The following is a 71,467-nucleotide window of genomic DNA, read 5'->3' as shown; positions in this document are numbered from 1 at the left end:
GGTCTTTATTCTATTACTGCTTGAGTTACTAGAATTACTGTTAAATAAGTTACAGGGATTCACTTTAATCTGTATACTCAGATGAGATGTCAATCTATGCGACGTCGGATGAGAGAATTGTGGAAATTCAAGGTGAAGCACTTAAGGTTCTTAAAGCTTTAGAATTGGTGATTGGGCACCTTAGGAAGTTCTTGGTGGATCATAGCGTTCTTCCCTTGTTTGAAAAGAATGTAAGCTCATGCCTTTTTTCCTTTCTCAGTTTGTCATCATATCAATGTTCTTTGATATGCTTATCCGTGTTATACTTGTTCTTTCCGCAGTACAATACACCTGCCGTTCAGGAGCGCGAAACTGAGCCTTGGTCTGAGAGGACGATGCTTAATACCTCACGATCAGGACTTGGTGATTATCCTCCTCGATCAGGGCTAGGTGATTATCCTCCTCGATCAGGACTAGGTGATTATCCTCCTCGATCAGGACTAGGTGATTATCCTCCTCGATCAGGACTTGGTGATTATCCTCCTCCAACAAAGAGGGACTCACTGTTTCCCGAACGTGAAAGCCAGCTGGACTCACATTATCATTCTACTGGACTTTCATTGTATGGGCAAGAGTTTGGACTTTCTGGAACTCGCACTTCAGGTGTGGGTCGTGCTGGGAATTCTGTTATTACTCAGGTTTGTGCCTTTACCATCTTACTTTACATTACAGAGCTGTCTCGTATGTTCTTAACCGAAAAGCAACTTCAGTAAGAGGATTTCTCTTCTCATCTATTTTCACATGGTATGAGAGCTTGTACAATCTTTGTGGACACTTAATTAATATGGTCAGGGGTTTAGACTGTCTGATCCAACAGTTCTCTTTCTTTCCCTGACTTACTCTTGTTCCTTACTTTTTTTTTTTGGGTGACTGTTCCTGTGTGTTTGTGGCACCGACTCTTCAGCAACCTTTCAAACAGAAAAGTTTTCAAAACCCTTGGTTTTCTTTTTCTTTGTGGTATTAGAGTGGGGATGTTAGACTCTTACATCAAGTTTCTGTTCCATAAAAATCCTACTTTGGTCTTTTCTAAATGGCATGTTGTCCAATTATAAGTACCTCCGTTGACCATTGAATTTTTGTCTCTGTTTCAAGGGCCTGTTTTTCTTCTTTTTGTTGGGGTATTAAAATCAGGCAGCGAGTCCCTCCTCTTGAGCATTGTATTTCCGGTCTTGTTATAGCAACTTTTTATTTCATTTCTGCTTCCAATTCAAGCTAAACTGATGAAGTTCTGGGCATTTGCATCCCGTTACTTTTTATATGAGAATATCTTTTTCTGTTTTTATACAAATAATCACTTGTCTTTTGTATTGGACAACTGCTATGGCTTTCCTGGGAAAGAATCTTAACATTACCTTTCTTTGCAGTGATCTTTTAGTAGTTCTTGTTCAAAGTAAAGAACTCAATTTAACTAATTATCTTTAGTTCTTGTCGAGTGTTGAAGGTGGATCGAAATACTAAAGTTGTTATGAGAATCTGATAGCGAGTCTTCTTATTAGAGTCTAGAGTTCCATTCATTGTTCTGCAACTTTGGGTTACTCTTGGAGTGCTACTTTCAAATCTCAGTGGAGGCAAAAAATGCTAGGTGCAGTTTAAGATCTCTTGTCTGCAATTCCCTGATAGTTTCAGTTTAAGGCTAATAGACCTGTACAAGATTATAAGGACAAGTATGTAGTTAAGTGAGAATATGCACTGGTATTGACTTTTATATTTTATTTGGAAGGGTGAAGGGCTCAAGCGAACTAGATAGATTGGTAGAAATTCCATGTTTGCTCTTGAGAAACATTTGCTAATTGTGTATGTACTATTTTTCTTTGCTAAATCATCCAATCATCACAAGCCGAGTATATGTAGCAGTATGATATCTTAACCGTGTTTGTAAGTTTTGTGATTAATTGCATTTGTTTTTTGATCTAAAAAGGCTAGACCTGTAAAATTGTTAATAACACTTTACAATGTTTCTTATGCTAATTTTATGTTCTCTGCAATGTATAAGAAGTTACTCTGCTATGTCATAAACAATATACTTGTTACTGGCGCCCTCATCTTGGTTTCCATTTCAGATATCCCAAACTGTTCAAATGCAAATACCATTAACTTATGCAGAAGATATCATTGGCATAGGGGGAGCAAATATTGCTTATATACGCCGTACTAGTGGTGCCGTTCTTACGGTGCAAGAAAGTAGGGGTTTAGCTGATGAAATCACGGTGGAAATAAAAGGGATGTCATCACAAGTTCAGACAGCTCAGCAACTTATCCAGGTAAATCTCAATTGAAAAAAGACATCTAGTTGATAAGTAAATACTCCACATCCGATGCACATCTAAAACCTTCAAACTATATGTGGTTGAGGAGTTCCCATAGTATTCTCCTGAATTGCAAAACAACTGATGAGTGAATCGTCAATGTAGGAATTTATGAGCAGCCACAAAGATTCACTTCCAAGCAGTTATGGCCAGTTAGATACAGGCTTGAGGCAATCATCTTACTCTAACCTAGGTGGGGGCTCTTATCCATCATCTTCATACGGTGGACATCATTATGGTGGTGGCTATGGATCATTTGGTTCTGGTGGAGGATACAGTAGCTACAGGTCATGAACAGAATAGGCAGAGTCTTAGCACTCGTACTTCCCTTCCTGAATGTTCTTGTGCATCGAATGCCAGAGCTATCACTGAATCAACCACATGTGATTCATGCTTTAATCTCATATCGCATACAACATTGTATTGATAGCTTTTTCAGTAGCCCACCATAGCTTGTAGTTGTTACATGTGTATCGATATGATACCATTGAATCTTTCGTCATATTTATTATACTTTAAGCTTCGTTTTGTAAATGTTGCAACTTGTGACTAGCACAAAAATGATCAGTTGCAATTGCCTCTCCAGAGGGGTGGTAATTTTTCAGATATTTATGAATGGACCTTGTCGAATTCTAATGGAAACTCACTGATTTGGGGTTGGAAGTGAGTAGCAGGGGGCGGATCTCTTCGGCTTGAGGCGAGTGACTCTCTGCTCCTCTCGAGTAAGTCAAGTAGGTTTTCACTCCTCTATGGTAAAGTCAAGTGGCTTACCCTCTTTATAAAGAGTTTAGAAAACACTAGATTTCATAACAATGCGTTGGCTGGCGGTATAGGGAGTTTAATTGCTTTTTCATATTTTTAATTTTTTTTTACTATTTACCTCTAAACTTTACATTACTATTAAGCAACTTTTATGGCTTAATCACCAATTTTGATGTGACTATGCAACTTATTCAAAGGTACATTGGTGAATTTGCACAAAAAAGTATACCATTTATTTGCTCATTAAGGATTTTTCATGTTCCTTGGAAGTGATTCCTATATATATATATATAAAAAGGATAATTGTATAGATTGACAAACTAATAATGTAAAATAAATATATTAGCTATCGTTTGATTTATTTGTATTTTATAGTAAACTATTTGTCAGTCGCCTCTCTCCTCATATTCTTGCTTGCTACTCTCTCTTTCTCGCTCGCTTCCTGTGGCTCGCCTCTCTCGCTTTATACAATTCTATTGTATAAATTGTGTTTCTATTTGTTTAAAGCGAGATAAAATTGTATATACACATGCAAATACATATATCTCCATCCTATACACTTATAATTATATAATACAAATATTTTCCTGCCTAAGTCTCTTTTGCCTTTCTCTCTTTATCGTTTTACACAAATTCAAATTGTATATAATTTCTCTCTTTCTTGTTTTATACAATTCCATTCATTTGTATATTCTCTGTCCTCTTTTGTTTTTCTCTCTTTCTCGTTTTATATAAATTCAAATTGTATATAATTTCTCTCTTTCTCGTTTTATACAATTTGATTCAATTATATTTAAATTCAAATTTTATACAGATATACAAACACATGTCTGATAAATCTGCTATTCCATCAAGACTCAGGTTTGCTGAATGAAAATCATTTTAGGTGAATTCGAGATCTTTTGCAGCTGCACGGCCTAATGGAGCATGAAAAAGCAAAACAAGAAACTGAAAAATCATGGCAACATCAATTTCTCCTTGTCTGCTCAGAACTCATCTAGGATCGTTTTGATAATGATGTTCGTCGGGTTACTTCATACCATCACAATGAATTATACAATTACTTTTTTGTATATATGTATAGCGAATCATACATATATATGTTTTTGCTATGGAGTACAACAATGCAAACTTTGCTATAACATACAAATTTAAATTTTATTTTTGCTATATGTGAAAGTTACCCAAAAAAATGACATAATGCTTTTTATAAAATGTTTGCTAAGAAAATATCAAACTATATTCTCTAGCCAACTATACAAAAGATGTACTTTATACTAATTATGCATCAATATATATAAATTATTTTTTTATTGATCTTTATTTTAGTTTTGTACTTCTTTTTCCTTTTATAAATTTAATTTTAATTTTATATCATATAAGAAATCTTTATATTTACATACAAATATATATTACCAATTAATTTTTGTAGTCTTTTTATAAATCTCTTTTTATTTTATGTCATTTTTATAATAAAATTATTTTCATATAGATGAATAACACTTTTATCTTTATACAAACAAAGAAACTATTTATTAGTGATCAATATTCAAGAATACATATTGCAAGAATAATATGAAAGACGAAGAAAGATTACAATTTTAAATTTTAAATATCGTAATAAAAATTTTGAGTTCGAGTTTTGAATTTCTACAAAAAAAAAGAAATTGACAAGGGCAAATCAAATCACAAAATAAAAAGATTATATTTTTCCGCCTCCTTAAACCTCAGTATTTGATTCAACCCTTCCTAGATTGTGTCAATCCTCAGACAGAAATAAATTCCATTTATAGTATTCATCTTCTTCATTCCTTTAAATCAATGACAAGTAACTGAGGTTGATTCTTGTTTTTGTTTTTTAGTTTTTCGATTTCCCTTCACCCATTTACTATATGTACTCTTTTTCACTCACCCTCTTGACTAATTAAACTGAATGGCTCTTTGGGTGTTTCAAAGATTGCGACTTTTTCACAAATTTTATATGCAGGTATAGAAATATAGGTTCAGATTTGAAAAGGGTATTGAGATAATAATAAGTTTTTAGTAATCATAGTAGTTGTAGATAATTATAGTGCTCAATTTCATACCTGTTAGGATTTCATTAGTTTTTTGTTTGTTTTTTGATAAAAGATTGCTTTTTTATGACATAGATGAAAAATTAGGGAGGGGATTTTACAAGTTGAGCATCTAAGATCCTGTATGCATTTTCTTTTTTTGCTTCTAAATGAGGCGAAGAACCTTAATTACGAGGTCTTTGTCAATATTTAAGTCACAATGCCAATATTCAATTAGTTTTTCATCCATTGCTTACAAGTCTTTTGATCTCAAGACTTGCATTGTATCACTTCAATCATGTGCTAATGAAAAGGACCTTACAGGAGGGAAACAAGTTCATTGCCACATGCTTAGATGTGGCCATTTGGATTTATCTCCAGTGCCTACCACTAGCCTTATTAACATGTACTCGAAATGCAATTCGATATCGAATGCTTTATCTGTATTCTATACTTCACCACTTGATCATAATGTGTTTGCTTATAATGCTATAATAGCAGGATTAATTGCCAATGATTTGCCTAAAAGTGCTTTTGAATTCTATTTCAAGATGAGGCTAGTTGGTGTCATTCCTGATAAGTTCACTTTCCCTTGTGTGCTTAAGGCTTGTAAAAATGAAGTAGATGTGAAAAAGATTCATGGGTTAGTTTTTAAACTTGGGCTAGAAGTTGATTTGTTCATTGGCAGTGCATTGTTGCACAGTTATCTGATGTATAGGATGGTGGATTTCGCATTAGATGTGTTTGAGGATTTGCCAGAGAGGGAAGATGTTGTGCTTTGGAATGCCATGATCAATGGCTATGCTCAAACAGGTGGGTTTGGTAGTGCTTTGATGGTTTTTAGGTGGATGATTGAGGATGGGGTTATTCCGAACAAGTTTAGCATAACAGGTGTACTTTCAGCTCTGGCAAATTATGGGGAAGTTTATAATGGAAAGGTGATACATGGGTTTGTGATAAAAAAGGGTTTTGATTTGGGGGTTGCCATTTCTAATGCATTAATAGACATGTATGGTAAATGTAGCTGTGTTGCTGACGCTTTTGAGGTTTTCCAGACGATGGATGATAAGGATATATTTTCATGGAACTCAATAATTTGTGTGCATGAACAATGTGGTAATCACGAGGGAACTTTGGGGCTTTTCAAAAGGATGTTGTCTGCTAGAGTACGTCCTGATTTGGTGACTGTCACCACTACACTTCCTGCCTGTGCTCATTTAGCAGCGTTGAGGCATGGCAGAGAGATTCATGGATACATGGTTGTTAATGGTCTGAGAAAAGATACTGCTGACATAGAATATGATGATACTTACATTGACAATGCAATTTTGGACATGTATGCCAAATGTGGAAGCATGCGTGAAGCTAAGCTGATCTTTGATATGATGAATTTCAAAGATGTGGCATCGTGGAACATTATGATTAAGGGGTATGGCATGCATGGATTTGGCATCAAAGCATTAGAATTGTTTTCTGATATGTGTAAGGCAGAATTGAGGCCTGATGATGTCACATTTGTTGGGGTTTTGTCAGCTTGCAGCCATTCAGGGCTTGTAAAACAGGGGAGAGAATTTCTTGCCGACATGCAGCCTAAGTATGGTGTTGTGCCTTCTATTGAACATTACACCTCTGTGATTGACATGCTAGGTCGTGCTGGGCAGCTTGAAGCTGCTTATGAGTTGTTATTAACAATGCCCATTAAGACCAATTCTGTCGTATGGAGAGCGTTCTTGGCTGCCTGCCGTTTACATGGTAATGATGATCTTGCTAAGGTTGCTGCAAAACAGGTACTTGATCTTGAACCAGATCATTGTGGAAGTTATGTCATATTATCAAATGTTTATGGACAGACTGGTCGCTATGAAGAGGTATTAGAGATAAGAGATGCTATGAAGCTACAAAATGTAAGGAAGACACCTGGTTGTAGCTGGATTGAACTTCATAATGGTGTCCATGTCTTTATTACTGCTGATAAATCACATCCTGAAGCCAACCTTATTTATGCTGGATTGAATTCTTTAACAGCGCGATTGTGTGAGCATGGTTATACACCAGAATCTGATGCCTTGGAAAGCAGTCCATGATATTCCAGACTTATTCTCCGTTTTTCTAGATGAAGATTCCTGAAGCACTGACTGAAAGAAGGTTCTTACAATATCTATCTGGGAAAACTAGAAAGTGTGTGAGTTCGTTTTGCTTCTCATGGAAACCAATGTCTATATGTATGGTGGGTGCTCTGAAAATAGCCCGAGTTATCTGTGTGCTTTTGCAGATAAACTTTCTATTGGAAAATGAAAAGTATGTTTTCTTCACCTTTAGAGCATATCATTTTGCAGCATCTGCTATAACCAAGGGGGTGTTTAATGCAACTAAGGACTATCTTCTCCTTTTGATGTTGACGGTCATGGAATGCAAGTGTTCTCTATCATATGGGCATTTCCACTGCAGTTTTTTGTAGCCTTATTTGGTATTCAGAACTTGCACACTGAATGTTGTTACTCTTTATCATAATCAATATGTTTCTTCATTTCTTCTGAAGTACAATATTTAGTGATCTACCTTTTGTATATAATCAAACTTCTTTGTAAGTGTTGAAAATGGTGAAGGAGATGGTGAGGTATTCTGGGAAAACGCCATTAACTTCTTTTTCCCGGCAAAATCCAGGTTGAGAAGGATAGAAGGGAGGGCCCATGATTCAACACTTTTAAGTTGAGAAGGATAGAAGGGAGGGCCCATGATTCACCGAGTGTTGAATCATGCGTCACTGGCCCTTGGGGATTTCTGGCTTTAAAAACATTAAAAATGTTGAAGGATATGCTGAAGTATAGGTTTTAAAAGTTTGATGGCCCCTCTGGCTTACAGGTTGGAATGAAGTTGCTGTTGCATTTATATTCAGGATGGCAGGCGAGATCGAATCTCCATCAAAATGCTGAAGTATAGGTTCTGTAAAAATTGCCAGCATTCTGGTCGGCTATAGCTTGTTTTATTTCCCAGATTTTCTAATACTAAGTAGTGACGATATAAATCATTTGTTTCTCTGCATCCTATGAACTTTGATATTTTATTAACCTTACCTTGCTGTAATCTGAATGTGAAGCTACAATAGGTTCCTAAGAAAGCCTGCATTAGGCATTCTATAAAGCAGTTGATATGTCTCTCCTTTAGGTTTATATTTTGGTTCTTTTGCTTAAACCTGTAAAATAATCTCTTAGCTAAAGTTAAAATAGTGATAAACTGCTGCTATGGAACAACAGGAACTTCATGGAGACCATTCCTAAACAGGCATCATAAATTATACAGAAGATCATATGAAGGCACCTAGGTATTTCACAGAAGCAGGACATGAACTAACTGATATTTATAACATGAACCAGTTCCAACTTCCAAACAAGATGGTTCTATCAGAAGATTAGAGGAGAGTTTCCAAAGGTGGAATTGCAGAAACTGAAATGCAATAACCTTGGAATTCCTAACTGGTCATGGAAGATGATTTGGAAAACTAGAGCACCAACGAAAGCAGTTTTTTTGGTTGGCTAGCAGCTAGGGATGCTTCCAAAACACAACAGAAGTTACATAGGGATGGGTTTTCCTTGTGCAGCTGATATTTCTGTAATTTAGAGGAGGAAACAGTTGAACATCTTTTCTTGCATTGCAGATTTCAAGACAATGTTGGGAACTTTTCTTTAACATAATGGGCATATCTTTGCTGTCACCAGAGAAAAATAGTAGCTTGTTGGAAGTGTGGCGATTTGTTTGAGGATGTCTGAGGTGGTGCCAGTCTGTTTACTGACCTCTCTCATTAAGGAAAGGGTAATTTGCGTAATTTATACAGTGCCTAAAATTTTTACCTGTCTTTAGGATGCCTTGGTATAATTAGCTATTATCTAGCTTTAGTTAGCATCATAATAATGGGGTTTTAAGTACCATTTTTATGTGTGCTTGTGCAAACAGGCTCAGACAGGCAGAAACAACCATAATTAAAAAAATGTACTGTTTGTTATGTCGTTACTAAAAAATAAAATAAAATTAACAACCCAAGCTTTTGTTGCTGAAACAATGAATTTGAATCTTCTATCTTTCCAGGTGCTCATAACTGTTGTATAATGCTGCTTCATCTATCCTTAAAAATATAGTGTTTAAGAAAGTTGTTTATATTGAAATTCATCTGATCCTAGAATGTGGATGTATAATTCCAGTCATGCCGATGAAACTCCATTGAGGCTTTGCATTGCATTATTTATTTACTTGTTTATTAATCTACCATTTGTTATTTATGTCTTATCTAAGGATCTCTGAGATTTTACTACTTTGGCTAATGCAGGTGTGATTCCAGAACATTGTTCCTACACGATACAAACTGGTACTGTCGCCATGCTCTCATTTTTTTTCTCCTAGAAGGTTACAGACTTGCAGCAGCGTTTTCCCCTTCCTTTCGTGCTCAGGGGCCAGTGCTCTAAGTTTAAATATTGCTCCAGTTTATCTGGCAGTGTTTGGCAGTAGATGCTTAAAATGATTTTGAAGTCTTATGGAACATAATATCAGCTAATCCTGATGAAGTGCAAGGTACTCTCCCTCTTAATATGTTTGTCCACTCTTGCCTACAGATTTGACTAATTGTTGTCGCTAAATCAGACTGAACATTTGTCTTGTTAGAGAAAGCATAAATGACCAGGAATGCACTAAATCTCGTAGAATTAGACGAGGTGCTCGCATGGCCCGAATACCATGGTTATTAAAAAAATGGTTTTCAAGTTTCGTTTGGTTTGAATCTCAGGAAGCAAAAGTGATAAATATTTAGGATCAGATGAGATACTTGGATGGTTGGGGCAAATGTTTAAGATTTTGATGGGGACTTGATAAGCAATGTAGCATAAATTTACCCAAAGACTCGCATGCTTTGATTTGGTATGTTTTTCATAGGCAGATGTATTGTCCAGAAAAATAATATGCCTTCTATTTTGCATTGTTGCAGGGCATCTAACAATTCTTCATAGCCCTAGCAAGAGTGTCGTATGATACACTCTCTCATCAACATGGCTATTATTTTCTTCGAAACAAGCTGGTTTTGGCCGTGCTAATCTCAGAGAAAGAAAGCTCGCTTTCACCAAGTAACAGCAAGACAAGCTATGGTTCTCCGAGGAACCTTCTGTTTGATGCTCATCAGAGTAAGTAGGAACGACAAGTGGTTTTCTTTTGGCGCGTTCAATTTGAGCATGGTTGTTTTGTTGTGTTTTTGCCACAAACAAATGGCAGAATATTTATTTAGTGATACAATAGATGAAGAAAGACAAAAACATTTGTCTGTTGTATTGTTTCTGGTTTCTGAGTAAATTTGGCCATTTCAAGTTTGTTTACTTATTGGTGTTATAGTTATTGTATTTCAATGACTGAAGTGGATTGGTGTCTCTGTCATTTAATATTAGTATCTAAATCTGTGGTGGTAGGTATTCCGTGGAATTAATTTAATTTATATATTATAGTGCTAATAGGAAAATATTAAATTAATATTTGAAAAAAAAGAAATAGTTTGATAGGAAAATCACTTTATGAAAAAGTTTAAAGTTAACTATATAATTTACTAATTTGAATTCTTGAATATGGTAATAGTATACACGAAAATTTATTATAGAAACTTTAATTTGGAACTTATCAAATTGATAAAAGAAAGACCATACAATTTGGAACAAGCAAGTACTCAACCACTTTTAATTGTCAATGTTTTTTTTTTAAAAAAATCAGAGTTAAATTATAAGAATTTCGACTAAAATTTTACGAGCATTTTTCATCGTATTGATATGCAATTTTCTGTAGTTTTTGAATATCTAATTTTTTTTATTTAAAATATTGAATTAATATAATCTAATATAATTTTAAAAATCAATTGACTTGACTTTTGAAAAATGTAACATGACAATCAAAAGTAAACGATGTGAGTAATAGCCTTAGTTAGATTTTCTACATTTAATTTGAAGAATATATATATATATATATATATATATATATATATATATATATATATATATATATATATATATATATATATATATATATATATGATCTGTCCCATTTTCTTTTGTTGATTGTATTTGAGAAACAAATTATTTTATTTTAACATAATTACAAGTCACTAACATTTGACCTCAGCTTTATTTTGTTTATAAATTGCATTTGACAAATGCGTCTAATTTATTATTGATCTCGAATGCATTTTCTCGTGTGTGTTTTTTTTGGCGAAGCTAGCTGATAATTAGATTTAATATAATTTAGATGTAATTATATTATTTGGTCAACACATAATTAGGTGTAAGTGACACGGTAATTACACTCTCCATTTCTCAAGAAGGGGTCGTAAATTGCTGGTGATAATATGATGTAATTACAAGTTGTTTATTTTTTAATTTTTTTTTAATTTTTTGTTTTGAAATTTATTTTTTCTTTCTATTTTTTAGATTCTTTTTTATTTTATTATTCTAAATTTTTCTTATATTTTATTATTTATATTTAATTTCTTTCTCATTTCAACCTTTACTTTAGGGGTGTACAAAATCGAACCGAAAATCGAATCAAACCACAATTGAATCAAATCGGAAAAAAATCCAACTAGTGGTTTGGTTTGACTTGGTTTGGTGTTGGAACAAAAAATCTGACTTATTTGGGTTGGTTTGGTTTCAACTAAAAGAAAACAATCGAGACCAAACCAACCCGACATTAATATATATAATTTTAAAATTTTATTTTATACGTAAAAATACCTATTTTGATATAATTTTTAAATATCTCTTATACTTTTTCATAGTTTTTATCTTTTAATATATTTATTTCATGTTCAGAAGTTAGAATTCTTAATGATCTAATAAAGATTATAGTTCATAATATGTGTTGGTAATTATAATTAAGTTTAAACAAAAATCAAATTAATATTAATGCAAAAAGAAAATCAATTCAACACTAAGAATGACAATAATATTGAATATTTGTTTTTTAGTTTTATACAGATTTAGACAATTAAAATACATGATTTAATTTTACTTTTAATGTTTAGTCATGTAATTAATACTTGCTAAACTTATTTTAGCATGATTTAGTATTTTAAATTATGATCAATCTCATTATGACTTATTAATTTGTAATATTTCTTACGCGATTTTATTAAATTTTTTTGTTGGATATATTAGTGTTATTAATCATATCATATGTTTTGTTATTTTCTTGAGAAATAACTTAGATAGTTGCATTTTGGTAGGACTAAAGAAATATTTGATGTACAAGTAAATTATATGTTTGTATAAATATTTTACCGAAAAATCCCAAAAAACCAGAAGTTGAAAAACCCGAGTTTTATTGGTTTGATTTGGTTTATAAATTCAAAAATCCGACACAAGTGATTTGGTTTGATATTTGAAAAACCCGAACCAACCCGATCATGTACACTCCTACTTTACTTAACGAGATTTCATGCAATTTTTTATGTTGTCTATTTTTTCTAATGTCATATTCAAATTTTTTTCTTTAGAAATGGAACCTTAAATTTTTTTGAGTTTAAAACCACACTTTTTAACACGTTTTTTAAATTGAAAAAATAAAAAAGAGAACTAAAAAAATTAAAAAAAGAAAAAATGAAAATGAAAAAGAAAAAAAGAAAACAATTTTACCAGGATTCGAATCAATGACACACAACTTAATTTCAGGGGGACTTGTCACTGCACAATCAATTTCTCTTTGTTTGAGGGGGGCTCATAATAATATATCTACAGAAATACAGAAATTCTACTTTATATATATAATGTAATTTTTTTTATTAATGAGATTTAAATGAATCCTGTGAAACCCACATAGATCGACTCCTAGGTAATAAAAAGTAAAAAGGGTAATCACTTGTAAATATGCAAATATTTTTTTCCCAAAAGATAATAGCATGGATTAATATTATAATGGTAATAAAGTTTTACTCAATAAATATTCTCTATGTGCACTTCAAGCATAGATACTTGCTAATGCCGTGAATAAATATATGATAAATTGACATAAAGTATTGAAGAAATGTGATTGAATAGAATATGTCATAATTTTAATCTATCAAGATATGATTTTAAATAAGAGACTGTAAAAGTTCTACATTAAAATAGATCGTTAGTAGATAATAAAGTGTTGTCTTGTTTTTCAACAAATTTATGCTTGGTGGTGTCTATCATATTTAATATGAGCCTTAATCTTATAGCGTCTTACCTTTTTAAAATAATAATAATGATAATAATAATTATATCATCAGTAATGATGTTTTGGTTTTGCACTATTTTATTATTATTATTATTTTATTATTAATTGCAATATTTCAACCATTGTTATTTCCTCATATATATATATATATATATATGGATAAAATTTAAGTACACTCTATCTTTCTTTAGTCATAGAAAATATTTAAAGAATTTCATTAAATATATTATTATTATTATTATTACTGTTGTTTATATAACGTACATAAATTATACGTTTTATATAAAAAATTATATAAATTATTTTTTTTTATATTTGACTAACCAGTATAATTATTTTGTGAAGGGGATAAAAAATTTTTCCACTTTCAACAATATAATTATTAAGTAAATTTTCTATACTTAATTGCAGAACATTTATGTATAATTTGTCCCAAATATTTTTTTTTGGCTCATTCTATTTGAGAAACAAATTATTTACTTTTAGTCTTGGAAAGATAATTAAAAGTCACTAACATTTGATCTCAGCTTTAGTTTGTTGAAAAATCGCACCAGAAGAACATTTTAACTTTTATTTATTAGTGATCTTCAATGCATTTTCTTATATTTTCTTTATGAGGATTCAGTTAAAAAGTCACCTGCTAATTAGATTTGGTGTAATTATATATATGACATGCTTATTTGGTCATGTAATTACTTGATCAACATATAATTGTATGTAATTGACGAATGTAATTACACGACTCAAATCTATTACTCTAATAATATTAATCTTAATTAAACAGTCTTTCACTGAAACACGGCTTGTTCTCATTGATATCATAATAATATATATATATTATTCAAATGATATCAAGAATTGTATTTTCATTTAAGTAATGGTTCTTTCTCTTTAATACCATCAAACAATATATATACGCTTTGATAATATCAAGCAGTGAACACACATGAGTAATTAAAAACAAGAGGACTATTAATACAATTTTAATCAATAAATATTCTCTACGTTTGCTTCAAGCATAATTACTTACTATTCTATGGATAAATATATGTGAAATTGACATAAATAGTTGCCTATTGAAATAATAATAGCCAACAAATGTAAGTATATAAAAGTATCGAGGAAAGATGATTAGATATGACATGACACAATTTTAACTTATCGAGATATGATCTTAAATAAGTGGTTATAAAGGTTATAAATTAAATTGAAAAAGTTAGTAGGTAGTAGAGTATTATCTTGCTTTTGGACGGATTTAAGCCTTATTCTTGTAGTGTCTTGTTTTTTTTCCTGTTATCATTTGCTATTAAAGATGTTTTGATTTTACACTATTTTATTATTGTTATTAATTCATTATCAATCATATACTAATTTTTTTTCATTGTTATTTTGCCTCTACATGTCTATTTTGATATGTATCCATCAAATATAATCTCTTTACTTTCATAATGTAAGAAATAAAATTTGAGTACATTTTCTTTTTCGAAATTTCAAATGACACTTGGGGAATTTCTCAAAATGTATTATGGTTGTTGCTATTGTTGTATATAATATACATAAATTATAAAGTTTTAAATATAAAACAATAAAGGACAATTTTCACATATAACAAATAAAAAATTTATATTTGTATGTTATAGCAAAGTTTGCATAATTGCGCTCCATAGCAAGCATAGAAATTGTATAATTCGCTATACATATACAGTTGAAGCAAATTGTATAAAACGAAGTGTATAAAATAAGAAAGAGAAAAACACTTGGGCAGAGAACTGTATTAAAACGAAGTGTATAAAACGAATTGTATTATCATAAGTGTATAGAACGATTATATACAATTTGAATTTGTATAAAATGAGAAAGACAGAAAGACAAAAGAGACTTGACAAGGAATATACAATTGAATCGAATTGTATAAAACGAGAAAGAGAGAAATTAGATACAATTTGAAAATTGTATAAAACGAGAAAGAGAGAAAGACAAAAGAAACTAGGCAGGAGAGTATTTTTATTGTATAATTATAAGTGTATAGGACGAAAATATATGTACTTGCATGTGTATAAACAATTTTCTCACGCTTTATACAAACAGAAACACAATTTATATATTTCGCTTCTGTTTGTATAAGCGAGAAAGGCGAGGGTGGCGAGCGAGATTTGGGAGAGCGGCGAGCGAGATCTGGAAGAGGGGAGAGAGGGGAACAAAAATATATGTATTTATACAATTTTCTCTACTTTATACAATAAGAAATAATTTTTATACACTTGTGTTTGTATAAAAAGTGAGGAAGCGAGGGAGAGATTGAAGGAGAGTGGCGAGCGAGATATTTGGGAGAGAGGCGCCTGACAATTTTTTGCAAACGTTTGCTATGGAGCACAATTAAATTAAACCCTAGCTACTCCATTTATTTTAGGTTATTAATTTGTTATTATATACAATTTTCCCAACAATAAATAGTATTATTTTTCTTATATTTGACTAATAATATACTCCTTCCGTTCACTATCTTTATTATTAGAGTCAAATTATAAGAAGTTTGATTATTGTTTTAAGATATATTTTGTTCATCATATTGATATGTAAAAATATGCATTTTATATTCGCACAGTTCTTAAATATCAATTTTTTTTGTTTAAAATATCTAATTAATGTAATTTAATTTAATTTTGAAGTTAATCAAATTGACATGCAGAAAGCGTAAACATGACAAATAGAAGCGGGACGGAAGGAGTAATTATTTTGAGAAGGGGATAAAATCTTTTTCCACCATCAACAATATCTATAAACTGATTATTTCTCAACTGTAAACCACCCATTCCCACCAAAACAATTTTTTTGTTTGTGTGTGTTTTTGGAAGAGGAATAAAGAAGAATGCCAACTCTTAATTTGTTCACAAATTTACCAGTAGATGCAGTTATTGCTTCTGATATTCTCAAAGATGCTACTAAAGCTGTTGCAAAAATCATAGGCAAACCAGAGTCAGTTGAGTTATTTTGAACTTTTTTCTGTTTTCAATCACATTTATATTGACTGCTACCTATTTGATAATATTCCTCTGAGATAAGTTCTTATCAATCATTTAGTGGTAATTGTAAGTATCTTCTAATTTTTTAAGGTTGGTAATGAATTTGGTTTAGTAGTAGTTACATAATTCCACTCATCAGGATGTAAGAGATTGGGGTAGGGGAAGTAGAAATGGGGGAGTGGATTACAAGGTGGGAAATCAGTGAAAGTGCAGGTAGCCAACCAACTGAGTTACTAAGATTGTCCCTTAGCACATGTTTTTAAGTCATGGGGGTAGGGGAAGTAGAAATGGGAGAGTGGATTACAAGGTGGGAAATCGGTGCAAGTGCAGGTAGCCAACCAACTGAGTTACTAAGATTCTCTTTTAGCACAGGTTTTTAAGTCATGTGACACCTTTTTTTTTGGTTAGTGTAACCATATGCTATCGGAGTTCACGATTAATTCCATTTAAGGGAGCTGCATAGGGGCCATTAAAGAGGGAAGCATTCCCTATATTATTTTCTCTATTGTCAGGCTTGAACCTGAGACCTCAGGTTAAGAGTGAAATGGATTATCCCTCTCACCACACTTGAATGTCATGAGGTGGTTAAGTGGGAACATGTTCACAGATGGGGTTAAAGAAAAAGAAAAGAACTTTTACATGGGTTTGAGCTTATTGGGGACATGACCTTAGATAAGAAGTTGTGGAGGACACGACTTAGGCTGGAAGGTTAGTAGGTAGTTGTAGAAATTCCTTGGAAGTTACTAATAGTCGTAGTAATGGAGCCAGTTGTCTAGGTCCATACTAGTAGTCGAAGTATTAATCCTGTAGCTTCTTGTCCAAAGATGTCTGGTACTATCTGTGGTTTCTTGCACTTTGATCATTGTATTATTTTCTTGTAGTTATTTCAGAATGCTTTGACAGTCTCTCTAAGGTAGGGGTAAGGTCTTCATACACTTTACCCTCACCATACCCCACTTGTGGGACTACAGCGGGCATGTTGTCGGTAAATAATAGTAAAGGGGATATTTTTAAAAAATTTAAAAAATAGGGAAGTGAGATGAGTAGAAAGAATAATTTAGTCCTCCATTGCTCAAAATAATGAATTACCAGGTTAGCTATGCAAGACTAAGTTAGGTGTTAATTCAGACTGTATTAGCACTAAAAATATTTACACCACCAACAAGAAGAAATCAGTATCCTCTAGCACATGGTAGTAGGAAGGATATTGACTCTTCAATTGGACACGGATTTATATTTTAATGGGATTTGAACTTGACACTGAGCACTTCCACCTTAACCATAACAACAAGTCTTCATTGCCTATAGCTTGTAAATTATTGTTTGTTAGTTTGGGGTCACAACTGAAAGATTCTTCGTTGGTTTTCTATTACATTGATGTTGGTAGATTAAAAATGCAGAATCCAATAAACATTTTGATCCCAATTCTTGTGGCGTGGAAAACTATGGCAGTCGGATCCACTCTATTTCTTTTTGTGCAAGTATAAAGTAAATATAAGTGTTTTCTTAGCATTTCTTCGTTCCAAAGCAGCAGTAAGTAAATTAGCACCTTCCGTATGTAGAATACTAACTTCCAGCAATTACGGGGTGACTTAAACGATAGGTTATTTTTCATATTGCTGATTGTAAGGACCAGAGTTTCAATATATGAATAGGGAATTGGTTTAAGGAGAGCTTATGCTATGCAAGTTTAGTTTGTTTAGAATGGAATGTTGTAGTAAGCATCTCTCTATCTAAGAGTTTTTGATATAAAGTTTTTCCTGAAGATGGAAATGCTTACCTTGGATTTTAAATACAGGTGCAACTAGCCAATAATCTTATTATCTCTTATTTTGACTATGATAGAATGAATTTACTCTTGTGGAAGTATGTTGACGTAACTCTACTTGTTTTTCCCCAGTATGTGATGATCTTGTTGAATGGAGGAGTTCCTATTGCATTTGCTGGTACCGAAGCTCCTGCTGCATATGGAGAACTAATTTCCATTGGAGGTCTTGGACCTAGTGTAAATGGCAAACTCAGTTCAACCATTGCAGAGATTCTTCAGACAAAACTGTCTATAGACAGCGACAGATTCTATATAAAGTTTTATGATTCTCCGGTAAGTCTTTACGAGAAAAAAGAAGAAAATGATGTTCTGCGTTTTCCACTATGCACCCCCCCCCTCACCCTTTCCTTAGTCCAAAGCAAGAGAATTAGTTTATGTGCAATGCACTTTCCCTTGTCTTGACCAATGAAAGTTTCATTTTTAATGCCAGGATCAAACAGAACTAGTTCAATCAACCCTAGCGAAGTTCAGACCTTGTTTGTGTTTTTAAAAGTTGGTGTGATATATTGAGCATATTGCAAGTTGTTTATTAGTAAGGATCACTCTGCAATGAGGGGATAAAAATAGATGAAATTTGTATATATATTGAATTAGTCGTAAAGTTTGTTCTGAAATTTGTGGAGAAGAACTACTTAAAGCATCCATATGGAAAACAACTTTCATGTTAATTTTAGCTGAGGTTGAATAGATTTCCTTCCGTTGATTTTGTTTGTATTAATTGTGGTGTCCGGATCTGTTTGCACGCACCTCGACTAACTCCCAAACTGCAATACTGTTTCCTCAATATATTCTTTTGCAGTTGAAATTTGGTTGTCCATCATGTGTGGAGTCCTACTCATAACTGATTCTGATTGGTTTAAGTTAAACTACCCATATTGGGATGCATCGATGGAAATATCCTACAATCCTATTGGAATTGTCTCTACTTTTAAGTAGAATCTAATTAACAAGAAGAAACAACAACAACGACAACAACTACGTCTCAATCCAAAGCAAGTCACTAGAATCTGAATTCGTACATAATAAGTAAACATGTAACTAATAACCTACTTTTTGGTTGCACTTATCCATGCTCAACCAGCACAAACTTGAGTTATTGCTGCATTTAGCTTGGTTCTTGTGCTTTAATCTCGCGTCGTCTTTTTTAATTTGACCATGTTTACACCTATGTAAAGGTTTTGTCTAACTGAAAATCCTTTTCTTTGCATGCAGCGCCCATTTTTTGGGTTCAATGGCTCAACTTTTTGATGAACCTACTTAAAAATAACTGCTCTGAAGTCTGGAGAAGGAACTTCTTGGTACAGCAGCAGTTCAAGACTTCATCTGCTCTCAACTGTGATCGTTTCACGGAAGAAGTAAACCCTTCTAACATGTTCAATCATCAATGGTGATACTTCTGTACAATGTCTGTACAATATCTTGTTTGATTGCGAATTTCGTAGCGCTAAGAAATAGGAAACTATAATGCATATTTCAGCATTAACGTATGCCCAGCATAGGGCCAGTTTTACAAATTTAGTGCTTCTGTTGTCTTCTACTTTAAACTGAGATCATTCTTAAATAGATTTATATTATGTTTTTTTACAAGTCAAAGAAGTTCTAAGTGCCAACTCGATGTGTCCTACTTTGTCTAATAGTGTGATCACAATGAATTATTTTGTATCTTTTATTACAATCTTGTGTTATAAGTGCATACATTAGTTTATTTTTATTTTTACACATTATTCAAATCAGACAAGTTTAAATGGAGTGACATGGATAGCTGATCAGAACTTGCTTGATATAGACGTATAAAAATTGCTGATATTATTGTTGAGTAGTAAGATAACTATATATTGTAGAAACATTGTTTCGAGTTATAAATTGAAAGTAAAAAAATGTAAAATTTTAATGATACACATTCAAAGATGATGGTGAAGCATTATTTATTGCCATCCTTGGCTTTATTTGCAACAACTCAGGATTCCAAGTTAAACATACGAAAAAAGTGTGTACATTTACACCAAATCGCGTTAACTTATCCGCACATGATGTTATACCAAAATCACAATAGTTTAAGTGAAAAATAACAATGACTACATATGCAAATCATAAACTGTTCTACATTTTCTGCTTACTCACCAAACACCTTAAAATAACTTATTTCCATGAAAAACATTTTCCTCCGTCCCAAACACTTGTTAGTGATAGAATAGTTCAAGTCTGCACAAGGTTTTTTTTTTCCCCACAAGGACACTAATAATGGATAAAAACTACAAGTTCCCTGGCTATGTGAACACCCAGAAATGGTTTAATGGTTAGTTGGTTACACATGAAATTCCCACAAGGGTCAAGTGATACACTGTTCTAATTTTTTTTTTTTGTACTGTATGCATAGAAACCATGTCCTTGACTTGCCCTAAAACAAAAATTTGTCCGAAATATTTCTGTAGATTAAATGGTATCAAATACCAGACTAAATGTCATTGATCTGACATACTTCCTTTAGCTCCTTGAGACAGCTTGGGTTCAGCATTGGTTGTTTGAGGTCCGGCTCCTCCTTCAGAAGGAGCTGCGGCAGTGGTGTAGGTTGCTGGACGAGGGTGCATCACATTCTTGATTACAGAAAAGTAGAGATCAAAATCTGCTTTGTATTTAGAGCAATGTGCTTCGATCCACGTCTCAGCTACACTGGTGGGCACACTATCCTGGTTGTCCCGCCCATGCTCTTCAATGGTAGGGCGAATTTCTTCATACACAGAATTAAGCTTCGAAGTAGCTTCATTTTTTAACCCCTGCATTACATTGGAAAAATGTTTTAGAAAATTTACACAAAGCAGCATCATTTTTTATCCCTTGCATAAACATTGCCAGAAGTGTTCAGAAAAATTACAATTAGTGTCAACACTAGTTCAACCACCCATGCCTGACAAAGATCAATAATGTGGCATCACAAAGCGAGAATTAGGAGGTTTGCCTTTTTCTCTTCCTTCCCTTTCTTGGGGGTCGGGTTGGGGGTGGGGGACATGGAAGATGCAGTCATGATGATAACAGCAACTACCAGGAAGTATTCTATCCAACCCATCAACCCCCATCAAGATTTCTCGTCTCTTTTACTTCTCTCACAAGTGCTAGAGAGTAGATAATGAGCCAAATCCACCGATAGATGCTAAAAGCATTTCCAACTCCAAGGAATTTCAACACATCACCATTCCGCGTTAGAAAATTCCTACATACTACTACGATGCCATTACTGCTATTAAACATGTGAAAACCTAAGAAGAGTTGCAATGCTCCAACAAAGAAAAGGACTCAGGCTGAGAAAGGTGGGAGGTTTGGCTAAACAGTCAGATTAGCAAATATTATCAGAAATTGTACAACTTCTTTGCTAGGAAAGGAATCGTATCCACATAAGGAAGGATCAACAAGGAATACCATCCGAATTTTTTTAACAGAGATGAGCAGCTACTTACGTTTTCACTACGAAAAGCATATACTGTTTGAATACAGTAAATATGCTTCCGCACTTCATGAGAATACAAGGAAATAAATTTGTTGGGTAAACGAGAATTCCACCAAGTGAAGGGTATGATATCAGCTCCACTGATAATTGAGAAGCACCAAAAAAATAAAAAAATAAAAATCTGCTCAAAACAGTATAATGAGGAAGGTACACATCATCCTAAAATCAAGGAGTTCGGTTCTGGTCCAGTTAGGTTTTCATGAATGCTACAAATATAAACAGCAGCATAAGATATGTGCTCCATGGTGAAGCAAAAAATAAAATAAAATAATAACCATAACAACATAAAGTGAAAAAAAAGAAGATTGAGGTATATTAGTTACTACTCCTTGGAGCAACATACTTTTACATGTATATATTTATCTAAAGAAGAGCTCATCAAAGCTAAATGGGAGTAGAAACATTAGCTTCTTCGCCAACCCATGGAAAAATATGAAAGAAATAGTTGATAAAGTTGCCTATAATCATGACGTCTTACAAAGAAAAGGTGATCATACCTCGTACATGGTAACTTCTTCTCGTGCTTCCTTCGATGCGAACAATTTAGCAAAATCTCCATCATTCACTTGCTTACGGCTGGAAGATTTTACCTTCCGCTTGGGAAGGTGTTGGGCTTTCTTCTTCGGTGTTGAACCAGATCCAATATTAAAACTCTTACATGTGGTATTACTTGGTTCCAACTTGAGTGTAGACCCTTCACTGTCGTTCAATATTTTAGTTTGCTCATTTCCTCCACCAGTTCCAGCAATCACTGGCAAAGAGTCATCCTCTGCCGAGTCATAAAGTGGAACTTCCTCCACTGTATATCTGCAGTAAGAAAGCCAGATTAAGATAAATATCCAAGAATTAGAAGGAAATGAGTAAAAGCTGTAGAATCCAAATTATAATATCTTAGGCAATTTTCTCTGATGGAACTCACTACCTGAAAATTTCTTTCTTATCACTGTTGACAAATAAGTGAACTGCCTCATGTTATACCATTTAGTGATAAAATCAAGATCAAGTCATTCAACAATGAACCAAAAGCTAACAAGCTTCACCTTGCTATATTGTTTGACCGGTCCCTTGTTACCTAAACATGTAATATTTCAGAAAACAGCATATTCTCTCCTCACCATGTTTCTTGTTCTTTTAAATGATGGTGGTGTTTGGGTCAACTTACATGAATATCAACTTATTACACCAAGTACCTACTACCTCCCACCAACACAGGCACTGAGTAACTCTGTCCAACAAGGTATTGGAAACCTAAACCCAAGACTTCATCGATCTCCCCCAATTCATTGACCACTAGAGTCACACCCTTGTGTGCTCTCTCAATGCCATACATTTTTCTTACAAGTAGGAAACGAAAGGCTAGCTACTAGGTGGGGAACATAGAATGACTATAATAAATCATAGAGCAGCGAGGAGTAAGCCCATCCTATAATATCATTTGAGCTTTCCCTTTCCTAAGATTTTATTCAATTAAAAAATCAAGTAAGGAAAGGAAAGGTCTCTTAATTTTATCCAGAAATATCATTTTCGGTCTATCTATCGATTGAACCAGAGGCTGGGTTCTTGTTGATGGACATAAGAAGTGGGATTAAGAACAGGGAAAGAGCAGCTCTACTCATACTTTTGCTTATGGAAAGACATTAGACACCTAATAAAACATGCCAGATCTCTTACAAAGCCATTGTCAGTCACATTTATGTATCTTACTGAGCTTCGAATGGTATCACTAATGTTTCTCGAGATAAATCCAAAACTTCGAAGATCTAGAACAATACGTTGAATGCAAGATTACTTCAAGTCTTCTCAAAATAATTAAGTCTCATTGTGAATTCAGAAGTGCACTTTCTTTTCCGTAATTCACAATAAAACATTGATTTGTTTATTGTGTTAACAATAACAACATAAGGAAGAGCACACATATCAATAACCAAAAAAAACAGAATAACAAGAAGAAGAGGAAGAATACATGAGGATAAAAGAATCAATCTAACACAGCTGTAGCCTGTAGACATCTTTATTTAAGGTTTAAAGTTTCATTACTTATAAGAGTCTACAGATCCACATCCTATTTCATAAAGTCATTAACAGATCAAAGCAAATCAAGTTAACAGAGCCAGAACCTTAAAAATTGTACAAACACAAACTTAAAAAAACCAAGTTGAGCATTACCTGACATCCCCATCTTCCCAGACATGGTTGTACTCCTGAGCAAAGATAGAAAGAGAAAAAAAAGAATAAGAAATGAGTCTGATAAAACATATTTCGAATTTAGAAGCATCTATTATGTTTTAGAGAACAGAAGAAAGCATATGCCAACAAGCAGCAGCTCTTTCCTCCCCTTTCTTTGATATGTTGCCAAAATGAGCACCTTTACCACAATCTTTCTCATAAAATTTCATTTGAATAACTTAGTTCTACTATTTACGTTATAGCTGGAACTATAGTTCCTCCTCAGAAAATCTCAAATCAACTGTGAAATCTATGTCCAGTGTGGTAATTTAAAACCCCTTAAGATTGGGTATTCAATGTCTCAGGATTAGAATGCAATCCTATCATCCTGAAAGATAGTGACAATTTTGTTTACATGCTAATTTGAAACACTTCAACAGTGAGGCTTATCAATTTCAACAAGAAATAGAATCTATGATCTCATTGATCAACCAAGCTTTAAATGAGAAAAGCAAAGAAGACATCGACTACATATTCCATTTTTGTGCTCAAGATTCAAACATAATAAGCTATAAGCATTTATCTTTTTCTTTTTATCAGTGCAATAAGCACTATCCTGGATTACTTTCTTTTTAGCCTCAAAAGCAACATGCTATTTATCCTATAAAAATTCAAGGTCACTGTATTGTGGTGTATTTAGGCCCTTGGATGAGAAGAAGATATATGCAAAGAAGTAACGGAAAATGATGATATATCCAGAGCTTCACATTTGAGAAGCACAAGATCTTAACAAAAAGAAGATGACACTTCCACTGAAACAATAGACAAGAACAAGATATATTCTTTTAAAATGTCATAACTTTGCATCAATTTTAACACCCGGCATTAAAGAACAGACTGATCAGAAAAAAAGACTTTGGTCGGTAAGGATACACCATACTACAACATGTTATTTGCAGATTGTAGTATGTGACTAGCTAATTCAATCTATAGGCATAAGTCATTAAGCATTTTGTTGTCTATATTCTTGGTAAGAAGGAATAAGTGAAATGAGGCTACAAAGGCATTCCAGATATAACAATTCATAAGAAACTTAAGTTACCTGGAATCCTTGAGACTTGGCACCCAGAAATATAGAACAGTTTACAGCTCCACATAGACACTGAACAGTTGCACCCCCATACCACTCAAAATTATAGTCGTATGCCAGCTCCATTCCAATAGATATGTCCTGCTTTGCAAATATTCCTACCCTTGTTTCCCCTAACACTGTCCATTTCCTTGTTTCACAATTTGGCCAGCTGGTAATTTAGGAACACAGTATAAGTACTCTCAAGCAACACCAACTAACCATAATAATTTGCCACTTACTGACCAAGATTTGTATCTTTGACAATTGGCGTTTCAGCACTTACCATGAATGATTTATGAATCTTGCAAAACTTCCGCACTTACCATGAATGATTTATGAATCTTGCAAAACTTCCCTTCCGGGTGGCATCAATGAAATGATTCGCGTCCAGAGAAATTATGTACGCATCCTTGAGCCCTGCACAAATCATACAAAATTATAGTATTGATCTGTAGATGCATTGACAACTATATGTAAAGTTGATAATTTACCATGAGCTTCATAAGCCTGAGACCTTTTCTTTGCTTCTTCAGATGATATCACTTCTCCACAGTATTCAATGATGAACTGTCCAGCCTAATAATGTAAAGAGAACAATTGGTTGATTGCAGCTGATTAAGAATAAGCCTTAGTACAGTTACTGCACAAAGACCCCTGTATGTTCCACATAGAGCTCATGATTGAGAGGCTTAGTTTTGGAATTTTTTCTTCACGTGACTGTCAAAACATGAAAAATCTTTTCGTATATGCCAAAATTGAGTTATACAAATGAATGGTCACCTAAAAATAAAATAGCGATGTTGCTTCAGCAGAATTACCTTTATATTCTCATCAGCTAAAAGACCCCAACCACGCCCTTCAGTCCTGAACAACTTAGTTTTTGCATATTCACATTTCTGGAATCTCTGTGGACAGCAAGCAAAACACTTCAAAATAATGTACCCACAATTATCTGAGTGACACTCACTGTCACTTTCAGAAACGGCACTTAGTAATCTCCATTAGTTATTGAAGCAATCAACTACATACAAGGAACTACAATTCCTCGCAGTAGATGAAAGGATAAATTTAAGTGAAGAAAATTCTCAATAGGGAAAAACTAAACAACAAACAGCAATTATTTTTAATTGTATTTTTTGTTTATAAAAGAATAACTAGGAGCGATTATGCCATACATCAAGTGCTCAGAACAAAGCAAGTCCGAAAAAACAGAGATCCCAGTTTCTCAGTGTATCTGATAGATAAACCACTATTCTGAAGCAGCTTTTAATCATAACCCGATGAAATAAACTGATGTATAAATATAGAGATCAATAGTTGCATTTTATCACAAAAGATCACTCAAACCCAAATATCATACCTTTCCAGAAAACATTCTTACAATCAAATCTTTGGAACAAATGAGTCACCATTCACTGTTACAGATAGACATAACCTCTCTAGGGTATTATATATGCAACGATGACACACTTTAATGCATGAGCATAGCGTGATTTTTTTTTTGGAAACTGGTAAGGATTGAAAATTTTATATAGCTCAGCTTCCTCATATCACATAAATCTCTAGAAAGAGCAACATATGGTACTTTTAATAGTCAACAGATGTTCTTAATCTACACAACATACAATGGAGCTCCTTTAGGAGTATAGTCTACACAAAATAAAGAATATTTCCTAGTCACAAGGATGCCTAATAGTACAACCATTAAAAATTCCTTTTTTTAAATAACTGTGGTGTTCAACCCAGCTTGTGTACACCTCGACTAATTCTATGAGGTACCTTTTATCACCTACTAGGAACAGTACCAGGTAATTTAGCCCACCAAGGCTTGATCACATGGAAGAAGTCACCAAGTAGTTTTGCTGCTGATTTTTGAACCTAAGCCCTCATGCTTCTCAACCCACTTCATTAACCACTATACTACACCTCGACGTTCCATTAAGAATATTTCATATAAAAATTTGTATAATAAATCCTATACACATACAACAAATCTAGATGCATTCTAACTACCACAATCAAGTTAAAGATCATATGTTCCACTCTTACCATTTACCTGATCTCTAGAATCTTTAGCTAACATTTTGATTCGACAGATTTGCTAGCGTGAAATAACTAAAAAGGTTAGTTAACATGAAATATTGACTTGACATGCTAAACGATGTGACATTTGTATAAGCCATGTTAGACGTGCAACACGGCAGATGTGCATGATGTAGTACCCATGTTAGACTATGTCACCTCATTACAAACATTGTAAGGTTCTGATATTTTTCTACCTTGTAATTATCGACTCCAGCGCTCTCATTATGCTGGACAGTGTCTAATAAAATTATTCACTTGTAAAAAAATGTATTGCTTTTGCCTTACATACAAACACTCCCAGATTTTCATTTTCATTAGTCTCTGGGCACGCGCTATGCGCGTGTACCCCACATCTATTATACAATCTGTTTATTATTTTAGGGCTTTAAACCTTAATATAAGATCAACTTAGACATTGTAATTTCAAATGACCAATTGTGACAACTTAAACATCAGGGCTACTAATGTGCCAATGTTAACAATCTTCAATAAAATCAATTCATAAATAAGAAAATATAGTGCTAAAACTTTGGAATGTAAAGAAAGAGTAAACAACAGTTGCGGGTGGATCATTCTACATTCGATTACTTAGTAAGAAAATATACAGTAGAAAGCTTGTTTGACTTAAATGTTAAACTATATTGTCCACATCCAATCCAAAACCAAGTAGACAACCGAAATTTTTGAGTTTTTTATTCAAGAATTCCCATTTTGGAAGGAGATAGAGACATCCAATTAAAAAGCTTTCAACATGAAATAGCTATTACACAACTTCCATTATGTGTTATAGCTCGAACCTCGAAGAAAGGAGAGAACTATAGAAGTCTTATACTTCTGTGTGTAATGAAGTTGTTTTCCTTTTATTTTCTACCTGCACTCAACTTTTCTTTTGCTTTCTTCCTCCTCCTTTTCATCTCAACTTGGAGTTTGATAATAGGTAAGTTCCTAATTTATAGCAGTTAAATAATAACTTCTCCAATGTCATTTGGAACTATTAATATGAATTTGGTGTGATGCTAATTAAGAAACCCATTGAACGTGATCTTTCAAATTATCTGCCTTTTGAGAGAAATAACAATTGACATTCTACATCATCCCTAACCTCCTCCCTTAATTGTTCCCCATTAGTAAGTATAGGTTTGGTAGATGAATGGGCTTGTAATCTGATGGAATTAAAAGTAATCATTCATGGAATATAAAACAACAAACAATTAAGGTTGCTTAGACAAGATAATTAAACCGAAAAATTGATGGAATACAAGTTATTACTTAATTATTTAATGGAGGTAATTTTATCGTTAGGAGAGGATAAATTGGTCCTTCAATATTTAAAGAGTATTTGTGTAATCTAACTTATAACTTAGAAAGTTCCCACTTTTAGTATAGTATGATGTGATGATGATTAAAATGGATTCAAATATAAAAGTAGAGAGGTCTATGACATGGAGTGGACATACGGTCCGAGCTTGAAATATTAATGACTTAAGACTTCCTAACACCAAGAAGAAATGAAATAAGAAAAAGATCCGAAAACAATCACTTGTAAGAACCAACATGTGAAGTTATGGATCAAAGAATATGAGGGCTGCTCCTAGCCCACACAAAACGAAATCACTAGTAGGCCATGACCACAAACATTGTTGAATAAACCTGTACTTCTAGATGGTATTACAGTACAGAATCGGCCCAAAGTGAGCAAGGCTGATCCCAGGAAAGGTGAAAGAAGAGAAGCAATAAAGGGGCACTCATACAACAACAGATGCAGGAAAACAGTTTGCCTTAGGCCTCCAATCTGATGATTCATCTCAAGAGGGTGCATGAGGGGAAAAAAACCATGATGGAGGATACTAAGATAAAGGTTACTTGATAGCAGACTTGTCAAAAAAAAATTATTCAGAGAAAAAGATTAGCTTCTTCTAGACATCTAGAAATTCCATTTGCCAAATTAATATGAAGCTCTTGCTGTCTTAGTGGTTGATAGGGAGGAAGTGCATAAAATAATAGTCAAAGTTCTACTTAGGTATGAAAAGTCCCATGAGGCGCAATAGAAAAGGGCAGCATTAGGAGACTGCTAAAGAAGAAATTATAGAAGTAAAGCATGGAAAGTTGACAAGATAAGAAACTGGATAAAGCTCCATCACATGAAATATACGAGGAGCATCAAGTGGAAGACTGCACAATAAGATGGTTTAAACCTAGTTTTAGAAATGGGTTATGGTAAGAATGGTCATAGAAATGTATTTTGACAGGTTCTTGGTTGAATAGTTTCAGGACTGCATAAAAACTTCTCACTATTTGCATCTTTTTTCTGTTCTTTTATTCCTTTATCATTATCTTTTAGGATAGCTTTTAGTTCTTTTTTTATATAAGCATCAACCAGAAAAGATAAACTACTGGAGTTGGGACTCTATCCTAGGTCGTCGATCGAAGGAAAGAACTTGAGTGCTCCTATATAACCAGTTCGCCTTTTGGCTTCTATAGTTCCAAAGAAGTGTTTTTGTGAAATTTATATACCCATCCAAATAAATGTGTAAATATCATTCAACAGAGCTAATGAAATCATATTAACAACAATGAAGAGCTATAAATTAACACTAGGAAAGGTAATGCATAACATGACCTTTTTGAGCTTATCATGAAGGTTCTAAAATACCACTACTTTCACTCTCTTTCTCAACCTGTAATTGTAACACAAATTTGAGGCACTACCCATAAAATCTGTTGTAAGTTGGAAATTGATAAGATCTCTGTAAAAGTAAACTAATATGAGAAACATCATAGAAATGTTCAACTCATTACACAAATCATATTTACCTGATTTCTGCAAGTTGCACCACACTGACAGTAACCCGGGGTACATTCAGTGTTGGTTATTACATTCAAGCATCTTTCTACACAGGCACTTTCAGGAACACTTGCATCATATTTGCATTCACAGATAGCAATATCATCCTCTTTCAGTTTCTTATGCCTGTAAGATATTAGAGCATTCCGATTAAAATTGACTAACTATAGACAAGATGAGTGATAATTGAAAACCATTCAACTCCAAATCAAGGTCAACTAACCTAGGTATATGCTTTTAGGGCACAAGTTTTTTTCTTTTTTTTTTTTGCGTAATTTTTTGGGATTCAAGTTAAGACATCAGAAGCTTCAATCTTGAAAGCCAAAAATCTATAAATCACATAATTAAGAAGTAGGACACAAAATATGCAAGGAATGAAACAAAAACTTATTTCTCTATCACAGAAAGAAACTACTTTTCTGTTTCTCCTCTTTATAGAACAAGAAAAAAAGATGAAACATATGCATTAGAAAACATTAGTTTCAACTCAACGAAAATTCTTCCTTTTAAGCTTGCCACGGAACAAGGTACAATAGTTTATCAAAGTTTAATCTCTATTTCTTTTAATCAATGGTTTATGAAAATTTGTGTCTTAGAAGTGAGAATAATAGCAATAACCAATCTCTTTCGCATAGTTATAGTATCCAGATCTTAGATACCCGAACCAACTTTTTGGACCATGACTAAAATCAATACGCCATGCAAGTGGTACTCACAATTGCGAACAATGTCACAATAATTCAAAAGACTAAGCAACAAATGTATGAACATGAGCTTCAAAATTTAAAGATTATTAAAAAAAGAGACAAAGAGTACGTTAACTAGCAGGGAGATGATCATTTTATGTAGCAAAGAAAGGATTTAAGCTCACTTTCGCCCTAAAAACTCATTTTGAGTAATATAAATAAATGGTGTTACTCCTTCTGGCAGTTGAACCTGCAAAAAAGAAGAAGGAAATAATTCACCTCATTACTTGATGTAAATAGAAATATAGAATGGCATATTGCAATGAAAAATCACTAATACATAAGCAAAGGGGATGCATTTATTATACAAGCTCCATAAACATTTTTATACAGTATTATCCTAGCAAATATAATGGGTAAGCTGTTGTTGTATCCTAGCAAATATAATGAGTAAGTTGTGGTTGTTCAAATCAAATATCATATATATGTATATATTGTGAAACCTTGACTTTAAGACTTACTTTTGTTACTTCTTTACTTTATTTTCTGTTTTTCGATGAATATTCAGTTTGGATTAGGGTTGGCTTACCTATTGGTGGGTTAGATGTCATCATGACTTGGTCTTTTGGGTCATGATGAGTTCCAAAGTGAATATTGTCTTGTGTCAAGTTGCATGTTCTTTCAGGCTTCACATGATGTAAACAAAGTACGACCATTGTGTCTTTCTTTCTAATTCTAAGATCTCCTTTAGTGATCTTCCTTTATTTCTCCCTTTCCCTTACTCTAATTGTCGCTTGAGCAGGTACTTTAGAAATACAAATCACACAGTAGGGCTTGTTTGGTCATGAAAATTACGAGTATTTGAAATAAGTAATTTTTGTTTCAAAGTGAAAAATGATGTTTTTGTTTGTCCAGAAATACAAATTGGAGTTGTTTTTTAAATGTAGTGAGTGATTTAGAGTGAAAATAATTTTTTGGTGTTCCTCAAATTCCGAAATTTTTACAAATTTTTATTCCAAACATGATTTACAAATTGAACTCTGGAAAAAGTAAAAATACTCATGGCCAAACACCAACTAAGTCCATGCAACATCACACTTATAAATTTACAACATGCTTAAGAAATAGTGAGTAACAGAACATGAACTAAGGCATACCACATTGCATTTGTCTTCTTCTGAATGCAACATCTATGCAACCTATGTCAGAAATCTGGAAACTCAAAAAACTCAACATAGTAGAAGGTTTTCATCAGTTTCATATCCAAGCACAAGATCACACACAACCCAAAAACAAAAAAAAATATTACATAAGAATAAATTAATATTAGAGAAGTTGTGTTTCCTTCTACCAAGAATTCGGAACCACAAAAGAGCTTACAACAACAACATAACCCCTGCACCCACAAAAGAGCTTGAAAAACAAAATAATTCAAAGGCGAAATTTCTCAAAAACAAAATTACCAATGCCCAACAACAACAACATACCCCGTGTAGGGACTACACAGTGGGGTCTGCTGAAGAATTACCAATGCCGTAAACATTAATATTTTAGGTAAGATAAATATTAACCCTATAACATTTTTTTCTTAAAAAAACTTTGAGTGGAATTCCTCCAACACCCGTAAATTTTTTTAAAAAATTTGATAAAATCATAACTCACCATTCAACCAAAGAGATATACACACAAAAATCTCGACAGAGAAAAAAACAGGTAGAACAATCTATGCTATAAAAATGGGTTATTTCAATGTGCATTCGCATAGAATGAGGGAAAAAAAAACTAGTCCCAAGTAATATACACAAAGGTATCAAATGAGTGCTCCACATATTTATTGTTCAAAAAAATGGGGAGCAGATTCCAAGGTGGGCAATGAACCCATCAACAAGATAAAAATTCAGGTAGTCAACAAATTAAGCTACTACGAGTGCTCCAAATAAATGTTTAAGGTTTGGGAGAAAAAAACAACCTAAACCCATAAAAAAGAAAAATTCTCACAAGCAATTCCATTCACGGTTGCTCAGATAGTAAACACCCTCACCCAACCTTGAGTTTATGGGTTCGAACACCAATGGAGCAAAAAGGGCGAGAGCTCCGATGAGGGTAATAACAAAAACAACAAAAAAAAATCCCTTTTTTAGTGAATTTCTCCCAACACTAGTAAATGTTTTACAAATTTCCATAACAATTCAACCAAAAAATAAAAACACAAAAATCATGAAAAAAAATCAATACAGAAAATGGTTAAATTCAATGTGGATAAACTTAAAAAACTAATTCTAACAACTATACACTGAGTTCACATTTATGATTATCAAAGTATGAAGGAAAAAAAAAGGCAAAATTGAACTTACCTTTGGACAAATGGATAGGAATTAGGGTTTTACAAAAGCTTAATAATCATTTCTTGTATTTCTTATATACATATACACAAAAAGTATCATGTGTTTTGTTGTGAAGAAATAATAACACAGTCTCAATTCTGAAAACCCCAGATTTTCAGACGGTTAAGCAAAATCATGGGTTTTCGAAATTTTGAAGACGGTTGGTACGACGTCGTTTTGGTTTGAAGTTAATTATATTATTTATTTATTTATTTTAAAAATTAGATACTTTATATGATTGATTTAAAAATAATTGATAAATGAATGAAAATAGATAGAGAAAAAATAAATTTAAATTAAAAGTGTCTAATTTATACATTTTGTTATGAATTTTGAGGTGTGTAATTGAAATAAGGTAAGATAATTAATATTTTGAAACTTATATGTATGGATTTAGAATTTTGCATATATAATATTGAAATTCAAAAGCTTAATTTCCTTTTATAATTATTCTTTTATCTATTTAAATTATAATATTTGATCATTAATAACTTATAACCTCGTGATTAAACTAAGATACATAATATTGATCTTAAGTAAATTCAAATAAGTTATTAGTTTAACTAGGTAAAGAAAATAATGTATAGTTAAAATTAAAATACAAATTACACCAGTAAATGTTAGCATAGAGAATAGTAATGAATTATGGACAATCTAAATATATATCTTTTTACTTAACTAACTAAATTTAGATATACTCACAAGTCTCAAATTTTTATAAAAATATATTAGATTTGTAATAAAAAGTCGAAAGAAGAGTTTGAAAACATTTAAGATTTTAGGATTAAAACTAACATTTCATGTCGAATTTAATCGATTAATACTTCTTCAGTTCAGGTATTATGATATGAATATTATTATAATAATAATAATTATTATTATTATTATAATAATGATTAAATCAATGAAGTTGAATCTGTCCTCCTCTTGAGCGCCACCAGACGCTGCCACTTCAGTTTCACGTCTCTCTAAAGACCACCGCAACTCCGCCATAGCCAAGAGTGGAGTTGTACAGAATCTCCGTTTTCTCCTTTCTCTAATTCTCTCTTTAACTACCAGATCCAGGTAACAAACGAAGGGCACCTGCGAGGGTTGGGTTGCTCTTTTGATGTTTATTTAATAGTTGCTGGAATAAGTCAATTATAATTCTGACGTAAATTGGAGCAACTTCACCGGCCAGTTAGGGTGATTATCACTTAGGTGAAGAAGAAGTAGTGCCGAACGAATTTGAATTCTGGTCGGATTGTTTCGAACTTGGCTACAATGAGTTTGGGCTTGTTGGGGACTTTATAAGGTTCGAATTCTTCTATCCAAAATGTCCCCTTTTCTTTCCTTCAACAATTTTCTAGGTAACCATGCTAGTCTATTTATTGTCAAAAATGTATCATTTTTCAGTATCCAACTATCAAGTGTTCTATTAAGATATCACCCAATTTGTACTAAAATACATATGGATGCTGAGTTGGCCAAAATATTGTTTCCAATCGACAATAGAGTTCATCATCGAGGTGTGTTTTACTACAAATGAGTGATAGTTGAGGTATGAAACTTATGAAAAGGCGATATTTTGAATGCATTTTAATACACAGGAGTTATAGTTGAGCTATGATACTCACAAAAATATGATAATTTAGGTGTGTTATTTAATTACCTTCCCTGTTCTGATGTATGTGACTCTGACTCACTTTCTGTTTTCCATTTTAGTCGGTCCCAAAAACATAAAGACACATTTCTATATTTAGGGAAAAATTTAACTTATAAAATGCCAATTCTATCCTTAAACAAATGATTATAGCACAAAGAATCTAAGACTTACTTTAGACCATAAGTTTCAAACAAATCTTTCGTTCTTAAATTCCGTGCTAAGTCAAATTACATCACATGAATTGGGACAGACGATTAAAATAACTGTGAGATTTTTCTTTTTTTTCCTTTTTCTCTCCTAGAGTTCTACTTATAATTCTAAACTCTACGATACTATTATGAAATTTCTCTTTTATTAATTTGAACTATGTAACAATGTTATAAACCCTGGTTCATGTTGGATCACTAATCACTATTGGTATATTGCATATTGTCTAGCCTAGTCTAGTTACATATTTTGCTGGATTTTCTTTTTGAATAATGCTTAGGTCCAGTACTTATAATTAGTAATGTTGCTCAACTCCTTGCATCTACCGACCTCATTTGTATGTGTTCCTAAACTGTTTGGATAAAGTTGATGAAACCTAGAGAACTTGGAAGTATTTAAGAGCTAGTTGTCTTCTTCTAAAGCCATTTTTTGTGAGCTGTGCCTTAAAAACCGAATTGTGTGGCATTTTGATAAAATGGACCCAAACATAGATGAATAAATTGAGAGAAATCATGTAGGCGATTCCACTAATATGAGATCAAGTTGATTGATTGAAGGTTGTATATTACTCCCTCAATTTCAAGTGACAAGGCACTCTTGGTTGACGCAACAACATAATCTTACGAGTGGGATCTGGGAATGGTGGTGTGTACGCAAATCTTAACCTGCCTTGACACATTTTAGTACTAATATTATTATTGTAAACAAATACTACCAGTCTCAGGTATTTGAATTCATTTAACTATTAAACTGAAAAGGCTTATATTATTTTTCTGTCAAATTGGCTTTCAATTATTGTCATAATATTTTCTTTTGCTGCTACATTTATAGTGTATGTGCCGAATATAATTATTAACCTAATTAAATCATCCCCAAAGTTTGGGTAGAGGGAAAACTTAAGAGGCAATTGGATCTTCAGTTTCAAACAATGGCATGTTAAAATCTATGTTGCTCAGACTCTTCAAAAATGTCAAAAGGTGTGTGTCGGATTCGCCAAAAGTAGTGTATTTTTGGAGAATCTGAAACGGGTGCGACATCAATAGTGAAGAGTCCGCAAATAAGCTTAAAATGAGTATGCTTGGGGTATACATGATTTATATCTTAATAGATTTTTTTTTTGATGAAGTGGTTCGCTTGTTTTCTAGATTATGAGATAATCTGTTTGTTTTGGAAGTATGTCAAGTTTTAATGTGATGCATGTATTGGATAGATAGTCAGAATTAATGTATGTTATCCTAAAAATGGGTGTTTGTGGGATCTGTAATTGAGGAATGAGCTACTCTGTGCAGCTCAACTGCCATATCTTGTGAATTTGTAATGAAAAGCTTGAGAAATGGAGAGAAGAAGAGGTGGTATGAAGAACAGAAAATCTTCTTGATTAAGTAGGAAAAGTAAGATTAGTGTATAAGGTCAATGATTTTCTCACTGAATTTGTCAATTACGTCAGAGAAGACATTGTGGGAGAAGTAGAGTGGTACCTGTGTTGGTAGGAGGTAGCAAGTATCTAGTGGAATATTCGAGGTGTACGCAAGTTGGACTGGGTATCGGCATTAGCAGGAAAAGAAAGTGATTCTTGAAAAGACTGTCTTTGTGCCACCGAAAAAACCCAGTCTACATGACACACTTTCTAGAAGCGAGTTCAAGTTCCATATATGAAGATCCATGAAGGGCCTGCTAGTCCTATCTGAAGTTGGAGCCTTATAATTCTTTTTTTCCTGATAAGTGAAGCCCTATAAGTTTTTAACAAAGGGAGATGATTAATGGTTTGGGAAACTAGTTGTCACCAGATATGCCTGGTAAATGTTGCCACAGATAATGTGTCAGGAGCATTGCTAGAACTAATGGTAGCAGATTTTCCATACTGCCAGTTCAGCAGAGCCAATCACTCATCAAGAAATAATGTCATGTTAGGCCTTTACATTGACAACATGTCTGTCACATTGAGTCTTCATGAACTAAGGTAAGGTCATTGCACTAAAAGTCTTACAAAGGGCATTTAGTTTTTCAAATTAATAAAGCTAAAAAGGAAAACTATAGATACTCCAAGACCAAAAGGGTTTAGCTAAAATATTGGGAGTTGATTTAGGACATGGACCTAACAAATGGAAAGGGCTGCAGGGCTCCTGTCTCACCATTAAGGTTCTTGAAAAACTGAATATCCAAAAGATTCTTCCCATATGAAGAAAAAAATTGATGCTTGATTAACTCGAGAAAGCTCATGATAACGTGGATAATGTTATCAAGAGATAAATATCTTTATTATCATGAGTCCGACTTTTTGAGAATTCTCTCTTTATTTTCTTCTCATTTTATCATAAAAAGAGAAGTTCCTTTGAAATGTGACTCTATATTGACTATTTTGTTTTGCTGTTTTGCAGATATACTATGCCAATAATCCTGATTTTTGAAAAATGAGTTCTAGTTCTTGGCCTGTTTTATTTGACTCCTTGAGGAGCATAGTTGAAACTCTTGAGAAAGCTAATACTGCTGATGTTTCTGTGGCTAGAGCCATAAAAGAATGTTCTGAGACTTCAAGGTCTGTTCTCTGTCCTTTTTCTGGTGTCCATTCTCTATCCTTCTTTCCATCTTCTCTTTCATCCCTTAATCTGTACTTTTCAAATGACATCATCAGTCTCGTCACTTATTAAATTTGGAATAGAGGCATCACTTGCTTAGTCTTACTTATTTGGTTTCTGCTTGAACTCCTTATTGTGCCTTTGTCTGTTACTTTCTTTTTGCTGTGCCTTACTTCCTAGTTTATTTTAAGGTTTTTAGTCATTCACTTATTCATTATAACAAATCCTGTTATTTTGAGTACACCACATTTGAGCTTTTGATTGTTGATGTTTCTGTTTCTTGTATTGCCATATACTATTTTCAGATGTCTTTTGGCTGCAACAGAGAGAACAGGTTTGTTAGCTGAACACATACAACTGCTAAATTTCCTGCTCAGAATTGTTTCCAGTCTTCAACCAGAGGCAAGTAATTTGTCAAATTCAAGAGGCAAGAAAAACATATCTGGTTACAACAGTTTATGGGAAGTTGAAATAGTAGCTTTTACTATGATTGGCGAACTATATTCGAGATATGGATCTTCTTTACCAGTTGACACTTGGCAATCAACAATTGAGGTGGGTATTCTACTTTAGACAGTTTCCTGTGCCTCCTAAAATTCACTTATAGGTTTTTATTTGGGAGTTTATGTTGTGAATTAGATCCTTAGAAACATTTTGGAAACGGTAGCATCTAAGGGGCTTGTTAAGGAAGACGGAGCCACTGCCCGGTATGTTCTTATCCTGTTGCTCTTTACTTTTCTTTCTTTCAGAGGGACCAGGGTGCAGGCTGTATTGTTCGTTTCTTGCTTAGTGTTTGCTTATGTGTATATATAATTAATTAATTATATAATGTCTTTATCTTCTTATCGATAACATAGTGGAAGATCTTTTCTCCAGGTTTTATACCTCACTTCTACATTGTCTGCACTTGGTTCTTACAGATTCCAAGGGACCGTTGTCTGGCCATGTAAGGACTGCACTCTGTTATTTGATGTCGAAAACATTCTTGCTTTCTTACCCCCCCCCCCCCCCCCCCCCTCCTTTTTTTTTTTCTCTTTGATTGGTTAAGTCGATTTTTTAATAGGCTACAACTTGCGAAATTGTTATCCATGTACATTTCTTAGGTGGCAGGTCTTGTTGTGGCTTTGAGGAATTTTATTCATTATGGCCTTGCTAATAAATCACACAGTATGATTGCCATCACTGATAAGAAGCAAATTACTTCTGTGAGCACGAAGACAGATTTGACTGTATCAACAACATCACAAACGGGCCGATATATGCCTCCCCACTTACGGAATAAAAATCTGAAAAAATTTCAGTTGAAGGATGAGAAATCATTAACGATGTCATCTGATTCAGAAAACAGCGATAGTGATGGATCAGGGAGGGGTACTTGCAATGCACCCTATGGAAAGACTAGATTAGCTGCGATCATTTGTATCCAGGTATTTCTAAACTAAACTTATTTCTTGCAATTTGTTTCATGGTCTGAATATCTTACATCTTGCTTGATCTTTTGTGTACTGAACATCACATCAAAATCTAAAGATGTCTTATTCATGATGATCTGGAAGGTTCTACTCAAGCTCTATGGTTCTTGTTGTTGATAGTTGGGTTTTTGAATGGTTTGAATTCCAGTTAATTTGCGAAAGAGACTCTTTTCTTCCCATATCCTACTTCTGGAACTTCATGATTTTGTTTGATTTGCTAACAACAGAATGAAAGAACACATACACACACACACACACACACACACACACATATATATATATGGAATTTTGAAAAATAATAAATGAGAATACATGTGCAACAATAAGAAAATGTACACACAGTTTCAATTACCATGCATCAATGTTTTCGGTGCTAAAATAGAACAACTTGTTGTGTAGACTAGTTGGCAAATTTGTGAGATGCCAGTTGATGACTTGGCTCGAGTCATACAAATAATCTTTTATACATTTCTGACAACAACTTGGTATGTATATAGTAATGAAATGTTTGACTTACCCATAAACTTGTAAATCTACATGGAATTTGACAGTGCAAATTTTTCTAACTACTAAACTGTACAGAAAGCTGGAAGATTGGAGTGTCCAGTGGATTAATTAGTTTGAGTGATGTATACTTCTGACACCAACTTGATGTATTGTAATGAATTATTTGACATCTCAAAAATAACAAGAAGAAAATGTACCAAGTAATTTGACAGTGGAAAGTGGAGACTGTATTCAGTTTCTAGATATTAACTTGTTCTATATTCTTAAGGAGATAGTGATTGTTCTTCAAGATTATGGATGTGCTGCTCTTTGACTATGATCAACATTCTGTGGTACTTTCCATCTGGAGTGTTGTTCTGTCACGTTGTCCTAAGAATCTTTGACTATCACTTCTATCCAAAAATTTGATCGTTAAAATGGAGGAGAAACAACTGTTCAATGTACCTGAATTGATTATGGAAGTCCCATTTTGGACAGTGTTAGTAATTGGGAAGGCTTATTGCATGAGTGGCAGACTGTTCCGTTGATTTTGTTTCTATTATAAATTTAAAGATACATAGGAATTGAATGTCCTTTGGTTTTTTTTGGATACATCTAATTGTTAAGTACAACATTAATCAATAAAGCCTCTTGGTTGTCATTCTCCTAATTTGATTGGTAGGTATAATGTAGCATTTTGGATTTCTTGATCTTCTTTACAGTCTTGCTACCTCTACAAGGTTGCTTTAATTCTGACTTTACTAGTGTTATTAAAAGCGAAAAACGCCAAAAAGCTCTAAGGTCTGTGGGGGCTTTAAGTGCAAACAAAAGGTGGCTTTAATGAAAAAAGGCGCAAAGGGAGAAAATAATAAAATCTGTCTGTTTAGTCCAAGACTAATATTATAAACATGAATGACAAATATATGACTAAAGAAATTGAAAAAAATTATGATAAGTGAAATATCAATTGTTTAGTGTCACTTCTTCATAAGAGGCTCATTGACAATGAAACGTTTGTCTTAAAACTTTGATGACGACACTGAAGCGCACATAAAGCGTCGCGAAGCGCTCAACACGTTTTGTGCCTCGCTTTAGGGCTTAAGCGTGCTTAAAGCGCACCTTTGATAACACTGGACTTACTCCCTATACCATGTGGTGTTTCAATTTTGGAATTTCTGTCAAATCCTTTTATGTTACAATTGCAATCTCTCCTCTAAGTAATATTTTCAAATGTCACAGTAAATCGAGTAGGTTACCACTATTAAAAGTTTGGAAGACATTCTTTACACAACTTGTAAGATCTTCTTTGATGTACTCTGTTGTACATGTCAGCATACTCTCGAGGTATATAAAACTTTACCTTATCTATAAGTATAACAAATGGTTTGGAACATATTTCATATGTGTTTTTCTCATCCTCCTTGTTTCTTTTCTTGATGAACAAGTGTCAAATGTGCAAATGTGGGATGCAGTTGACCTGATTAGCATTAGACTATTTTTGACAGTTCTGATTTGTGCATATACTTTTGTTTTGCAAGTTAGCTGATAGGATGGCTGAAAGTGCTTCATGGGTCACAATATCATCTATTTGTACAATTTTTTATTTCATGTACTTATTTGAGTAAGTTAGCAATATCATTTTTTCTCCTTCGATAAGTAAAGAGCATGTCATCAGTATCTTGTATTGTAATTGTATGCTTGTGCAATAGTTTTCATACATGTGTTTTTATTTATTTAAGTTGGTGATAGGTTAATTTGCTTCTTGTATTAAGTCCGCTAGTAGCTATTTAATTGATGTGTCGTTCACAAAGCCTTGTGTAGTGGGAGCAAGATGACAATTAATTGTCCATAGTTGACATGGAAATCTCAAGGAAGAACATGATGCTTTGTTCTTTTGGTTGTGTATAATGCCAATTTTATCGAATAATCAAATTTTCTTTGAAGGACCTTTGCCTAGCTGATCCAAAATCATTTACAGCTCAGTGGACAATGCTCTTACCATCTAGTGATGTCCTACAGCCAAGGTTAAGATTTTGTTTTTTTCATTTGCTCAGTGAGCTGATATATTCTGATTCCTATCAAGTAATTTATACAATGATGTTTACTCATGTCTCTGATTTGACTTTCCTACTTTGTTGGGTGTACCTGCCCTTGCTTCCCCCTTCCTTCTGTTGCTATTTGCAGGAGGTATGAGGCAACACTGATGAGTTGTTTGCTGTTCGATCCATTTCTTAAGGTACTTCTACTTTATTATATTTTCTGCTATCGTTTATCCATCTCACCAGCTCCATTGTATGGTAAGGATAGAGGGAGTTCCTCCAAAAAGGAAAAATAGTATTTGCAACTAAAGGAGAAGTATAATTATTTTGCAGTTGCATGTTAATTTGGTTTTTCCATAACCTGTACAGTGAAGTATCATCTGAATTTTAATACTGTGTTTCTGCTACAAACATTGGGCACTGTGTTTGTTCTAGGCACGGGTTGCAGCTGCCTCTGCCATCAGGGCTATGCTGGATGCTCCGTCCTCTGTTTTTCTTCAGGTTGCAGAATTCAAGGAGTCAGCTAAATGTGGGTCATTTATGGCACTATCCAGCTCTCTTGGACAGATTTTAATGCAGTTGCACTCAGGTACATCATAAATTTTGCTTGGTTTGAGGTTTTAGCTTGATTTAAATTGCACTTTTCTTGTTTTCTTTTAACTGCTTAGGTTGTGTTAGTAGATTTGTCTAAGGCTTCTTTCTGTTACAAGATTTCTCCCATGTAGTCTTAAGTGTTACAGAAATTATTCAGCAACCAAAGGCATTTTACACGAATTGAATAACTTGTCCTTTGGATTTTAACAACTCTTAAGTAATCAAAAGCAATAACAACAACATACTTGGTGTAACCCTGCAAGTGGCGTTTGGGTAGAGTGTACGCATACCTTACTCCCACCTTTGGAGGTAGAGAGGCTGTTTCGGGGACTATCGACTCAAGGAAAAACACTTCGAAGTAAGTCTGAAAAAGAAATAGCAGAAGTGAAAAAGCCACAAGAAAATACTACAGAAAACATGTCAAAGCATTCTGAAAAAGATGAACAGTAACTACAAAAAAGTTATACTATAATCGTAGTATAGGAAACTACTAGTGTAATGCTGTGGACAGATTAGCGAGACAGCGCTCTTTTACTTACTAACTTTCTACCCTAATATGTGTCTTCTATAATCTCACATCTAAGGTCATGTTCTTTGTCGGTTGAAACTGCACCATGTCCTCTCTAATCACCTTCTGATACTTCTTCGGCCTACCTTTACCGCTTCTGAAACCATCCATAGCCAACCTCTCGCACCTCTACACTGTGGCATATGTGCATCTCCTCTTCACATGCTTGAACATCTCAATGTTGCCTCCTGTATCTTGTCCTCCACAGAAGCCCACTCTCACTTTGTCTTGGATATTTTATTTCTAATCCTATTTCTCTAGTATGGCAACACATCCATCACAACATCTTCGTTTTCATAACTTTTATTTTCTGAACATGGACTTCTTGACTGGCTAACATTTTGCCCTATACAACATAGTAGGTCTAACCACCACTCTGTAACTCGCCTTAAGTTTTGGTGGCACATTCTTATCATACAAGTCTTCGATGTGAGCAACCATCTCATCCACCCAACATCAATACTATGTGGGACATCATTCTCAATCTCCCATTTTTCTTAGATAATGGACCCAAGATACTTGAAACTTCCTATGTTAAGGATGTCCTATGTATCAAACTTTACTTCCACACTGGGTGTACGGGTTACATCGCTGAACTTTTGAAGAGTATCTATTTTATATATCACAAAGCCCATCACAGAGATGATGATAAAGGGGTTAACATTTTGGTGTCCAAGAGGACATTGAAAAAGACTAGAAACTTTGTCATCCCCGTTTGAGATACACCTCACTTGGTCCAGGTCATGGGCCCTCTCTCTCGTCTTGGTTGGCCTACATAACTTCTATAGCCTTTGTCCTCTAATTCTATATACATTCTTTCAAAGTTGCATTTTTGCTGCATAACCACTAACTTTCCCTAATTTTTCCGCTTTTCGTACTGTCCATACCTTTTCACCAACTTTGCAATGCGACCTTCTTTGCCTCAAATTTCCCTTAGACTTCTCCATCCCACCACTAGTCTTCTTGATGCCCACCAAATCTACCTCTCAAAACCTCCAACACCTCTCTAGCCACTTCCTAGTACAACTAGCTCTCCTATCCCACATACTGTTTGCATCCCCGCTACTACTCCAAGCCCTCTAGCCACCAATTTCTCCTCCATCTCTGGGCACTGCCATAATCAAGCTACCCCATTTGATCCCTTTGCCAGTCAACCACAACCCTCTTCTTCTTTCTTCCCTTTGATATTCAAAACCATTGCCAATAGCTTATGTTGGTTCGTAATATTCTCACTCGAGATAACCTTACAATCTTTACTAAGTCTTTTATTATCTTTCCTATGGAGTAGATAGTCTATCTGAGTCTTAGCCACTATACTAGCCACTGTACTATGGAAAGTTACCAAGTTTCTCTTTCTTTGGTGACTTAAATTGGCTACCACCAACCCAAAAGCTTTAGCGAAATCCAAAAGTGAGACTCCTCATTTGCTCGTGTTCCTAAGCCTAAAACCTCCATGCACATCATCGTAATTCCTTGAGTAGACTCTGGGTCAATTCAAACCTCCTTTTATGAATAACTTCTCAGCAAATGGTACACCTCGCGCCATCTCGTCCAAATCCTCCCAAAAGTGCCTCTTGTTTTCCTCATCCGAGCTCGCTTGTGGTGCGCATGCTCTGATAGTGTTAAAAATGTATCTTCCAATGACTAAATCACCATCATCCTATCATTGACCCTCCTAATCTCCACCACTTGCTTCCTTACCTCTTACCAACTAAAATGCCTACCCCATTCCTATTCCTAGAGCCTCTTGAGTACCACAACTTATACATGTACTTATTCGTACATTAGTTCCCCTACCGAACAACAATATACCCCGTGAAGTCTCACAAGTAGGGTCTGGGGAGGGTAGAATGTAAACAAACCTTATCACTACCTCATGAAGGTAGAGAAGTTGTTTTTGAAAAGACCCTTGACTCAAGTGCAGCTATTACAAGTACATAAAGAAGACAATGAAGAAATATGCTCCCTCCGCTTCAAAAAGAATGGTCTAGTTTCCTTTTAGTTTGTTTCAAAAAGAATGACTAATTTTTCTGCAACACTTTAACTTTAACTTTCCACGTGGTATGTTTAAGACTTCAAGTTTAAAGGACATTTTGGTACATTTGACATAAATTTAATTTAGAGCCATAAGATTAAAAAGTTCTTTTTTTAAAAAAAATCCATTCCAAGTCAAACTAGGTTTTTTTTTTTGAAACAAAGGGAGTAACAAGTAACAACAAATAGTGCAATAATTGAAACACACTAAGCAACATAGCAGGATAGATTATTGTAAACAATAATAAACACAGAGAAATATCCAAAAACAAGAACTACTATAATACAACTAGTACAATGACAATGACAATCGCCAACCACCCTAAACAAAAGAACAATACACTACATACTAACCTTCTACCCTAAAACATGTCCTCTAGGCCCTTCTGTCTAAGGCCGTGTCCTCGGTAACTTGAAGTTGGGCCATATCTTGTCTTACTACCTTTCCCCAATACTTCTTTGACCTACCTTTGCCTTTCTTTGTACCCTGTGTAACCAACCTCTCGCACCTCTTCACTAGCGTGTCTACGCTTCTCCTATTCACATATTCAAATCATCTTAGTCTCGCTTCTCTCATCTTGTCCACCTTGGAGACCACTCCCATTTATTACTAATATCCTCATTTTTAATCTTATTCGCTATTAGTATGACCACTCATTTCTAATCTCATTTTTAATCTTATTCGCTCTTAGTATGATCACATATCCACCTCAGCATCCTCTTCTCCGCAACATAACATGCGCCTTCTGGACATGAGAGTTTTTGACCGTCCAACACTCCGTTCCATACAACAAAGTCGGTCTAACGACCACTCTATAGGCCACTCTTAGTTCCCTTACCCATTTGATCCAATCTCCTCGAGACAAACTATATTAATTATCTTCTTCTTGAGAATCATCACTAGTTTATTGACTTTCTTGTTAAAGTCCCTATGTTCCAAGAACCTGATCTCATCCTTTTGAGAAGGAATTTTTATTTTTTTGAGAAGGAACCTGATCTCATCCTTGAAACTTTCATAACCCACTTATCACCCTTACCCTTGTCCATGTCCCTGACCCTAGCCTACCATCGGCCACCTGAGCCACTAAAGCAAAAATAGACTAATTAAGGGTTTCACTTAACAAGCAGGAATCATCATGAAAGCACAAGCAATCAAAACCATTTCTGGAAAATTGTTTTTAAAAAGTACACTAAAAACATCTCTAGCCAATTGAGATATGAGTTTTCTTATTCTTTTTATTTTTCATTTAAAAAAAAAAAGAAATAAGAAAACCCAATACCTCAATTGTCTGCCATTATATAACCCAAAAATGCACACACATGTATAGGTAAACACACAAACATATGTTAATTGTTGAAATATAGACTAATTAATTAATATAAGTTGTTCTCTTTCTAAAAGGTTAAGCTTTTGACCACTATATATATGTGTGTGAGTGTGTGTAACCAAAAAATGCTACAAATTTTCTCTATAAATTTTTGGTAAAAGTGGTACCTCTCATCTCCCACAAACCCATGTATGTGGTAACTTTGTTCACCAAGGCTCTGATAGATGAGAAAAGCTCACCTAACATTTTGTCTTTGCTGGAATTTGAGGGGTTGTCCTACTTCATTGACTACTATATATAACAAAAGAAGTTTTTTAAACATACAGTGAAGTTCTACAATTTTTTTGTCCTATAAGTTTCTTAATTATTGTCATCCAAAAAGGAAGCGATCAATTTATGTAAGAAAAATAAGTGTGGTTACATGAACTTCAAAATAAGGGAGGTTGTAGATATATATAACTAAACAAAGAGTGTGCCCTCTCTAAAAGCTTAAGATATTAGAATAAGAATTCAGACACTTAATATGGTATATAAACATGTAGAGGTCCTCAGTTCCCTTCACTTTGAATTTCTTTCACATACTTGACCCATTAAAAGAATTAACTGTACACAAGGAGGCTTGTTGCGGATATAATTAAGTAAATATAAGTGTTTTTTCTGACCGTTAAACCTTTAAAATGAGGGTGATCACGACACTCCAAGAATAGTATTTAAAACCAAAGGGGTGGGGGTCCTTTTAGGGTGTGCAGAACGTTAAATCAAATAAGTGGAATATCATCCCAATTTCATGTTACTTGGGAGATTTTATGGAAGGTTGTTTTTATCTCTGCTTTTCAAGATGCTTCTTGAAATCCCTTTTTAATTGAATTTAACTGATTTTGTCTTCAATCTCTGATGGTAGGGACTTTATACTTAATCAAACGTGAAACACACAGTGGATTGCTAGCGTCCTTGTTCAAAATTTTGATGCTTTTGATATCATCTACACCGTAAGAGTCTCTACTAATGTAAACATGGCCTTCAGTTTTCTTCTGTCTTAGCATTCAGTTTTATTAGCTCTTATCTTCACTACACTTTTTGGAAGATATCAATACTGATAAAACAGATCCTCTATGTCCTCTCGACTTGATAGAGTTCAATGATGAGAAGTGTTATAAGAGATGAAAGCTCAAAAGATCATACTTTTGGTGTCAAGTTGATTTGACATGCAGGCTTGCAATTTCTAGTGTTTTTAATTAGGTAAATGTTTCTCTAGTACTACTATTTTTGAACAACAAGATCTGTAAGGTTATAGGTAAGTGGAATGTTAATAAAACAGATCAACAAGTAGACATCATCCTTGAACTACCTCAGGTATCAAGTAATAAACTAGTTACTGGACCCTTGATTGTCCTACATTCCCACTCATCTTTCTTCAGGCTATAGCTTCAATTATGATAATTGATAGAAGTTGAAGGTAATATTAAAGAGATGAAAAGAGGATGAGGGGAAGATGAAGAAGAGAGCAGGCTTGTGCTAGCTGCTATGAACATAGCAATTACTGACAGATGCTATTGGTAAAGAATTTTTTAGGAGAGAAAGAAAGGTGATGGGGGAGAGGTGAGCATATCATTCAAGCAAATGATCTGTGAAATAAATTAGGAGTAAGTTTTGGTTTATCACTCCAATGTGCAGGAGGTGGAGGAGCCCAAAGGTCAAAATCAACCTACTCCATGCGTCAAAGTTTGATAGTTCCCAATCTGGATGAAAGAATTTGTTCTTTTGGAGCAGTATCTGGATGAAGTGATTAGTGAAAAGGACCAATAGCAGTTCAGAGATATTTCTCTCTTTTTGGAGGATAATCAAAGCTAAGAACTTGCATATTGTAGAGTAAGAAGAAGAGGGATAGCTATAAATAGTGTAATCTGATAGATCCAGAGAATGCTATCCTAACTGGCTCTGGAAGATGATTTAGAAAGACAAAGCACCTATGAAAGCAACTCTTTTTTGGTTGGTTAGCAGTTAAGGATGCTTGCCAAACAAAGCACAAGTTACAGAGGAGATGTTTTTCCTTGTGTAGTAGATGCTATTTCTGCAAGAAATAGTGGAACATCTTTTCTTGCATTGCAGATTCTCAAGACAGTGTTGGGAACTTTCTTTAGCATAATGGGTATATCCTTGGAGTTACCAGAGAAAATTAGTAGCTGTTTGGAAGTGTGGCAATCACAGAAAGTTGGTAGAGCTTAAAGCCAATGTGGAGAACAATTCCCAATTGCACAATGTAGACCTTATGGCTAGAAAGAAACAAGGCATGCTTTGATGGGAAGAAGCTACAGATTTATAGTGTAAAAACATATGCATTAACAATGTGTATTTCTGTTGCTGAAGGTTTGAGAGAGGAGTGCGTAAGAAGATTTGGTGGTGAGACAAAACTGGAGGGTGTATGTGTGGGCACAAGTAGGGATATAAGAAATAGAAGAAGCTAGTAAGAGGGTGGAGTTGGGGATGGCAATAGAGTTGGGGAGAAGGCAGTGTTTCTTGTGAGGAGGGGTTGGGGGTTGGAGGAGAGGGTGTATGTGTGGGCAGAAGTAGGGATATAAGAAATAGAAGAAGCTAGTAGGAGGGTGGAGTTGGGGAGAAGGGGGTGTTTCTTGTGAGGAGGGGTTGGAGAAAGTGCACTACGCTTACCAGATGGGTGATGGAAGAATTAGAAAAGAGATGGACGAGGAAAAGTTGAGAAGGGAAAAGTTTGTGAAAGTATCTTGTTTTCCCTCACCAAAATTGGAGTATTAAACCGCCACTCCTCAACCGAGAGGGAGTGGTTTCCTATGTATATGCATGGGGTCCTTCTATGGTATTTATGTCTTTAGTTAAAGGGTAATTTGATTAGCAAATTTCATATGAGGAGATATTGGTAGTTTTTTATAAGTACTATATGCAACAATATTTTATTGAGAAAATGACAAAAATGGTCCCTTATGTTTGAGAGGATAGGTTCAAAATAGTCTCTTATGTATGTACTTTACAGTATTGGTCCTTCAAAATTGGTCAAACGTTACATTTTTAGGCTCTGTAAAATATATACACCGAACTCTGTGTGTTAGATTCGACGAGAACAATGGAAAATAAGATTTAAGTTAACTATAAACTAGAAAATCCCATCAATCCTAAAATATGCAACACAAAAATTACACTAGACAGTAAAAAGATATTAAAAATAACAAAAATTAAACCTCAAAAAGTTGCACCAAGGCATACCTCCGAAGCTCTAAAATGTTGGAATAGAGAAGGAAATATGTCCGGCCACAGAGAGAGATGGAAGATTGTCCCTGTTTGCATCTGGTGGACAATATGGAGGAAAGGAACCAAAGATGTTCTGAAAACAAGATCATCCCTTTCCAAAGTCTGAAGTTGAATTGTCTTATAACCTTTTTCTTTTTGGTGTAACTACGTACTCCCCAAAAAGGTGGAGGATATTACACAGTTTCTAGATAGTTTAGGAGGGATATAGGTGATAGATTTCTTTGGTTTTGCTTACCGTAAACTCCACATGTAACTACTACTAAAATACACTATTGGTGTATTTTGTCTATAAAATGTTAACTTTCTCAAAAAAATAAAATAAAAGTTACACCTTCTAGAAGTAAAATTAAAAATAGTAGAAACTACAAAAATCAGACCTCTAAATGTGAGTTTCGGTAATTTCTTTCTTTCTTATAGTTCTCATGAAATCTAACGGACAGAGTTGGGTAAAAATTTATGGAGTTTAAAAGTGGTTCAGGACTACATTAATGGTACTATTCTTTATTCAATGTGCAATTGTGAACATTTGGAGTGTAGGAAATTCAAGTGGTTAGCTTTTTCTTTTTCTTTTCTTTTCCTTTTTATCTTTTGGGTTGATATAAAATATATTAAGAGATCGTCATGAATCTGTATGTTTCTTAACAACCAAGGAAATTCTAATCTGTGTAAACTTGAATTTGTCTCTGTGATCCTTTTGCAGGTATTCTAGAATGCCTCGTGAATTGTTGCCAACAGTTCTCACTTCTATTCAAGTTAGGATTGAAGAAGGCTTTTTGTCCAGAAGTGACCAGAATATCTTATTGGTTAGTCCTAATGAGTTGTGAGCTGTAGATTTTTTAGGACCTGCTTATCCAGGAATGCTTAAAATCATTTAAGGGGGTTTCAACTTACAGGCACTGATGAGGAAAAAATTAGATTCAGCTAGGCTTTCCCTAGTATGATATCAAAGGAACAATTAGGAATTTTTTGGTTCAATATTTGGAGCTTGAGCGATTTATTTTAGTCATTTCAAACCTGTTGCATCGTATAGTTCTGTTTGCAAAGTTATATTGTGTGCTTCTTCTCCTTTTTCTCACTTTAGTTTTTTCTGGTTTCTTCTTTATTACTACTTATTTATTTTTTTTAATTGTGTTTCCTGTTGTCATGTGTAATTTTATAATCTTTTAAAATCCTGTCTGTTTAACTTTGTTTGATGCCCATTAACGCACACAAGTGATTTCAAAATGTACCTTTCTGATTTTGTTATTCAAATTCACTTTCAGAGAGAATTACTCAACTGGATTCTACTGATTTGCAATATCCTCAATCCTAAGGTCGTGTATGGGTTATTGTAACCTTCATGACTTTTTGGCACTTGACAATTAATATTTGAGCCTTGGCACCTTAGTTGTCCATTGCACTTATTAGTTTACACTCTTGTAGATTATGTAATACTATTAGCTTGCATTCACTCATGCACATTTTACCCATGAACATATAGTGTATCTTATCGAAGTTCTACTGTTACCTTCTCAGACTTACTTCAAAGACTAACAGAGTTTGAGAACCTAGGTATTCATAGCCCCCCTCCTTGGATAATTAAGTTCCTGTTAACACAATTGAAGAAAATTGTGAAGCACTTTGAAATTCTTTTTCATTATGGTGGTAGTAAACTTTTTCTAGCCTTTGTGTGCTTTACTTTTCATTTGGATTCATCCCCAGATTCTTCCTTTTGTCAAATTTGTTGCAGTATTCTGTAGTAAAAGCTCAGTTGGACATATTTTGTTGATATATAACCCTCTGGTGCTCTTTAAATGCATTATTTGAATCCAGTTTAAGGTTGAGACAGACGGCTTCATGGAGTTATTTGAGCCTCTTGTTGATTCTTCTAGAGTAACTTGGTACCAATATATTATAGAATAATAAGCAACTATGTCTATGTTTCTGCTTTATTCAAATGCTTGGTTTTGTCTGCAGGCAACCGCAATCAACTGCTTAAGTGCAGCCTTGTCAGTCTCACCACTTTCAATTGAAGTCAAAGATATGCTTGTGGCAGAAGTATCAGCAGGTAATCTGATAGTTCCCTTGGTTGAATAATCAGTAAAACAATCTGAATGAGTTTGGGTGGTAAATACTGTAGTTTTTTTATTACAGCCTATAAACTGATCAAGAGCCTTACATTATAGGCTATCTAATTTGTTAAAATATTGGAGACTCTGTTTTAAGTTAGATAGTGCAAGTGGTTACTTAACTTAATTCGTTGGAAAAACTTGTACCTGGCTAAAATGTGTTTGCTGACATAGGATATTGCTCAGGAATCCTGTTCTTTTTAAATTTCAGTGAACTGGCTGGTTATCAATTCAACTATTGATTGTATTCCTCTGTATTTGTCCATTCAGGTTCAATCAGTATTAAATCGAAGTCGGGCATTTTGTTTACGTTGTTTCGGTATTGTGACCCAGGAGTAAGCCCATCAGTAGGCTTTGAGGCACTTCAGGTAATCGATCAGTCAATCTATAAGGAATTCTATAATCTTTGAAAAAGATGGAGAAGCAGGAAAAGAAAGGAAATAAGTTTTTCATGGTTGAACTTTAACAATTAACATAGTGTGTCAATGTCGAGAATGGTTCACAGATGATTTAGGTTATCTTCTCCTATGTGAAATTGTACAAATTCTGTGCCTTTCCGTTTTCCCTCTTTTTGTTAATTTATTGTCCCCTCTATATTTACGTAATAAATAAAACCCAGAACAGAGAAAAGACATCCAAAAAGATAATTATAAAAAAAAAAAGAAAGGATAAGATCATCTAAAGATGTTATATTTTTTTTTTTGGTTGGCATTCTTTTCTTGATGCTTGAATGAGCTATCCCATTCCCATGGGAGCCATTTTGTAAGTTCAAAAGGTATCCCCCAGGGCATGTTATGCTTCTTTCATGTAAGCTCAGTTTTCTTTTGGCACACTTTTGTAGAAGAAATTTAGAAGCTAAACTTATTTTTATTTGCTTTTGGACCTTCCATTATAGGTCACTCTTTTTCCCATCCAATCGCATTAACAGAACATGTTTCTGTTACACCTACTTATTGATAGGCTACTGTTACAGCTTCTTACATCCGCCTCATGCATAAAACATGTGTACTCTGTACAAACTTTTGTCAATAGCACCAGAATCTGTGTCCTCCTTTGTAATGACTTGCAGGCTGATGCTTTGGCATCCAGTTTGAGAGCTCTTGGGGTCCAATCTGTGAATGTTGCCTTTTGGTTATCTATTGGTCTTTTTTAAGAAATATTTTTACCATCTTCTCTATGCAATTACAACCTAATTAATCAGGATTCTTCCACAGTATCTTTCAGTTTCACCTTACTTGATACTCAGTGAGAACATGAAAATCAATCCAAAGTAACCAGTTTCAAAAAAATAAATAAAATGAAATTCAATTGATCTGGGAGTAGCTGAGGGAACCACTGTATTGAAGATGCTGAACAAGTGGGGCCTAGCAGTTAGCGGAAGATGCCATTCTGGTATATCTAAATAATATATGCCTTGTAAAGAGGGAATAAAAGAAACAATACCAAAGCAAAATACCTTTTATGAAAGCAAAATAAGGGTATTCATTTGTCATTTGATGATTTGCAACTTGCCTGTTTGGTGGTTTTGTTTTGGTTACCTTTTGTTCTTCTGGCATTTAAATGAAAACAATGTTCTTTACTTGAGGATTTTGTCTAAATTTGAACACCATCGAAAACTTTAGTTGGTTGCATTGATATGTTTCTATATCGTACTTCTCCTAGGCCGTCAGAGCTGTGGCACACAACTATCCTAGCGTGATGATCCTTTGTTGGGAAAAGATTTCCCTTTTAGTTCATGGAGTCTTGACCTCCTCTTCTGAGATAAGGTCTTGGAGGGATAATGTTGGAAACTCAAATGAGCCAATTGGAGACAAAGTCATAACCGCTTCAATCAAGGTGAGGTACCTGCTTATGTTTTGGTTTTCTTTCCCCTTGTTTTGTGCTTCTTCCATCTTGTGTGCGTTACAGTAGGGGTCTGAAAGCACTGGCGGGGTTTATTTTCTTTGAATGTTGTTAGAATAGGAATAGGTTTATACAATCCTATTAGAATAAGAAAAGGTTTACACAATCATATTAGAATAGGAATATGTTTATACAATCCTATTAGAATAGGAATAGGAATACTAAATAGTATCCTACTTGGTAAAGGATTGTATTCTAGGGTCTATAAATAGGGTCTCGATGTAATAATGTAGACACAACAACAATTGAATAGTATTATTTTTCTATATTTATCGCATGGTATCAGAGCCTCTACGATCTTGGTAGAAAATCAAAGAGCTTCCGCTGCCGGCGGGCGGCTATTACTCATATATGCCGCTCATCCGGCCGATGATTATGTTAACAAAAGTCGAGTCACCATGTATCTTTCTGGTGACTATTTTCTCATATCTAATTTTTATTGCACCACGCCATCATTCCGGTGACTAATTTTTCATATTTAATTTGTGTAGCACCGTGCCATCATTCCGGTGACTACTTTTTCATTTGGTTCGTGCCATCATTCCGACCCTACCCATATTATCTCTTTTTCAATGGGGTCATTCCATCAATTCTAACTATCCTATTTAATTTCTATTTGTTAGTTGGGTCGTGACATCATTCCGACTATCTATATAATTTTATCCCTTAGATTGACCACTTTTAGCCATCAAATTTAATACTCCGGCATATGAGCATGTTTCAACCACTTTTTCAGTGACTTGTCTAATATCAACTCATCTACTGATTCCAACAGGATCCATATACTTTATACTACGTTTTGAGCACTCTGTTGCTCGGGGGAGTTTAGTAGCCTTGTATGTCAATTATGTGAGTCACTCTATGGTTTGAAGCAGTCTTTGCTGGTTTAGTTTGGGAAGTTCAACACTGGAATATTATCTCCGTGTTTACTGACATTATGCATCAAATCCAGTATTTAATGAGAAGACAAGCACATTGAGATTGACTTGACTGTCAATTTTGTGAAGTCGACTGATCAACTTGCGGATATCTCACCAAGCCCCTTATCGGTCCTCGTGTCAATTACATTTGTAACAAGCTAGGTACATGAATTGTATGCACTAGCTTGAGGGGGAGTGTTGGAATAGGAATAGGTTTATACAATCCAATTAGAATAGGAATAGGAATACTAAATAGTATCCTACTTGGTAAAGGATTGTATTCTAGGGTCTATAAATAGGGCCTCAATAGAATAATGTAGACAGAACAACAATTCAATAATGTTATTTTTCTATATTTCTCACATATGTGAAGTTCTTCTCTTCTTGCTTTTTTTTGTGGGGGTGGGGTGAGGTGGGAATGGTGGGGGATGTTAAGTGGCATCCTGCTGTCAATTGGAAATTAAATCCTTTTGAAGCAATTGTTTTCTGCAATAGGATGAAAACGAAATTGCAAAAGACCACAGGAATTTAGGTAACTTATCCCAGTCCTTCGTTTTCTTGAAATTTAATGTGATTCAAATAACCTTTGGGCTAGAGTCACAAATGATACGTCTTCTTTATGGGTTATCACTTTATTGCGCAATGCAATCGTTACTTAATACTCACTTCTGATTTTTTATTTTTAAAAGCAATATTTATATTTGTACAGTTTAGCGAAAAATAGGAAGTATATTTTCTTGATAAGCCATTGGTGGCTCTGAAATATACTTGATTACTTTATTCTAGGTTTTTTTTACTTCTCTTTGATGATTCGTAAGGTGTTTTCTTGTGACAAAAGAAAAAAATGAATCCCAGATTCAAGGAGCATACGCCTAAGCAAGACGGCAAAGAAGGTCCTATCTGAGCATTTTTTTAATAAGTAGTTCTGAGCTGAGAGCTCAACCAATTATCTATGAGGATAGATCCATTTTCTGCTCTCCAAAATTTCAAATTACTTCCGGTAATACCAGCTGTGCTTGTTCTGTTCTCTCCAAACTCTTCAAACTTTCCAGCAATACAAGTAGTTGCTAACTTTATTGATGTCAAGTCACATGTTGGTTGATGAGGTTTGCAATGTAATAGGAGGTGATGACATATTCACCTTCTTTGAACATGAAGCACCAAAACCCGTGTAAGTTACCGTTTTTAGATTTTCAGTTGTTAATAACTTAATATGGCCCACCATGCACTCGATAGAAAAAACTTTGTTTGATAGGGGTTTTCTACAGTCAAACTTAGACCTAGAAAACAGTCCTGGTAGTTCTTTTTGGTGAAGCTCGATAGAGATCTACTGTGAAGATCTCTTGTTGGCCCCTCCCAATTCAGCTGCTCTTATACCTTTTCCTTGACAGTTAGGATGAATAATGGAAAAAAACTGCTTAATATGCTCCAGCAATCCTATTTGCTAGGGTTCAATTGTCTTTTCTTGTTAACATGATATTTGTTAGTTACATATAGCCATATCTTAAATTCCAGGTCCCACATGCTCTTGGCTTTCTTTCAGGAAATTTCATGGTCTACTCCTTTATAATATCTTCCTTTGGTTGCTGTTTGTCAATTTAGGTTTTAACATAGTCTGACATATGTTTCTTCCTCCCGCGTTTCCGATTCTGTTACAAGAATACAATGATCATTTTCTTCCTATTCTGCTTGCCAGCAAATTTTATGTACTACTATACGTTTTCAGTAGTGAAGTGCAAAAGATGAAAAAGCATAGCTGGGTAGGTAGTATAGTCAGAGAAGGAATCAATTTGCATGAAGTTTTGTGAAAGCATTAGCATTTGAAGATAAAATGGCATGCAGTCAATAAGAATCTAAGTACTTGTGATTTTGATCATTGTTTCATCGATTTGTTAGTTGAAACTTGTCTTTTTGTTGTATTTTGTTTTAGTTTTAGCAGCTACAGTTCTACCAAACACAAGAAAGATTTTATGATCGTTTAGAAGGGGTCGATTTCTTAATTTGGTATTTGTCATATGTTCTTTGGATGTTACTGTGACATGAATGTTTTGCAGGTGTTGGATGAATGTCTTCGTGCAATCTCTGGATTTAAGGGAACTGAAGATCTTTCGAGTGATATATCACTTGATAGCCCCTTTACGTCTGACTATGTCAAATCAAAAACAATCTCATCGGCTCCATCTTATGGGCCACATGATTGTGTAGTAAATAGTGATGGAGCTGAAAAGCTGTCAGGAAGTGAGCAGTGGTTGGAAGCAATAGTTCGGCATTTGCCTCTTATACTTCAGCATTCTTCTCCAATGGTTAGTTTATAGATACCTTTTGGATTCTCTATAGATTTTATTAATTGTACCATATAATAAGAAGTTGGTGAAGTATAGAAAAGAAGAAAATAAATTGCACGTTTAAAAGATTTATTTTAATTGTGATTTCTGCAGAAATAGCCTCTGAAGTATGTGTGCTGCCTACTCAATTGCTTATAGAATAACCTAGAGTTATCAAACCCACATTTATCAATCCAGGAAGTCCTACTGCTGGTGATAGCTAAGAATAAGAGACTTTTTAGGCATGATCAGGTCAGATGAGAAGTTTGAACCAGATTTTTGGGAAAATATCAAATATCTACGATAAAGCAATTAGCTTACAACGAATTTAACCATGTTTTATTTACATCAAAAATAGTCCAAAACTCATTGGAAGTATACACTAACTATACATTATAGCTAGCCAAAAGTCACAAAAAGTATACACTAACTATACAATATAGGGTACCTATGCATGAGTTATACGCTGACTATACATTATGATACACTCAAAAAACTAACTATAACTTAACCATACATGAACCATACATTGACTATTCAATCTCGATGTTTCTAGTCTTTTGATATATAGTTTGCTTCAAAGGGTTCACACATTTGTGGTACGTCAAATTTTGAAAAAGAAAAAACAACAAAGAAGAAAAAGACGTAGAAAAAAAAAAAAGAAGACGACGATGAAGAAGGAGGAGGAGGAAGGAAGAAGGAAAAGAAGGCCTTAATGGCGAAGTGGGAAGGAAGAAGAAGAAAATTAGAAGCTATTAATGGCGAACTGGAAAGGAAGAAGTTTTGGCCAATTTTAGTAATTTTTGAAAATTTGGCCAAAATTTCGGTAACAGAGATAGCCGAATGACCATTTCTTATAATTTTCCCTTTCAAATATTCAGATAATCTACGGGTAGATCCAGAAAATACCCTAGAAGGGTAATGATATGTAGAAAAATATTCATTACAGAAAAGGTTATCCTTTAGAAAGAAATGGTATGCCAACATGAAAAGAATAAGATGTAATATCGAGTTCTTTAAATGGTTTGAATGCACACTTGTGAGAGGGCATGTTAAGACGTAGTGGAATAAATAAAGATGGCCCCTTTTACAGTTTAAACTTTAGATGAAACAGTCCACACTAAGCAAATTGGTATTAGATTAGAAAGTGGTCTCGATTTTCAGCATTAATGTAATACATATACGAAATATGTCAAGTACTTGACTGAAGAAATATATCAGCTCGCATTTGAGGATGCATACTGCAAATCTGTAGTAAATAAATGTTTAGGTGTCTACTCTCTTTAACTCTTCACAAGCTTTAATTTATTGACAGAGCAAGCAGGAATTCTAGCTTAGTTTCTCGGAGTGAATAATCAACAAAATATTGTCACATGCTTGGCCATGTAAAAGATTCCGCCATACGTGACGGTGTGTTTGGGACATAATTGAATACATAATGGCGTTCCCTCTCTAACAATACAAGCTTTAATGAGATCACGCAATTTAGCAATGCTTATTCTCCCAGAATATTTTAGAGCATGCATGCTAATCATCAATATCACTACATGAGAAAGATCTTGTATTGGTTTCTCTCATAGAAATTGTCAGGCTGCTGCTGCTATGACTCATTTATTCCATTACTTTGCTTTGGTCCTTTAGGTGAGGGCTGCATCAGTTACTTGTTTTGCTGGAATTACTTCCACAGTTTTCTTTTCTCTACCAAAGGATAAACAAGACTTTATCATGAGCTCTTGTGTAAGTTTTTGCTACATAACTGATTAGTGCATTGGTGCTTTATCCTTCTCTCAATTATAGAGAATGATAAGTGATTTAAGTTGTACTTGTGAAATCTTCTTAGGTTAAAACTGCAAAAGGTGATGAGGTTCCGAATGTTAGATCAGCTGCTTGTCGTGCTATTGGTGTAATTGCTTGTTTTCCACACATTTTTGAAAGGTACATTAAATTCATTTAGCCTTAATTTCTCTTTGGAGGCATTGTTTGGACACTGTTGAATTCTGTGATTAATTCATTTAAAAGCTTAAGCTTAAAATGTTAAGAGAGAACTCACTTTTAGTTTACATATCATAATTTATCTCAACATGCTCCCTTATGTGAGCCTGATTCTTTTTCATGGGCAAACATGTGAAAATATTTTTTTCTTAAGCGGATACCATGTTGAATTGTGTGAGAACTTCATCTAAAAACTTAAAAGCTTAAACTGTTAGGGAGAATATTTTTAATTTACCTAATTATATTTGTCTGGCCCGACTTTTTTAGCCAGTTCGTTGTTAGTTGGTAAATCTATGTTCCAATATGGCAGTGCAGAGATTTTCGACAAGTTCATTTCTCCTGCTGTGGACAACAGTCGTGATTCCTCAGTGTCGGTTGGTTTCAATACTCCTGTTTTTGCACATTTTCTCTGCTTATTAGCCTAGCAAAAAGGTACATGGAAGCTTAATGTGACAACTTTCAGGTTCGCATAACAGCTTCATGGGCTTTAGCTAATATATGTGATGCACTTCGCCACCATGTTGATGTACATGGATTTGAGAAATTCTCTTCAGGTCCTGTGAATTTCTGAATGATTTTCGATCTGTTTGTTGTGTAACAATACTTTCAGACGTCTTATTGTTCTTCTATATGAATGATTCAACAGTGAGCTCACAGTCGATTTCCTTGCTGATTGACTGTGCTTTACAACTTACGAACGATAATGACAAGGTAAGCTGTTAGCTATATTGGCTACTTTCAGTTCTTTTTTTGACATTTTGCTGTCATGTTAGCGATTGTATTATATAATTTACTTCTCATGTTTCTGATATCAGGTTAAAGCAAATGCTGTGAGAGCATTGGGTAACCTTTCAAGAGTTGTTAGGTTTTCAAGTCAATCATTTGCTTATGACAGGCAAGCAGATTCATTGGTCGTATCTTCTAGGGGAAAGCCCACAAAAGGTTTGTCCATTAGCGAGGATCTGGGAGAAAGTCGAAGTTCATGTAACGCTTACTTGGAAAGTTCTAAATGGCTCGAGAAGATGGTGCAAGCATTTATTTCTTGTGTTACAACTGGAAACGTTAAGGTATTTCTTCCTTATAATATTGTGATCAGGGGAAAAAGCAAAGGGAAAAAAGGAATAGTAGATATCAAACCTTAAATTTTTCCCCTGTCCTTCAAAAGCACACCGTAACTGCATACTTAAAAGGTCGGCCTTGCTATCAGGTACAGTGGAATGTTTGCTATTCACTAAGCAACTTGTTTTCCAATCCAACGTTGAAGCTGGAAAACATGGTCTGGTAAGTACTTGCTAACCTTGTTTCGATCCTCTATTATTAGCATGTCTTTGTTTTCTATTGATGTTGGATGTCCATGTGTTTGTGCCTTGAATGTTGGATGGCTTTGTTACATGATTCAGTATTTGACATCCTCGTCGTCATAGATACAATTTCTTCAAATTCTGGGAGTTACCTGGGTATATCCATCTTAAGGAGCCAAAGAGGATGAAGATGAGGACCAACTTGATTATCTCATCTCTTGGTTTGCTTAATGAATCTCATCCAAGGGCTCTGATAGAGTTTTCAATGGTATAAGTTGATGATAGTATAAATGAAACAATATACAAGTTGCGTAAGAGAACGTGGTTGTTTTTATGGGTTTGATCACATAAGTGGACATTAATAAATTGAAGTACCATTTTGAATAGTATCTAAGAAAAGTACCGAGAGGATGCAGGTGCAGGGGCACGTCTGAGGATCAGAAAAGACTGCCTAATGAGAGAGGTGATACCCTTAACTCCCTAAAACATGAATACATTAAATGAGCAGTAAATGGTTTTGGGAGCAAAATGAAAATCCACTGTAAAACCTGTATTAACCTATATATTGACCTAGTGTGCTCCCCAAGTAGTCCAGCTGATAATAGGTGTGTCCTGATTTACAGCAATCGCCAAGATTATATAATAATGGGCTAATTTAACCCGTTTAATTAGAACCCATTTTAAAACAACCTCCAACTTTGCCCAGTTTTTATGTGTAATTCAACTTGCTTGTAACCTACATAATCCACATTTGCAGCATAAAACGCTTCCTATTTTTTGTTGCACTGTAAATATTCTTTGTACTTGAGACATACTTACAGGAAAAAAAAAGAAAAAGTAATTACTCTCTTCTCCTAATCGACTACTTATTATGATAATGAACATTCAGTTGCATTCCCTCTAGTCCCCCTTGAAAGAGGTCGAGTTGACTGAGAGGAGTGACAGAACTCTTGGCCTGCCTAAACAGTTTTGACTATCATTTAACATTTTTTACGATTAAAAGTTACTCTATTTTTTTAATGACAAGGAAACCCGCAATCGCTACACTTTGGATATAGAGTAAACCCTGCTCTAGTGCAATAGCTCGCAAACCACGCAGGAGAGGTAAACCACACTAGGCAATCCATGTGCGATGAACTGAAAAAAAAGTTACTTAAATTAATACCACTATGATGTCATTTCTATGCATTAAGAGATCGATATCCAATTCACATTTAGAATAAACAAGAAACTAACACAAATCTTAACCCACAAAATTCTCATAACCCTTTAAAAATTCTGAGATTTTTATCGAAGCAGAAAATATAGACACCCTTGTATCCAAGGAACCACATGAACAATCAAGAACTTGAAGATCACAAACAAATGAGAAGGGGAAACCTTTTAATAAAAAATTTAACAATGTAAAATCAGAAGATATATGCATAGGCGGATCCATGATTTTCACGAAGTTGATTCAAAATATAAAGAAGTAAACATATGCAAAAGCCAAAAGGATTTGATACCTACTATATACACAATTATGACGTAAAACATAATCTGACAATGTAATTTTTTGAAGAAGAGGGTTCGGATAAACCCCCTCTTCGAAATATAAAAAAAAAGCGAACATACAAAAAGGCCAAAAGGGTTTGATACCGACTATATAGACGTAAAAAATAATTTGCCAATGTAATTTTTTGAAGAAGAGGCTTTAGATGAACCCCCTTGCGATACATAGCTCTGCCATGGATATATGATAATTTTTATTTTCTTACTTATACTACAGTACTCAATATTTTTAATCATAATAGAATCTTTTAGTTGATCTAATATTTCTTAAAAATAGGTCAAAATAGTTGATCAAATACGTAGTGTAAAGTGAAATTAGATGAATGAATGAAATTGAATAAGCAAAAAATACTCATTATATTGATTGCTTTATGAATCTGGATTATTGTTCAAATTAAACTCAAATTTTTAGTCCATTTAGCCCTCCTAATTTCAACCCAACTCATCCATTTGACACCCCTAAATAGAACTACATTACCTGCCTTGTTGTTATCTTTGTTGCCTTCTCTGTGCTGATTGATAGTAACTTAAGAACTTATTTTAAGATATGATGGTCTGAAGCAGATAGGTTATAGGAGTTGTCATCTTACTAACATTTGCGTATAGTCTTTAAAAGAAAATAGGAAGGCATTCGGAAGGCTAGTGACACTTTCGGTTAGGGGTGTCAAAAATGAACCCAATTATAGGTAATCCGCCTAGAATTTTAAGGGTTGGGCTCAAGATAATTTGAATTGGGTTCAATCTCAACTCATTCAAGCCTTGGCCCATTTTAAGAGAATCCTCGTTGAGCCAAATTTAATCTTTGATTTCAACCCGTTTTAAGACTTTTAATTTGCGGTGTAATGTATGTTCCTATGTTGATGGTATGAATTACTATATATTGTATATCTTAGGATTTATCTATCAATGTGTAACATTCTTTAAAAAAAAAATTGATTTGAAATTCAAACTGTGGTTATAAAAGTTAAATAACAATATGTTAAAATTATTGAATTTAAGCGGGTCAAATTGGGCGGGTCATGACCCAACCGATTTTTAGCCATTTGAGCCCAAAGTAAACTTGGGTGGGGCATAACCCAACCCGATCTCTATTTCAACCCATTTTAATCTCTGCAATTTCAACTCAACCCGCCCATTTGACACCCCTACTTTCAGTTTTGACAAAGTCCTAGGATGCATTATGTAAATGAGAATTGCTGGATTGTTCCGTGATGCTGCTGCGTAATTCTTTTTTTTTCACATCCCACCAACTGAATTCAGTTTCTTGAGTGGTGCATAATTCTTCTTTTCTACTCCATTTTGTATTATTTTGATGGGTTTGAAATTCTTTTTTCCGGGTATTCCCTATTTGTACATACATGCCTCAATCTATTTCAATGTGTTTGTACATATTGACTATCAAGTTAATATTGCAGGGCGTCATCAGTTTTTAGCATTCTTTTGCTGCTCCTCCGTGATTCCTCCAATTTTAAGATTAGGATACAAGCAGCTGCAGCTTTGGCTGTTCCAGCAACCTTAAATGGTGAATTGTTTTTACCTTTTGTTTTTATATCTCATCTCACAGTTGGCTTACAGAGAGGTTTATTTTCCTGTTCCTTTAGAACATGTTTGGATTCCTCTGAACTAGTTTGGGTGTTTGGGATTGAGGCATTGTAGTTGTAGTTGCTTACTGGTACTGAAAAAAGCTACTTAACAAGTAGGATCAACCTTTGTTATAGGGCAGAGCCAAAATAAACTTCTTATAGGACAGGTCATGCTAAGGGTATGCAATAAATTATTAAAATAGAAGTTATACTATAACATACTATCCGTGCAAATGAGAGCCTCCTTTTTGTTGAAGTTAGTCATGTTTGTTTGTATTTCTATAAGCTTATTCTCTTTTTGACTTAATGGGGTTGGCCCCGTCCGGTGCAGATTATGGCAGATCATTCTTTAGTGTCCTTCAAGGTGTGCAGCATGTTGTCGAGGGTCTCAGTTCTGATGAGATATCGTCACCATCAAATTTGAAATATCGATTGGCGCTTGAAAAGCAGGTTGAGCTCCTAAACCATTATACTTTGACATGCAAGAAATAGAAGTATAGCCAATAAGGAGATAACAAATATCTGTATATGCTTTGAAATTTCTGAACATTTGTTATCTTTTCGTATATAACAGATCAAGTTTTGTACGTGTTCTTACTGAAAACTGAAAAAGTTATGTACCCTTTCTGGTCTCGGCTACTTTCATATATATATCCTTTATCAACGTTGCTATATGAAATTGTCAGTAGTAGCCTGGGGGTGTAGTTACTCAACTTGGAATCTGTTTGAAGCATGTATTTAAGCTGCCAAGTTAAAGGGTTATTTATTAAAATCCATGAGCTGAATAAGTTTCTTCTTAATCTTAAACTTGATCTATATGTCATAATTATTGATTATAGGTGCTGGTAAAATTATCTCATTCTGTATTTGGTGGATAACAATTCCATGGCATGAGTTCAATGTTTTGACAAATTCATCCTCTTGATCAAATTTGTCACTCCTTCATTTATTTTTTACCAACAGCTTTTTACTGAATTTTTCTTCTGCAGCTGACCTCAACTATGCTACATTTGCTTGGCCTCACTTCCAAAACAGATGATCGTCATGTCCATGAGTTCCTAATGAAAGTAAGGCTTTTAGTATTAATTCAGTGCTTGAGAATATTCAATTTTCTTTTTAAAAACTCCTTAAAAATTTTTATTAAAAAAGAGACTTTGTATTTTAAATAGATTTTGTGAGAGACGATTTATATCTGTGCATCTGTTGTTTCCTTGTACATGCATCAACATTTTAAAAGTCAAATTATCTGCACCAACATCAAGAGCTGTAATTATGCTTTTCCCAAAGTTCCTAACGTGTTTGCTCTTTAGTGTGTTCACTTGGAATTGCCCCACGATGCCCCTCCATTACTACGTTATCTTTCTCCATCCCCATGTATCCCTAATTTCTAACTACTTCTGCCACATTTGAGTTTCTTTCTATGTTGCTCAGACTTGGGTGTGAATATAGAGGTCAGACTCTTCATCACATAAATTTAGGTTGCCAATAAATGTATATTACGACATACAAAATATATATTTTCGATTAATTAAACTATTGAACTAAAACTTATAAAACTTCATTCTTGTAAACACCAATGCTTTTTCTTATCTAGCTCAACAGAACAGCATTCTCATACTTCATGAGCCCAAAATATGTACATCTCGGTCACAGAATATAGTCAAAATACCCAAGGTAGGTTGACCCATTTCGATGTGGATCTCACTCCCACACCCACAATTGTGTCGTATCAACACGGGTGGAAAAAGAATTTCGAAGAGTTTGACAACATAGGTCTCTTTTGATATGCCAAGTTGCTATACTATTACTCCACCACTTCTAACCGTCTACAGAGACCTCTGATGTAATGACAATTGACAAGCATGTTATTCTATAAGTTCTCGATGAAGTTGCCCCTATTTTATCTAGCAGTTGCAATTATAATTTTCTGGACTCCCCTTCGTAGTATTATTCAGATAAATTTTTCAGTATCATGAATTAGAATATTACTAGTATCACCTGGTAAGGGCCATTGACATCACCTGGTAAGGGCCGTTGACTGGAATAGAAAATTTAGGAAGACTTACATTCGAGTAAGTTATTCTCTTTCTTTCGAACTACGAAAATGGGAATTGTTGAAATAGCTTTGTGTCCATTTCTACTCGGGTTATAGCGTAATCTAGTGATGCTTTCAGCTACTGGGCTTGCGCTATCTAGAGTGCAGCACTCAAGCTGCTTGACCTAGGAATACGACACTTGTATTGCTCTCTTCTTGCCTGCTTTCATTAGATAAAGTGTCTTCACTGATCGATATGAGGATTGCTCAAAAGTGTCTATACATCAAATTAAGGCCTTGGAAACAATTATGTATCATCGTCCCACTATTTGAATGGTGCATACTGAAGGATTTTTTGTGCTTATCTTAACCAAGTGAAAGGGTTGTTAATTGAATCTTCTTGCTACTTCAGTTTTCTTAAGATGTTAGAAACAGGTTTATTTTGAATTTTTTGAGCATCTGACCTCAGACACGATTGAGGATTGTATGGAATAAAATGTTTTGGTCCTTAGTACTTGAATTTTCCTTGTCTGGGGGACAGAGAAAATTTGTGCATTCTCATTTATGGATTTACCTTGGCTCTTCACCATTGGTCAAATATGATTAGTAACATCGTAACAACCACTAGACGTCATCAGCTTAAAGTGAGCAGTATGGTAACTAGTTGGTGAGAGTAATCCTTATTATGCAAGCAGATAAACATGCACATGTATGTATTTGGCCCTTTAACCATTCATAAATTTATATTGCATCAGGTTGCATGCAGCCTCTTTCAATATGTTTACACAAAATGTTATATTTCACTTCACTAAGGAATTTAAGTCTTTTTTGGGTTCCCCCCTCCCGCGGGGTATCAGTGCCCATTTTGGGGGACTGCCTAATCTGGATTTGTGCCGAGAATTCCCACTTTGGGGGAAAAGTGCTCCCTATCCAAAGCTCGAACCCAAAAAGACAAGTTTACTGAAGAGTTAAATACTCAAATTTTACATTGGAATCTTCCACTCAACCTCAGTAATATCTATACAAGATATGTCTTACAGTCATAGTATCTTTTCGTTAGATCTCGAAATTATTTTTGGGGAGGGAGGATGTAATTGCAGGAGAGGGGTTGAGAACACAGAGAGAAAAATAAATGAAGAATCTTAATAACAAGGTAATACCAAAATACATGAGTTGCTAATGTGGAGGTTTCTGTATTTGTTCTCTTCCCAGGTTTCTAGTCTTTAAAATCTGTATTTGATTTACCATCTCTTTTAAGGCTGTGTCTAATTCTCTTTAATATTCCTGTAGAAATCATCCTTCTTCGAGGAGTGGCTTAAGTTGGTCTGCATGTCTCTTGAGAAATCACCTAACCAGTTTGAGGCCGAATACTACTCTTCTGTAAACCACAAGAAAGATGTAATATTCAGAGCGGTTAGGTCACTTATTGAGGTGTATGAAGTGCATGATCTTCACGCTGTTGTACAAAGGTTTCACAAACTGTCCAACATCCTATGACAGGGTTTCCAGTTTTTGGTTCCTACTTTTTCTTGGTTGGTCTGGTGTGTATTTTCTCCAGCTGCTGCTTCTTGAACTGGTTAGCCCTGTCCCAGTCAAGGCTGTACCTTAGCTCTGCAATTTCACCATTTGACCCTCTTGATTGAATCACACCACTGACAACCGTAGAATAGTTTGCCGAACAAAGTGGTGGTTTCTTTGGATGTGCATTTCCATCAGAAGACCCAAATGGTTGCTGTCAGCGGAAGGATGAACACAAAAGCTTCCAATGATTACTTGTAGATTAGTCTGCGAACAAAGTGATCATCTTCTTTGAACGTGCATTTCCATGGACGTTGTGAATGGTAGCAATCAGCAAAAGGACGAGCCCAGAAACTCGGTATGATAACCTGTAAATTAGCCTGATGAACAACTTGATAGTGTTATCATTGGTTGTGCATCTCACCAGTCTCTTAAATGGTCCTAGCAGCAGGATGAGCAGAATATTTTCCCCAGTACCCTCTGGTTTTCGACTTGCTCAAAACTCTATTAAGCCTGGAGCAATATGTTGAGTCATCTGGAGACTGTCCTGGTATTTATTGTGCTTTCTGTATAACAATGTGAATTCCCATTCTCTGTGCAAGACATTTTGACAGATTGTAATTATATGCAGAATTACTTAACTGGCATATTGTTAAAACTTGAACGACTACGTCGTTCAAATTTTAAATGTTTGGGTTAAATATTAAGCTTTGATAGTCCCAACTCTAGACCCATATATTTGAAATCAAAAACTTACAACATGATTATTCAGATACTTCCAAAGTGCCATACTCAGATTTTTCAAAAGCATTCACCAACCAACACAAATTTGAAACCTTCAGCAGTTATGACAGTATATGGATTTCATTTTCAGTATACATAGTTAGGACCTCTGTTTTGGTTCATGATAAAGGTGGGGTTGAAGTGAGACATAATTAATATAAGAGATATTTAAAATAGATTATTAGGCATACATTCTAAATAACAGTAACACAAGACACATATAATCATGCTAATGAACGGTTAGATTCATTAGTAGAACTTAAATATTCAGAAAAATATATGTTCAGATATAGTATCACTTAAACAAGACAAGTCCAATTCAGTTAGAGATTAATCCATTAAGAGTGATTAGGTAAATATAATCTCTAGAGTCTCTTGATATACAAGTTGAAACGAGTCATCAAATGAAGAGACTAAAAACAATGTCATAATATACAAGTTTATTCGATGGGAAAGAGGACCAATGACAACATTTAAACTCATATAAAAGTCATTGATAAGCACTAGGGGTGAACCCTAACACTACTAGTTTTTTTTAAAAAAAAAAAAATTGAATTTTGAACTTTTTGGAAAATAGAAAAATGGCCAAAACCCCATCAAAACGGTTTTGAATGGACAAAAGAAGTCCTTGACCACAACAAGGGGATGAGTATTTCTCACTGGGTTGATGTCGACGAACCAATCAAATTTCAGGTCAATCAAAGTTCATCGTCAAAAACTAGACCTCTAGACCGACCATTTTAGCACATTCGACAAGTCATCGGCACACACATGTGCAAATCAGGCGAATTGTTCAAATTCTGAATGCATACAAATTAGGCAAATAATACAACTCATGTGAATAGCAAGAATCTGTGAAACTGTAGCTGTCATTTACAATTTTCTTAAACTATAGCTATAGTTGATAACCTAAACGATCAACAATCAATAAATTAAAGTAACAAATTTTAAAATTGAATTAAACTGATCGATACGTAGCCCGGCATAATTGGGTGGGATGAACACTACTATGCATTGATGTTTATATGAATAGCATTGTGCATTTGGGTCAATTTCAGTAAATCAATACACCATTGTTTGTCTATTATATTCTTGACCAATACCATTTTTTGTAAGGCTAAAATAATATTTTCTTCGTTTATTTTTTATTTGTTCTGTATTGACTTAATATATTTTTTATAAAATAATAAATCTAATTGCAGTTTTATTGTAATATCTTTTGAATATATGAAATTTAATGTTTTAATTTTTCTAACTAAACAAATTAAAATAAACATCTATTATTAGTATAATATAAACAAATTAAAATGGACAAAAAAGAGCAAATTCACTCTAACATAGAATTCGTTTTCTTTCATATTTTTCAACTATTTCTCCATTTATGTGAGTATTCTGTTTTCTTTTCTTTGTTTAATAACATACCTGGCCTCATAAAGTAATATCAGGAAAATTACAGTTAATTGTATTTTTTTAAATTTTATATTGAATATTAAAATATTAAATTGACTTAATTTATCTAATTTAAAGAATTAATTAAATTGATTTTCAAAAAAATTGAAAAATGTAAAGTATTTAGACGGATGAAGTGATGAATTATTGTCATCTTTAAATTAAGTGATTATTAATTAAAAAATTGTGCAAATTAATTGAAAATTTCTATTGGACTTAACCATATTAATTTATATTTAGAATTTTTACATTTATTTTGTGATAGACAAAATTCCTAATCATATACAAGAAAAACTTTTTATATATAAGAGACAATACTATTGATGATATTTGAACCCTTCATTTCAATTTTCAACAATGAAACCAAGTACTCAACCAATTAGATTGTACTTGGAATTTAGAATTATTATAAAAGCTACCTGAATTATACAATTTTTATTTCTAAAAGTATCAAATTAAAAAAAATTAGAAACAATAGCAAAATTTTAAAATAAAAAATCAAGAAAAGCAAAAAAAAAAATTAGATTAAAGAGAGAGAAAATTACATGTTAAAGCATACTATCGTAAATTTAATTTTTTTAAAAAAAAAAAAAAAAACTAAACGTCCAAATAGGCATTAATAAATAAAAAGTATTTGAATAGTAATTTTATCTTGGGATGATAAAATAATCAAATTAAAAACCAACTAATTAGGAGAAAATCAAGGGAAAGATATTTTTTTTGTCAATTATAAATTACTATATTTATGGAAAGATATTTTGCAAGTAACATGAAGATGGTGTTGACATGTGATAAATTAAAAAATATCTTGAAAAAAGTGTAATAAATAATTACAAATTGATTTTCTCTCATTAATATTATTTCTCTCACCTATTAATTATATATATAACACTATATAATATATATTAGTTAATAATATATAATTAATTAATTAATTATAATTAATGAATATATAAATTAAAACTAATTTGTAAACACTTGTAATTAAAATGTTATCAGTAAAATATAAAAAAATAGATCTAAAAGTTGTAATATTAATTCTTAAAATATCAAAAGTTAACGGTGTTAACTTTAAGTTAGGTATAAGGACTAAAATTACTCATTATATTTAATTTTAAAAGTTAAATGTATTTAGTCTAATAACTACAAGGACCAAAATCATAGTATGCTAATAACATAGGGACTAAAACTATCATTTCCCCAAAAATTAAATATATGAGACAATTACAAATAATTCAAGGCACTAAAGTATAATAATAAATATTCTTTTAATTGTCTAATTTTATTAAATTCGTCGAGAGGTAGAGAACAAGAAAAAACACTATTAGTGAAATTTGAACCTTTCATTTTCATTTTCTACTATGAAAGTTGTAATATTAACCCATTAATTTGTACATAGAATTTAGAATTATTATAAATACTACATGAATTAATTGAATTATAATTATTTTTATTATATTTATCGCTATATATCAAATCTTTGTGACAGTATATTAGGACATCGATATCAATCATTATTCTTTATAATAGATACGTTAATATGGGCTAGGCCTGTTGGGCCGGTCTGGCCTAGCCCAGAATTTAACAGGGTTAGACTACAATTTTTGGACTCCATTTGAGAAAAGAGTTTTTTAGCTTGGCCTAAATAAATCTGTTGATTTGTGGGACTTGAGAAATATCGGGTAGGGCCGGTCCGTGGCCCAATAAAAATTAATTAAAAAATATAATATAATGTTAAAATTTAAAATTAAAGAGAGTACAAACTCAAAACAATTAGGTTAATATTTCTATTTAGAATATATACTTTTACTTGGAAAAAAAAAACATAATAAATATTACAAAGATAATTTTACTTGTGAATTTCATTAAAAAGTAATAACATTAACATTATGCAATATTGTTTTGTCGATATTTATGATAATATTTTTAAATTATAATTTATAATTTAATTTAATAATTTTAAATATAATATAATTTTTTAAATAAAATGGATTGGCCCGACAAATCTGTAGCCTACGTACTTGTGGGTAGGGTCGGCCGTTTTCTGGCCCCCACAAAAAATGGCTAGCCCGACCTGGCCCGTAAAATGCCGAAGTCTGTATGGGTTAACCCGGATGGAGTGGGCTAACCCATATTGACAGCTCTACTTTATAATAATGTTAATTCAAAATTTTAAGAATCGTTAATATAATTAGAGTGTTACAAAATTGTTATCTATAATATAAAAATTAGATTTGACAATTTCTCTTTTATCTATTAAGAGAAAGTATATAATTCTGATATTACAATATATCTTTTTCCCACCCAGTCCATTTTATATAACAACATTATTTTCCAAGTTCAAGCTCTTATTAGTCTATTGTTTTTGTTTTATATGACTATTTGGTCAATAAAGATAGGCAAAAATGAAAGGGAAATTTATAGCGTCATGACCAGATATATAAAAAAATATATATATATTGATTTTATCTGATTTCAATATATTAAATACATAAAATAATTTATATATTATAAGCTTGCATATTAATTATACTAACATATGAATATGAATTCGATGATGAATATTTTAATGATTAAACTTATATTACTTAAATTTTAAATTGAAATTTAAAATTCTATATACAATAAAGTTAAGGTCCCTTTCTTTTTGGTTTGCTCTTCTAGAAACAATACTCATTTGTTAGTTAATTTAGTGAGATGATAGCAACTTGGATTGTGGCGTAAATGTGAGATTGTTTTAT

General features: G+C 33.8%; 5 protein-coding genes across 17 annotated transcripts in view; 4 read left to right on the top strand and 1 right to left on the bottom strand.

The window, feature by feature from the left end:
• The window catches only part of LOC101254606 (RNA-binding KH domain-containing protein PEPPER), a 6,037-nt gene extending 3,062 nt beyond the window's left edge, over nt 1-2,975 (top strand). The window contains exons 3-6 of the mRNA XM_004242753.5: nt 82-230; nt 321-677; nt 2,100-2,300; nt 2,451-2,975. Of these exons, the coding sequence (XP_004242801.3) occupies nt 82-230; nt 321-677; nt 2,100-2,300; nt 2,451-2,639 (896 nt within the window). The 3' untranslated portion in view covers nt 2,640-2,975. The remainder of the gene's footprint in view (nt 1-81; nt 231-320; nt 678-2,099; nt 2,301-2,450) is intronic.
• A 1,830-nt stretch (nt 2,976-4,805) lies between these two features.
• Nucleotides 4,806-10,515, top strand: LOC101254106 (pentatricopeptide repeat-containing protein At3g14730). Of its 7 annotated transcripts, XM_069286690.1 has the most exons (7): nt 4,844-7,388; nt 7,498-7,572; nt 7,826-8,095; nt 8,416-8,971; nt 9,483-9,521; nt 9,649-9,724; nt 10,134-10,515. In XM_069286690.1, exon 1 carries the CDS (start codon nt 5,332-5,334, stop codon nt 7,243-7,245), a length of 1,914 nt encoding a protein of 637 aa, XP_069142791.1. In that variant the 5' UTR covers nt 4,844-5,331; the 3' UTR covers nt 7,246-7,388; nt 7,498-7,572; nt 7,826-8,095; nt 8,416-8,971; nt 9,483-9,521; nt 9,649-9,724; nt 10,134-10,515. The 7 variants fall into 7 exon arrangements, with proteins under 7 accessions (XP_025887673.2, XP_025887672.2, XP_069142792.1 ...); XM_069286691.1 differs by having other exon boundaries at nt 4,840-4,944; nt 5,663-7,388; nt 7,826-8,971; nt 9,483-9,724; XM_069286689.1 differs by having other exon boundaries at nt 7,826-8,101; nt 9,483-9,724.
• Nucleotides 10,516-16,111: 5,596 nt separating this feature from the next.
• Nucleotides 16,112-19,839, top strand: LOC101253800 (uncharacterized). The gene is made up of 3 exons (XM_004242751.5): nt 16,112-16,358; nt 18,302-18,502; nt 19,442-19,839. Exons 1-3 carry the CDS (start codon nt 16,248-16,250, stop codon nt 19,475-19,477), a joined length of 348 nt encoding a protein of 115 aa, XP_004242799.1. The 5' UTR covers nt 16,112-16,247; the 3' UTR covers nt 19,478-19,839.
• A 443-nt stretch (nt 19,840-20,282) lies between these two features.
• Nucleotides 20,283-33,197, bottom strand: LOC101253298 (histone-lysine N-methyltransferase ASHH1). Of its 4 annotated transcripts, none has more exons than XM_069286693.1 (11): nt 33,000-33,197; nt 31,803-31,857; nt 30,831-30,895; nt 29,929-30,085; nt 25,848-25,934; nt 25,521-25,605; nt 25,353-25,446; nt 25,000-25,198; nt 23,898-23,932; nt 22,229-22,538; nt 20,283-21,003 (listed from the first exon to the last, which is right to left on the bottom strand). In XM_069286693.1, exons 2-11 carry the CDS (start codon nt 31,833-31,835, stop codon nt 20,692-20,694), a joined length of 1,377 nt encoding a protein of 458 aa, XP_069142794.1. In that variant the 5' UTR covers nt 31,836-31,857; nt 33,000-33,197; the 3' UTR covers nt 20,283-20,691. The 4 variants fall into 4 exon arrangements, with proteins under 4 accessions (XP_069142794.1, XP_069142796.1, XP_069142793.1 ...); XM_069286695.1 differs by having other exon boundaries at nt 31,803-31,835; XM_069286692.1 differs by having other exon boundaries at nt 31,803-31,873; nt 33,000-33,154.
• Nucleotides 33,198-33,782: 585 nt separating this feature from the next.
• Nucleotides 33,783-67,217, top strand: LOC101253001 (uncharacterized). Of its 4 annotated transcripts, none has more exons than XM_010325019.4 (27): nt 33,835-34,323; nt 34,425-34,569; nt 37,260-37,417; nt 37,763-38,012; nt 38,097-38,164; nt 38,334-38,403; nt 38,561-38,884; nt 41,360-41,439; nt 41,600-41,651; nt 41,890-42,043; nt 46,880-46,967; nt 49,961-50,063; nt 51,217-51,307; nt 51,639-51,736; nt 53,031-53,204; nt 56,245-56,493; nt 58,156-58,251; nt 58,355-58,449; nt 58,817-58,880; nt 58,970-59,060; nt 59,153-59,217; nt 59,322-59,573; nt 59,714-59,787; nt 62,774-62,880; nt 63,273-63,391; nt 63,931-64,008; nt 66,267-67,217. In XM_010325019.4, the coding sequence occupies exons 3-27, from the start codon at nt 37,293-37,295 to the stop codon at nt 66,471-66,473; spliced, it is 3,174 nt and encodes a 1,057-aa protein (XP_010323321.2). In that variant the 5' UTR covers nt 33,835-34,323; nt 34,425-34,569; nt 37,260-37,292; the 3' UTR covers nt 66,474-67,217. The 4 variants fall into 4 exon arrangements, 3 of the variants coding, with proteins under 3 accessions (XP_010323320.2, XP_010323321.2, XP_025887666.2); XM_026031881.2 differs by having other exon boundaries at nt 33,971-34,323; nt 34,425-34,537; XM_010325018.4 differs by lacking the exon at nt 34,425-34,569 and having other exon boundaries at nt 33,783-34,323.
• Nucleotides 67,218-71,467: the final 4,250 nt, after the last annotated feature.

The sequence above is a fragment of the Solanum lycopersicum genome, chromosome 7, assembly GCF_036512215.1.
Source record: "Solanum lycopersicum chromosome 7, SLM_r2.1".
NCBI lineage: Eukaryota > Viridiplantae > Streptophyta > Magnoliopsida > Solanales > Solanaceae > Solanum > Solanum lycopersicum.
This window is presented reverse-complemented; position numbering and strand designations above follow the sequence as displayed.

What these genes read in the sequence shown, in the direction of transcription:
- LOC101253298 (XM_069286693.1), bottom strand. Translation starts at nt 31,835, where the DNA reads ATGTTGCATTCAGAAGAAGACAAATGCAATGTG. An exon ending in CCAAGTCTCAAGGATTCCAG is followed by an intron (nt 23,933 to 24,999) that starts GTAACTTAAGTT and finishes ATCTTTGCTCAG; the next exon opens with GAGTACAACCATGTCTGGGA. An exon ending in TGGGAAGATGGGGATGTCAG is followed by an intron (nt 22,539 to 23,897) that starts GTAATGCTCAAC and finishes TTCTTACTGCAG; the next exon opens with ATATACAGTGGAGGAAGTTC.
- LOC101254106 (XM_026031888.2), top strand. Translation starts at nt 5,332, where the DNA reads ATGAGGCGAAGAACCTTAATTACGAGGTCTTTGTCAATATTTAAGTCA.
- LOC101253800 (XM_004242751.5), top strand. Translation starts at nt 16,248, where the DNA reads ATGCCAACTCTTAATTTGTTCACAAATTTACCAGTAGATGCAGTTATT. An exon ending in TCATAGGCAAACCAGAGTCA is followed by an intron (nt 16,359 to 18,301) that starts GTTGAGTTATTT and finishes GTTTTTCCCCAG; the next exon opens with TATGTGATGATCTTGTTGAA. An exon ending in TAAAGTTTTATGATTCTCCG is followed by an intron (nt 18,503 to 19,441) that starts GTAAGTCTTTAC and finishes CTTTGCATGCAG; the next exon opens with CGCCCATTTTTTGGGTTCAA.
- LOC101253001 (XM_010325018.4), top strand. Translation starts at nt 37,293, where the DNA reads ATGAGTTCTAGTTCTTGGCCTGTTTTATTTGACTCCTTGAGGAGCATA. An exon ending in TGTGGCAGAAGTATCAGCAG is followed by an intron (nt 51,308 to 51,638) that starts GTAATCTGATAG and finishes TTGTCCATTCAG; the next exon opens with GTTCAATCAGTATTAAATCG. An exon ending in ACTTTATCATGAGCTCTTGT is followed by an intron (nt 58,252 to 58,354) that starts GTAAGTTTTTGC and finishes AAATCTTCTTAG; the next exon opens with GTTAAAACTGCAAAAGGTGA.